The following is a 71,325-nucleotide window of genomic DNA, read 5'->3' on the forward strand; positions in this document are numbered from 1 at the left end:
GGTGGGCGCCTGTAGTCCCAGCTACTCAGAGAGGCTGAGGCAGGAGAATGGCGTGAACCCGGGAGGCGGAGCTTGCAGCGAGCCGAGATTGCGCCATTGCACTCCAGCCTGGGCGATAGAGCGAGACTCTGTCTCAAAAAAAAAAAAAAAAAAATTAGCTGGGTGTGGTGGTGCATGCCTGTAATCTCAGCTACCCTGGAGGCTGAGGCAGGAGAATTGCTTGAACCTGGGAGGCGGAGGTTGCAGTGAACCGAGATTGTGTCACTGCACTCCAGCCTGGGTGACAGAGCAAGACTGTGTCTCAAAAAAAAAGAAAAAAAAAAATGGAGGTTGACATTACTAGAGAGAATTTTGAAAATGAATAACAGATTAATTCAAACATTTATTTAGCATTGGGTTATAAAGATTTATAATAAAAAATGTTCTTTGTCCTTTTTTTTTTTTTTTTTTTTTTTGAGATGGAGTCTCGCTCTGCTGCCCAGGCTGGAGTACAGTGGTGTGATCTCGGCTCACCGCAACCTCTGCCTCCTGGGTTCAAGCAATTTTCCTGCCTCAGCCTCCCAAGTAGCTGGGATTACAGGTGCCCACCGCGACGCCCAGCTAATTTTTGTATTTTTAGTAGAGACGGGGTTTCACCATGTTGGCCAGGCTGGTCTCAAACTACTGACCTCAGATGATCTGCCTACCTCAGCCTCCCAGAGTGCTGAGATTACAGGCGTGAGCCACTGCACCTGGCCTCTTTGTCCTTTAAGCAGTTGTAGATTTATTAGAGGGGCAATACGTAAACTAGGTTGCTTGTTTTTTTGAGACGGAGTCTTGTTCTGTTGCCCAGGCTGGAGTGCAGTGGCATGGACTCAGCTCACTGCAACCTCTGCCTCCCGAGTTCAAGCGATTCTCCTGCCTCAGTCTCCTGAGTAGCTGGGACTACAGGCACGCGCCACCACACCCAGCTAATTATTGTATTTTTAGTAGAGACGGGGTTTCACCATGTTGGCCAGGCTGGTCTCAAATTCCTGACCTCAAATGATTCGCCTGCCTCAGCCTCTGAAGTGCTGGGATTACAGGCCTGAGCCACCAGACTGGGCCTAGCAATATGTAAACTAGCTTTTTTTTTTACCTAGTGTCCATGTGGTGGGTGGGCTTTGGGAGAGAGTAGTCAATGAGATTGCTCATGGGCAAAAATTTGGGTGTATGTGTATGTTTCCAGTGAGAAGATTCATTACTTTCTTTTTTTTTTTTTTTTGAGATGGAGTCTTGCTCTGTCGCCCAGGCTGGAGTGCAGTGACGCAATCTCGGCTCACTGCAAGCTCCGCCTCCCGGGTTCACGCCATTCTCCTGCCTCAGTCTCCTCAGTAGCTGGGACTACAGGCGCCCGCCAGCACGCCCGGCTAATTTTTTCGTATTTTTAGTAGAGACGGGGTTTCACCGTGGTCTCGATCTCCTGACCTGGTGATCCGCCCACCTCGGCCTCCCAAAGTGCTGGGATTACAAGCGTGAGCCACCGCGCCCGGCCTGATTCATTACTTTCATTATGTTCTCAACTGAGTCCAAGATGTCCCCCCACCAATAAAAGGGAAATATTGAAGTAAACAGATGGTTCTAATACACTAAAATAAGTTACCATAAGGAAATATGACCAATATTATGGATGAACGAAGAATAGTACCTTCTTTCTGCCTGGAGGCAGAAATAATGCTTCACTGATCAGGATCTTGAAGGACAGATAGCAATTGGATAGGGAAGATGGCAAGGCCATTTCAGACAGAAACAACTGCATGTGCAAAATTACGGGCTCTGGGGAAAAAAAATTTTTAAAGTTCAGAGTATGGTGGCTCATGCTTGTAATCCCAACACTTTGGCAGGCCAAGGCAGGAGGATTGCTTAAGGCTAGGAGTTTGACACCAGCCTGGGCAACATAGAGACCCTGTCTCTACAAAAAATAAAAAATTGGCCAGGCATAGTGGTTTGTGCCTGTGGTCCCAGCTGCTCAGGAGGCCGAGGCCCCAGGAGGACGAGGTTGAGGCTACAGTGAGCTGAGATTGCATCACTGCACTCCAGCTTGAGCAACAGAGCAAGATCCTGTCTCAAAAAACACAAAAAATAAAATAACTAAATAATTATATATATCTATTTTTTAAGATGGAGTCTCACTCTGTAGCTCAGGCTGGAATGCAGTGGTGCAATCTCAGCTCACTGCAACCTCTGCCTCCCGGGTCCCAGTTCAAGCAATTCTCCTACCTCAGCCTCCCGAGTAGCTGGGGTTACAGGCACGTGGTACCACGCCCAGCTAATTTTTGTATTTTTAGTAGAGACGGGGTTTCACCATGTTGGCCAGGCTGGTCTTGAACTCCTGACCTCATGATCCACCCGCCTTGGCCTCCCAAAATGCTGGGATTACAAGTGTGAGCCACTGCACCCGGTCAATAATAAATTTTTTAAAAAGTTCAGTGTGACTTCAGTGTGACTGGAGTGACTGGAATTGCCTGGCAATCAATGCTTGAGAAATACACAGGGCTAGAGAGGGACAAGCGTCCTACACTGTGTACACCACAGAAAACCAGCAGAAATTTTTAAGTGTTTTTACACTGTCAGTTGTGTGAGATATTTGAACATTTCTCATCAGTGGTCTCTTCTATTCCTGATACATTAATGGAATGACTTGGGCAATGAAGTCTGTTGTTCCTGAGAAGAGCTTTGGAAGGCTGGAAAGTTCGTGATTGGAACTCTAGGACCCAGTCCAGCCCATGGCAAAATTCTGAAACGTATGTAAAATTTTCCCTTTCCCCTTCCTATGTATTTTCTCTCTCATTCCACCCCCTGCCACAGCCCTCCTATATCCAGAAGGATCTCTTTGGTTTCCACCAGAGGCCGAAAATGGTAGAAATAGAAGGAGTTATTTTTGGAACTCATCTTCCTTATTTTACAGTCTTGGAAATAGACTCTGAGTGAGGAAATGATTTACTCTCCTGGTTTCCCTTCGATCTCTCTGGTTTCATGCTGGGCCTTACTCTTCTCCCTTTCTTCTGAGGAAATCTCAAGGACTCCTTTGACTTTAACATCTGTATACCAAAGCCTCTGCGATTTGGATTCCCAGCCTTGTTTTTCTCTCTGAGCCCTAAACTGTTTAACTGTCTACTGTACATTTCTTTGTTGTTTTTTGAAACAGGGTCTCTCTCTGTCGCCCAGACTGGAATGCAGTAGGATGACCATAGCTCACTGCAGCCTTCACCCCTCCGGGCTCAAGCGATCCTCCCACCTCGGCCTCCCGAGTAGCTGAGACCACAGGTGTGTGCCGCCACACCTGGCTAATTTTTTATCTTATTTAATTTTTGTTTGTTTGTTTGTTTTCTGTAGAGACAGGGTCTTGCTATGTTACCCAGGCTGGTGTTGAACTTCCAGGCTCAAGCCACCCTCCCATCTTGGCCTCCCAAAGTGCTGGGTTTACAAGCATGAGCCACCATGCCCGGCCTCTACAGAACATTTTGATCTGATTTTTTCTTTTTTGAGAGGAGTCTGTCTCTGTCACCCAGGCTGGAGTGCAGTGGTACTATCTTGGCTCACTGCAAGCTCTGCCTCCCGGGTTCACATCATTCTCCTGCCTCAGCCTCCCGAGTAGCTGGGACTACAGGTGCCCGCCACCACGCCTGGCTAATTTTTTGTATTTTTAGTAGAGACGGAGTTTCACTGTGTTAGCCAGGATGGTCTCAATCTCCTGAGCTCTTGATCCGCCTGCCTTGGCCTCCCAAAGTGCTGGGATTACAGGGGTGAGTCACCGCGCCCGGCCGTGATCTGATATTTTATGTTTTCCTGAAACCCAGCATGTCCAAAGATAAATTTATGACCTCCCTGGTCCCCAGCAAATCTCCTCCAGGATCCCCCACACCAGAAAACCCATACCTCCCCTGCCCAAATGCTCAAACCAAACCAGTTATCATCTTTGATACCAACTTCTCCTTTAGGGCCCTCCCTCCCAATCCAATCAACCACCAAGGCTCCCCATTTTACCTTCTAAAACTTCTCAATTTTGTCTACTTCTTTTATTTATTTATATACTTCGTTTGTTTTGAGGTGGAGTCTCGCTCTGTCGTCAGGCTGGAGTGCAGTGGTGCGATCTCAGCTCACTGGAACCTCCGCCTCCTGGATTCAAATGATTCTCCTGCCTCAGCCTCCTGAGTAGCTGGGACTACAGGTGCCCGCCACCGTGCCCGGCTAATTTTTTGTATTTTTAGTAGAGACGGGGTTTCACCGTGTTAGCCAGGATGGTCTCAATCTCCTGACCTCGTGATCCGCCTGCCTTGGCTTCCCAAAGTGCTGGGATTATCGGCGTGAGCCACCTCGCCTGGCCTATTTTTATTTTTCTCTGAGACAGAGTCTCGCTGTGTTCCCCAGGCTAGAGTGCGGTGGTGCGATCTCGGCTCACTGCAACCTCAGCCTCCCAAATTCAAGCAATCCTCCTGCCTCGGCCTCCCGAGTAGCTGAGACTACATGCACATGCCACCACAGCTGACTTATTTTTCTCCTTTCTGCCCAGTTCCCCAGTATTATCTAGTGCCACCCTCCCTCATGGTGCACCATCACGTTGGCCTCCTTCAGTTCCTCACCAGGGCCAAGTTCCTTCCTTGTTCAGGGCCCTTGCACATGTTGTTCTTTATTTTATTTTATTTTATTATTTTTTATTTATTTTTTTTTCTGTGGCATTTTAATACAAAGTTTTTTGTTTTTGTTTTTGTTTATTTATTTATTATACTTTAGGTTTTAGGGTACATGTGCACAATGTGCAGGTTTATTACATATGTATCCATGTGCCATGTTGATTTCCTGCACCCATTAACTCGTCATTTAGCATTAGGTATATCTCCTAATGCTGTCCCTCCCCCCTCCCTATTTTATTTTTTTTGAGAGAGGAAGTCTTGCTCTTGTCCCCCAGGCTGGAGTGCAATGGCGTGATCTCTGCTCACTGCAACCTCTGCCTCCCGGGTTCAAGTGATTCTCCTGCCTCAGCCTCCCGAATAGCTGGGATTACAGGGGCCTGCCACCACGCCCAGCTAATTTTTTTTGTATTTTTAGTAGAGACGGGGTTTCACCATGTTGTCCAGGCTGGTCTCGAATTCCTGACCTCAGGTGATCCGCCTGCTTCGGCCTCCCGAAGTGCTGGGATTACAGGCGTGAGCCACCGTGTCTGGCCAGCACGTGTTGTTCTCTTGTTTCCCTTCTTTCCTTGCCTGGCCTGTTTCTTCTCATCCTTCATGTGTTAGCTGAAGCTCATGTCCTCAGGGAAACCTTCCCTAGCTCCTCTGAGGAGGTTATACCCGTCTGTACGTCCTCGTTGCACTTTCCACGGCTGTAATTGAACAACTGTTTGAATAGCTATGTGCGTAGTCGCAGTCTCCCTGGCTAGTCTGCTTCAAGGAGAAATGAACTTCCTCCCTAGCACACTGCCTGGCCCTCAATAAATAGCTGTTGAAAGAGACTGAATGCTTCATTTACCCAGAGGCAGAGCTGAACCTAGAACCTAAACATTTCCAGTATAGTATTCTTTTCTTCAAACCACGAAATGACACCACATATTCCGACTTCCCCTCTCTCTTTCCAGTGATTAAATATTATCAGTCTTCTGGGTTCTGTTTCTTCAGGGGCTGTTAAAAGCCATCATATGGTAAACTAATCCAGGTTTAGAGATTACCCTTTTCCTAAGGATAATTTGCATTTTAACTGGGAACTTCTGGCAAACAGAAAGTCATCCAAAGGAACTAATCAAAACTCCTGGCACCATTCTTTCTTGGAGGGAAAGAATTTTTACTTAAATCACTTAATGGGATTATAGGAAATGAACTTACACTGTGCCACACATGCTTTAATGTCAGCTTTTAAAAAAAATTTTAATTTTACTTATTTTATTTATTTTTTTGAGACAGAGTCTCGCTTTATCACCCAGGCTGGAGTACAATTGCGCCATCTCGGCTCACTGCAAGCTCCACCTCCTGTGTTCAAGTGATTCTCCTGCCTCAGCCTCCCGAGTAGCTGGGATTACAGGTGCCCACCACCATGATCAAGCTAATTTTTGTATTTTTAGTACAGACGGGGTTTCACCGTGTTGGTCAGGCTAGTCTTGAATTCCTGACCTCAGGTGATCTGCCCTCCTCAGCCTCCCAAAATATTGGGATTACAGGCGTGAGCCACTGCACCCAGCTTTTTTTTTTTTTTTTAAAGTTTATCTTCATGACAAACCTGTTGGGTAGGTATCATTATCCATCATCCCCTTTATCAAATGAGGGAATCTAAGAAAGGTTTAGTCGTTTACCCAGTATTGCACATCTGTGTGGGGAAACCAGTATTTAGACCCTTTGTCTCCCAGCATATGACTTCTTGTCTAATGCTGTTTTTACAATGCCATGTTGCCTCCAAGGGTAAGTATAGGCAACTGCTTACAGTTTATACATAAATCTGGGCCATGGAGCTAAGTGGCTGATTATTATTTTTATTTATTTATTTATTTATTTTGAGACGGAGTCTCGCTCTGTTGCCCAGGCCGGAGTGTAGTGGCGCGATCTTGGCTCACTGCAACTTCTGCCTCCCGGATTCAAGTGATTCTCCTGCCTCGGCCTCCGATTAGCTGGGACTACAGGTGCATGGCACCAAGCCCAGCTAATTTTTGTATTTTTAGTAGAGTCGAGATTTCACCATGTTGGCCAGGATGGTCTCGATCTTCTGACCTCATGATCTGGCCCACCTTGGCCTCCCAAAGTGCTGGGAATATAAACATGAGCCACCGCGCCCGCTGTGGCCGAGAGTATCTTTCAAAAGAAGTATTACTAGGTTTATTCTATTCCCTTGATGGAATCTATGCTCCCAGACTTGACATTTTACTGTCTCCATTAAAAGTCCTTCACCTTTGGTGCCTGACCTTATTCATTCCTACCATAAATGTGATTATGTGCAGGGAAAAAAAGTGTTTTGAGCACTTTGACCGAATTATGATGTTAAGTCCAAGATGCCATATTATTTATTTTACCGAGTCCACCCAAACCTCCTATATCCAGCGTGTGGGTAGTATGAGGTTGACAATTAGTGCATTAGTTACCTGTTTACCACGACGTACTTGCAATAACAAAAGCTATTAGATGGGCTTTCCTAGTATCAAATATTCCTGCATGAGTTGGCTTTGCTTCTGATTGAAAATACTTTTGCCCATCCTTTGCATCTCCCCTAGATGCTGGTTCCCTAATACAGAGTCTCTCGTAGGGGTACAGAGATACCATTATGTTAGTGTCAGATACACCTGGCTATTTAATAGTTTTGTAAACTTGGGCACATTACTTAAGCTTTCTGTTTTTCCAGTCGTAAAAAACCGAAAGACTGATAGCGATTTTGAAGTTGTTTGAAAATACCTAACAACAAAGCCCGGCCCACAGCTGGTATTTCAATGTTAATTTCCTTGCTTCCCTCTTGAGGTCCTTAAGATTCACAGGTTCTCCGGACTCCTTGAAAGTTTTGTGTAGATGCATGAGGTGTATTTTTCTTGGAAATAAAGTCCACAGTTTAACAGATTATCTTGGGGCCAGTGATTTCCCCGAAAATAAATTGTAGATTCTCCTTCCTGCAATGCTAAGGGGTGAATCTCTTTTGCGGGAGGCTGGATTCTTTCGGTGTGTGTTTTGCTCTCTGTGTACTCTTTCTGCAGTCGGCTAACAGAGGATGACCAAGCCCCTTGCAGGGGCGGGGGCGGGTCACTCCCGGACAGGGCCCCCATGAAGTTTTCCTGGGGGCTGTGCGATGACTCCCTAGGGGTCGGGTTACCTCCCAGATGGGGGCGGGGTATCACTTGCAGCTGGAAGGCAGGTTCATTTTAAGGTCTCGCGGGCTTCGGAGGCCCCTCCCTCACTGAGAAACCGGCTTGTGTCGTTCTTCTGAGGCCAAAGCTAGTCTTTCCAGGTGTTAATCGAAACCTCTTGGTGCGACCCTGGTCGTCCCCAACCCCCTAGGCCTTAATCCTGGGGCGGTGGGGGCGGGGAGGCCGTGAGCACAGCTTCCGCTCCTCCAATCCGCCAGAGGGCGCCGCGGCCGGCCTCTCCCTTCCCGGGGTTCTTCGCGCCGGGCCCCTTCCGCGTGGGTGAGTGAATGTGAGAGTCAGCGCTCGCGCCGCGCGCGCCGTCCGCCTCCGCTGTTCGGCGCTCTGCTTTCGGCGGTGAGGGGCGGGCGCGCGCGTAAAAGCATAGAGACGGGCGTTGAGCTCTTGGGCTAGAGCGTCGCCGAGTCGGAGCCGGAGCCTGAGCCGCGCGCTGTGTCTCCGCTGCGTCCGCCGAGGCCCCCGAGTGTCAGGGACAAAAGCCGCCGCCTGCTCCCGCAGCCGGGGCTCATCTGCCGCCGCCGCCGCGCTGAGGAGAGTTCGCCGCCGTCGCCGCCCGTGAGGATCCGAGAGCCATGTCGGCCAGCAGCCTCTTGGAGCAGGTACAGGCCCGGCCCGCATGCCTCGGCCATTGTGTGAGGCGAGAAGGAGCCCGACTAGGCCCGGGCCCGCCGCCCCCGGGCAGGCCGAGCCGAGCCGAGGCGGCGCCTTTTGCGGGCCGGGTTTCGGGCCTCTCAGGCCGGCCGCGCCCGGCGCCTCTCCCTCAGCCTGCTCTTCCCGCTTCTCCTCGGGCCTCGGAGCCCACGGGCCGGGCCGCGCCGTGTTCCCTCCTCTCGGCGGGCCTCGTTTTCCTTCCTTGTTTCCTTCCCGTTCCTTAAAGCCCTGGGTTCCTCGCGTTGCCGCTGGCGCGTTTGCCGCGTTTTCTCCGCTGCCCCACGGGCCTGGCGCTCTCCCCCGCTCCCATTTTCAGCCGCTTCCTCACTGCCATCCCTGACGCCTCCCCGCGGGCCCGCTCCTTTATTCTCCCTTCGGGCCCTGCCTTAATTTGTTCTTCCTTTTCCATTTCTCCTTTGGACAACTTGCTGCCCGGCGACGTTTCCTTCCCCTGCAGAGACCAAAAGGTCAAGGAAACAAAGGTAAGCGCCGCTCCGCCGGTGGCCCTGAGCCGGGAGGGGGACGCGGGGCGGTGGGGGCGGGGTCTCCGGGAAGCGCCCCGGGCGGAGGACCTTTCGGAAGCCGCTTAGTTCGCAGGTGCCGCACGCTGAAGTATTTGACCCTTTCGGTGTGTTGTGGCAGCTGGCGAGCAGCTTTTTCGCTAACAAGGAGTAATTCATTACGGGTGGGGGTGGATTGGGTTTTGAAACGCTGCAGGTCCTTAGTTTCCTGTAGGTCTTAGAAGGCCTTTGTTTTTCATCCTCGTGGATCACTCCCTGGAAGTACTCTCATGTGATGGGGGAGGGGAAGCGGGAGGGAATGGAAATCCAGAGGAGCCAATAAAATGACCTTTTTAGATCAACTTGCTCTGGGTGGAGGGGGACATTTTCACTGGCGACTATCGCTTCAGCATTCACTCTCATCGCTTACCCTTTTGAAGTTCAGTCTTACGTGCTTCGTTAACTAGGAAGGTTTTTCTCTGGTTAGCATATGTGAGTTAATTTGAAAGGAAGATGGTAGGACTGGGACACTCCTAATTGAATCGTTTTTTTCTTTAGTACAAAATGGATCTGTACATCAAAAGGATGGATTAAACGATGATGATTTTGAACCTTACTTGAGTCCACAGGCAAGGCCCGTGAGTAGTTAACTATTTACGTATCTAATCGAAGGGTGTGGTATATTCTTTCTCCGCCTTCTACCAATAGATCCCGTTTTCTGAGGATTCACTTTTTTTTTCTTTTTTCTTTTTTCTTTTTTCTGTTTTTTTTTTTTTTTTTGAGACTGAGTCTCGCTCTGACGCCCAGGCTGGGGTGTGGTGGCGCAATCTCGGCTCGCTCGAACCTCCGCCTCTCGGGTTCAAGCGATTCTCCTGTCTCAGCCTCCTGAGTAGGTGGGATTACAGTTGTGCACCACCGCACACAGCTAGTTTTTCTGTTTTTTTAGTAGACACGGGGTTTCATGTTGGCCAGGCTGGTCTTGAACTCCTCAGGTGATCCACCCGCCTTGGCCTCCCAAAGTGCTGGGATTACAGGCGTGAGCCACCACGCCTAGCCGAGGATTCACTTTCTTAATACCTGTATTTTTTCTCTGCCCTCTATCAGGAAATCCCATGTTCTGAGGGTTCACCTCCTTAATACCTATTAATGTATTATAAAACAGTTACTGCAAATGTCCTAGGCTGTTGAGATTCCCATCTCTGTAATAGCAGCAACCATACTGTATTGAGAACTTAATACTGATAACACTTTACTGGCAGTAACATGTGCATGAATAATTGTCTTCCTCCTTACCAAGAATGTAGCAGTGCAGAATTTAGGGATTCTTACCAGTGCTAAATATTCTGAATTTTCACCCCAGAAAACTTTGGATTAATATGATAGGGAAAGTTCTAATGTAAAATCACCTGGAGGCGGGAAGATCTCTTGAGCCCAGAAGTTTGAAGCTGCAGCGAGCTATCTACCATCAGACCTGTGAAAAGCCAGTGTGCTCCAGCCTTGGTGACAGAACAACACCTGGTCTCTAAAAAATAGTCCCCTGAACTTCATTCAGTGCTGCAGGACTGGCTCTCTTTCTTTTCTCTAGTTTATGGATTCTTAGATTATCAGAACTATTTTGGAGTTAGGAAATTTTTTTTTTTTTTTTTTTGAGATGTAGTGCCAACTCTTGTCACCCAGTCTGGAGTGCAGTGGTGCAATCTCGGCTCACTGCAACCTCTGCCTACCAGGTGATTCTGCCCGCCTCAGCCTCCCAAGTAGCTGGGACCACCATGCCTGGCTAATTTTTTTTATTTTTTGTAGAGATGGGGGGTTTCACTATGTTGCCCAATCTGGTCTTGAATTCCTGAGCTCAAGAGGTCCACCCTCCTCTCAGAAGTGTTAGGATTACAGGTGTGAGCCACCATGCCCGGCTGAGTCGGGAAATTTTTGAGTTGAGCTGCACCTACATCTGTGGAGACTAACTTTATTTCTTACTGAAGGGAGGTATAGGATTTATAAAATGGAGTGAAAGTTAAAATACTGTTTAGCACAAATGAAGATCAATAATGTTGGAGGTTTTTGTGGTGTAGTCGTTTAAAGTTGCATGTAGATTCAAATACTAATATGACCTGTGCATGTGGAAACTTGTTTGATTCAGCAGTTCTTTTGTATTATTATCTCTGATCCCAAAGACAGTTACATAGTTGTAACTAATATAACTCCCCAGATTAATAGGCCAAAAGGAAAATTGGCGATATATCTTCCAAAATGCCCTGAAAGGTCAAGAAATTTATAAGTTCTGTACATATGCTGTATGAAATATAGTTGGTAGTCCTGAATAACCGCATGCCCATATATGGATCTGATTATCACATAAAACTTGTAGAATCCCTGCGTAAAATTTTCAATATTGAAAATGTAGAAACCACTTGAGCAAGTGATTGGAAAAAAGTTTTCACAAAACACAACCAGTTAATCAGGAAAAGTAGGGAAGGAAGTAGAGGAATGAACTATTAATAGGTTCCTGCTATTGAAGTAGTTTGCTTACATAATCATATAACAGGGAGAGTTGGAGCATTTAGAAGCATAATTCTAGGTAGTTCTTGTAAAACATTGTGTAATTCAGATTTTTGAGCTTGAGCATGTGGGAGCCTGCCAGTTCAGGTACAGACACTCAACTGTGTCTCGGCATAACCTGTGATATTAAGTGCATTTGATTTTTCTTTCTCAGGTAAGCCAAAGCTTAAATGTCTTTGTTTAAAAAAAAATTTGGCTAATAATATAAATCTTAGATGAGTAGATGAGGAAGGGTAACCTGAGAATCTAGTTTATTGTCTAGAGTAAGTCATCTACTTTTTAGCCAACTTTTCATTACCCTGTTTTGGAATAATACTTAAAGTTTAATCCATTGATTATAGGCTGAATTTCTTATATATATGGATTTGGGTCTGCTAAAATTTTTAACCTTACCTTCGTGAGAAATTTTAAATGTGAAAAGGGTATGTGTGAAACGACTTCACTTTTGTTTTTATGTATGTATGTATGTATTTATTTTTGAGACAGTCTCAGTCGCCCAGGCTGGAGTGCAGTGGTGCGATCTCGGCCCACTGCAACCTTCATCTCCCGGGTTCACACCATTCTCCTGCCTCAGCCTTCTGAGTAGCTGGGACTACAGGCACCTGCCACCACACCTGGCTAATTTTTTGTATTTTTACTAGAGACGGGGTTTTAACTGTGTTAGCCAGGATGGTCTTGATCTCCTGACCTCGTGATCTGCCCGCCTCGGCCTCCCAAAGTGCTGGGATTACAGGCGTGAGCCACCGCGCCCGGCTATTTATTTTTTTTTTGAGACAGAGTCTTGCTCTGTTGCCCAGGCTGCGGTGCAGTGGCGCAGTCCAGCTCACTGCAGCCTCTGTCTCCTGAGTTCAAGCAATTCTCCCACCTTAGCCTCACGAGTAGCTGGGATTACAGGCAGATGCCACCATGCCTGGCTAATTTTTGTATTTTTAGTAGAGACAGGCTTTCACCATGTTGGCCAGGCTGGTCTCCAACTCCTGGCCTCAAGTGATTTGCCCGCCTCAGCCTCCCAAAGTGCTGGAATTAGAGGCGTGAGCCACTGTGCCCGGCCTGTTTTTATTTTTATTTTTTGAGACAGTCTGGCTCTGTTGCCCGGGCTAGAGTGCAGTGGTGCCATCTGGGCTCACTGCAACCTCTGCCTCTCGGATTCAAGTGATTCTACTGCCTCAGCCTCCTGAGTAGCTGGGCCTACAAGTGTGTGCCACCATGCCTAGCTAATTTTTTGTATTTTTAGTAGAGACTGGGTTTTACCATGTTGGACAGGCTGGTCTCGAACTGACCTCAAGTCATCCACCCCTCTCCGTCTCCCAAAGTTCTGGGATTACAGGCGGGAGCCACTGTGCCTGGCCATATTTCTCATTTTACATCCTCCGGAAACCACTGTGCATTTCCTTTTCAGGTTATAACTAAGTAGTGGGATCTATTGATATACCCAGATAGTTTGCCAAGAGGCTAGCACTATAAACTGGTAGTGAACCTTGCTTTTTGGTTTATAATTGAGGAATGGCTGTACAGACATTTGGGCTAGAACTTGAAATTTCCATTTCTTTTTGTTATTCTGGTTTTATTATCACCTGGTTCATGTAGGAAGTTGATAAAAGGATTATCTCAACACTCAGGACTTAAACAGTTTGTGAAATGCTAAGTTTTCTCTTTACTTAGTTGTAGTGCTAAAGCTAAGGCCCATATTCAATGTATCAGCTTCACTTTAAGTGTTTAAACATTTCAATTATTACACCAAAACTTCTTATGATATAAAAATGCCCTTGTGTTTATAGGAAATCATCTGATGTGCTGCACACTTTTTTTTTGAGATGGAGTTTCACTCTTGTTGCCCACAGGCTGGAGTGCAGTGGTGCGATCTAAGCTCACTGCAACCTCCGCATCCTGGGTTCAAGTGATTCTCCTGCCTCAGGCCTCCCAAGTAGCCAGGGTTTCATCATGTTGGCCAGGTTGGTCTCAAATTCCTGACCTCAGGTGATCCACCTGCCTCCACCTCCCAAAGTGTAGGGATTACAGGTGTGAGCCACCCCGTCCGGCCTGCACACTCCTTTTTATAGTATATTTGAATTGCGTGACTAGGTGGGGGGAGGAAATAGCCTGATGTTAATTTTTTGTGTTTTGATTTGCCTTTTTTTTTTCTTCCACAGAATAATGCATATACTGCCATGTCAGATTCCTACTTACCCAGTTACTACAGTCCCTCCATTGGCTTCTCCTATTCTTTGGGTGAAGCTGCTTGGTCTACCGGGGGTGACACAGCCATGCCCTACTTAACTTCTTATGGACAGCTGAGCAACGGAGAGCCCCACTTCCTACCAGATGCAATGTTTGGGCAACCAGGAGCCCTAGGTAGCACTCCATTTCTTGGTCAGCATGGTTTTAATTTCTTTCCCAGTGGGATTGACTTCTCAGCATGGGGAAATAACAGTTCTCAGGGACAGTCTACTCAGAGCTCTGGATATAGTAGCAATTATGCTTATGCACCTAGCTCCTTAGGTGGAGCCATGATTGATGGACAGTCAGCTTTTGCCAATGAGACCCTCAATAAGGCTCCTGGCATGAATACTATAGACCAAGGGATGGCAGCACTGAAGTTGGGTAGCACAGAAGTTGCAAGCAATGTTCCAAAAGTTGTAGGTTCTGCTGTTGGTAGTGGGTCCATTACTAGTAACATCGTGGCTTCCAATAGTTTGCCTCCAGCCACCATTGCTCCTCCAAAACCAGCATCTTGGGCTGATATTGCTAGCAAGCCTGCAAAACAGCAACCTAAACTGAAGACCAAGAATGGCATTGCAGGGTCAAGTCTTCCGCCACCCCCGATAAAGCATAACATGGATATTGGAACTTGGGATAACAAGGGTCCCGTTGCAAAAGCCCCCTCACAGGCTTTGGTTCAGAATATAGGTCAGCCAACCCAGGGGTCTCCTCAGCCTGTAGGTCAGCAGGCTAACAATAGCCCACCAGTGGCTCAGGCATCAGTAGGGCAACAGACACAGCCATTGCCTCCACCTCCACCACAGCCTGCCCAGCTTTCAGTCCAACAACAGGCAGCTCAGCCAACCCGCTGGGTAGCACCTCGGAACCGTGGCAGTGGGTTTGGTCATAATGGGGTGGATGGTAATGGAGTAGGACAGTCTCAGGCTGGTTCTGGATCTACTCCTTCAGAACCCCACCCAGTGTTGGAGAAGCTTCGGTCCATTAATAACTATAACCCCAAAGATTTTGACTGGAATCTGAAACATGGCCGGGTTTTCATCATTAAGAGCTACTCTGAGGACGATATTCACCGTTCCATTAAGTATAATATTTGGTGCAGCACAGAGCATGGTAACAAGAGACTGGATGCTGCTTATCGTTCCATGAACGGGAAAGGCCCCGTTTACTTACTTTTCAGTGTCAACGGCAGTGGACACTTCTGTGGCGTTGCAGAAATGAAATCTGCTGTGGACTACAACACATGTGCAGGTGTGTGGTCCCAGGACAAATGGAAGGGTCGTTTTGATGTCAGGTGGATTTTTGTGAAGGACGTTCCCAATAGCCAACTGCGACACATTCGCCTAGAGAACAACGAGAATAAACCAGTGACCAACTCGAGGGACACTCAGGAAGTGCCTCTGGAAAAGGCTAAGCAGGTGTTGAAAATTATAGCCAGCTACAAGCACACCACTTCCATTTTTGATGACTTCTCACACTATGAGAAACGCCAAGAGGAAGAAGAAAGTGTTAAAAAGGTAACCCACTTATCATTCTTAAGATTGTTAGGGAAGGAGGAACTAGAGAGAACAGAAGAGGTATTATATAGTGAACGATTAATAAAAACTCTGTAAATGAATACAGTATCACCTAACAGTTCAAGGCTTTATAGAAGTATAATTGGTTTTAATAGTTGAACCCTAATGTGAAGGAACGTGAGAACATTAGTAGAGTACAGAAATACGGACTTTGAAAGGAAAGCAGAAACGGTGTAAGGAAATCAAACAAACAGTACATTGATGCAGAAAGAGGTGAAGAATGAGTCAAAGAGATGTAGAGGGGTAATGGAAGTGATAAAACCATAGAAATTAAAGCAGAAGATTGAGGCTATGATATGGCAGAGAAAAATCGAAATGTTCTCTGTTGGATTAACTTGGCCTAGTGGGGTTTTGTGGTTATTTTCAAGAGTCAATATGTCATCACCAACTCTTGAAATCACTTCTGTCTTCCCTGTGACAATTGGCAGTGTAAAAGAATCACTTCTGATTCCTCTGTAACAAGTGGGAATCTTGGGCAGAATGATGAGGAATGGATTCAAACTAGAGTTGAATTTGAAAGAGTCGGTAGCGTTTGCTCTGTGAGTATTGAGTGAATGTAAACTTTAGGATTATAAGGATGATAAAACTGGTTGGAGCAGGTAATCATATATTATCTGGGATTTATACTTACTTTTTTTTGGACAGGGTTCTCACTCTGTTGCCCAGGCTGGAGTGCAGTGGCATGATCTCGCCCACTCCAGCCTCCACCTTTAAGTGATCCCCCCATCTCAGCCTCCTGAGTAGCTGGGATCACAGGCATGCACCACCATGCCCGGCTAGTTTTTCATGTTTTTCGTAGAGCTGGGTTTTGCCATGTTGCCCAGGCTGGTCTTGAACTCCTGAGCTCAAGTGATCTGCCCCTGCCTCCCAGAGTGCTGGGATTACAGGTGTGAGCCACTGCAGCTGGCCTTTCTAGACATTGTTAAATGTAGGAAGTAGATGAAAAGATTATGAGCAAGGAGAAATTTTTCTTTGAAGATCTGTATATTAGTGGTTGAGAGAATCCTGAGTTGATTCATCTCAAATATAAAGTCTAACTAGCAATGTTTTCCTTAAATTTGTTATGAATTCATAGGGATCTTATACGTGATCTAGGATCTGAGGCATTGTTAGGCTGCTCTATGAGAACTTACTCCTTTTAGCAGTGGAAGAAGGGCTCGTTGGTAGAATCTTCTTGGAGGTACATAGTTGTTAAAGTATGGATAGTTGCTGTTTTACCTTCCAGTGGGTACAGATTAATAAGAAATGGAGTTATACTTGTCAATGACACCAAAAGCATTGGGAATGGAGAGCCAGGTTATTGAAAAGTTGGCTAATAAACTTCCTTTTTGATAGTCCTTTAAACTCCTGTCTTCCCCACAGTTTAATAGTTTAACTTAAAATTTTCCATATTAGGCCTGGCGTGGTGGCTCATGCCTGTAATCCCAGCAATTTGGGAGGCTGAGGTGGGCAGATCACCTGAGGTCAGGACCAGCTTGACCAACATGGAGAAACCTCGTCTGTATTAAAAGTACAAAATTAGCCAGGTGTGGTGGCACATGCCTGTAATCCCAGCTACTTGGGAGGCTGAGGTAGGAGAATCACTTGAACCCGGAAGGCAGAGGTTGCGGTGAGCTGAGATTGTGCTCTAGCCTGGGCAACAAGAGCTAAACTCCCATCTCCCCGCCCCCCAAAAAAACTACCATATTTTGGCCTGGTGTGGTGGCTCACACCTGTAATCCCAACACTTTGGGAGGCCAAGGCAGGATTGCTTGGGACTAGGAGTTTAAGACCAGCCTGGGCAATGTTGTGAGACCCCATCTCTCTAAAAAAAAAAAAAAAAAATTAGCTGGGCATGGTGGCACACACCTGTTGTCCTAGCTACTTTGGAGGCTGAGGAAGGAGGATCGCTTGAGCCCAGGAGTTTGAGGCTGTAGTGAGCCGTGATTGCATCACTGCACTCCAGCCAGAGCAACAGAGCGAGACTCTATCAAAAATAAATAAAATTTACAGTATTTTGTAGAAAAAGATAGTTTATTGGTGCTTTTTGCTAGACATCTGAAGGGCTCTAAAGTGGTCATCAGGCTTCTGTTTCTTGAGGGACAAGGAGGCCATGATCTTTTAGGCATCTTTTAGTGGCATAGCAGATTTATAGACGTCTGAGGGGCATCTATGTGCTTGGTTTGTCCACTTGAAATGTGTACTATCTTGTTAATCTTTCTAATAAAATTCTGTCCTACATCTTGTGATTAAAAGCAGGAAGGAAATGATGAATTTAATGCACAGCATAGTTGTTAAGATAGACTTGTATGTGTTAGGGCCAGTGGGGAAATATGGGGTCATTTTCTTTTCAGTTTTGCATTGCTGGGGCCAGATGAAGAAATATGGGTTTACAAATGGAGTAGCAGGCTGGGCGCGGGTGGCTCATGCCTATAATCCCAGCACATTGGTAGGCAGAGGCGGGCTGATCACTTGAGGTCAGCAGTTTGAGGCCAGCATGGTGAAATCCCGTCTGTACTAAAAATACTAAAAAAAAAAAAAAAAAAAAAAAAAAATTAGCTGGCTGTGGTTGTGGGCACCTGTGATCCCAACTACTTGGGAGGCTGAGGCAGGATAATTTCTTGAACCCGGGAGGCAGGGTTGCAGTGAGCTGAGATCATGCCACTGCACTCCAGCCTGAGCGACAGAGCGAGACTCTGTCTAAACAAACAAGTAGCAAATTTGGGTTTTGTTAATTTAACTTTTGGCCAGGCACCGTGGCTCACGCCTGTAATCCCAGCACTTTGGGAGGCCGAGGTGGGCGGATCACCTGAGGTCAGGAGTTTGAGACCAGTCTGATCAACATGGAGAAACCGCGTCTCTACTAAAAAATACAAAATTAGCTGGGCGTGGTGGCATGTGCCTGTAATCCCAGCTACTTGGGAAGCTGAGGCAGGAGAATCGCTTGAACCTGGGAGGCAGAGGTTGCGGTGAGCTGAGATGGTGCCATTGCACTCCAGCCTAGGCAACGAGTGAAACTCCATCTCAAAAAAAAAAAAAAATTCAGCTTTTATTTTTTTATTTTATTTTATTTTTTTTTTTTGAGAGGGAGTCTTGCTCTGTCCCCCAGGCTGGAGTGCAGTGGCGCGATCTCGGCTCACTGCAAGCTCCGCCTCCCGGGTTCACGCCATTCTCCTGCCTCAGCCTCCCGAGTAGCTGGGACTACAGGCGCCCGCCAACACGCCCGGCTAATTTTTTGTATTTTTAGTAGAGACGGGGTTTCACCATGTTAGCCAGGATGGTCTCGATCTCCTGACCTCGTGATCCGTCCGCCTCGGCCTCCCAAAGTGCTGGGATTACAGGCTTGAGCCACCACGCCCGGCAAAATTCAGCTTTTAATCAAGTATGTATTTTGATTGTTTGCTAGAGTGGTTCAGTTAATGACAATTGAACTTGATATGTAGGTGTAAGATTTGCATGTTGGAATTGACCAGCCTTTTAATGCTTTCATAGAATGAGTGCAATAATAAACAGAATTTAGGGTCTTTGGTAAGCTAACTAATGGTTCTTTTTAAAAACCATTGTCCGGCGCGGTGGCTCATGCCTGTAATCCCAGCACTTTGGGAGGCTGAGGCGGGCGGATCACGATGTCAGGAGTTCGAGACCAGCCTGGTCAATGTGGTGAAACCCTTTGTCTACTAAAAATACAAAAATTAGCTGGGCATGGTGGCAGGCACCTGTAATCCCAGCTACGACTTGCAGTGAGCCAAGATTGAGCCACTGCAATCCAGCCTGGTGAAAGAGCAAAACTCTGTCTAAAAAAAAAAAAAAAAAAAATTAAACCCATTCCATAAAGACTTTTTTTTTTTTTTTTTTTTTGAGAGACGAGTCTCGCTCTGTTGCCCAGGCTGGAGTGCAGGGGGTTTCACTGTGTTAGCCAGGATGGTCTTGATCTCCTGACTTTGTGATCCTCCCGCCTCTGCCTCCCAAAGTGCTGGGATTACAGGCATGAGCCACGACGCCCAGCCCATAAAGACTCTTGATAAGTGAGTATCCTAGTTCTCAGCTGGTGAACAAACCACCAAATAAAAGCTTCAATTATACTTGTGTCAGGTTACTTTTTAGTTTACTCTCTTGTAAGAACTGCTTGCATTGGCTGGGCGTGGTGGCTCATGCCTGTAATCCCAGCACTTTGGGAGGCTGAGGCAGGCAGATCACGAGGTCAGGAGATCGAGACCATCCTGGCTAACACGGTGAAACCCCGTCTCTATTAAAACTACAAAAAATTAGCTGGGTGTGGTGGCGGGCTCCTGTAGTCCCAGCTACTCAGGAGGCTGAGGCAGGAGAATGGCGTGAACCCAGGGGACAGAGCTTGCAGTGAGCCAAGATGGCGCCACTGGACTCCAGCCTGGGTGACAGAGCAAGACTCCATCTCAAAAAAAAAAAAAAAAACTGCTGGGATTTCAGGAAGATGCCTATGATTGCTTCTAAGCCCAGTTACCATTTTAGTTAGTGCTGCCTTACTCTCCTGTTGGTTACTATTTTCCTTAACATCTTTACATAACTGATTGTAAACTGTTCTTACAATCTTTATTAGGCTTTAAAGAACAAGCAGGTTTTATGAGAATGGGGCTCATAGCTCATTGAGACGGTAGCCTCCCTTAGGTGAAGTGTTTGTGTGTGTACCTTTGTAGTATTTACGAGATTGCACAAGCTTTCATGCCAGATGGGTGGTAACCCCATAAAGAAGTAGGGGGAAGTACTTAAACTTCATCCTGAAGATGATGTCACAGCTGTTTTAAAGTTCCATGATTGGGCAGTATCTTGGCAGAACACACTGAAGCAGAGCCACAGCCATTTTTGCCTAGTATTATTACTGACTTGTTCTGCATGATCTAATTGAGTAACATAGAACCTTCAAGCATTAGATCTGTCAGACTTGAAACTTAGAGCAAATTTTAGTGACATGTTTGATAGATATGACAGTATATTGCTTTTAAAAAGCAATAGACTGTGCTTAAGGTGTGGTTTACCTTGTTGAATACTACAGATACTGTTATGTAACCTTTCTGCATTTATTTAGAACCTTTCCCCAGTTAAGTATTCCTCTATGACATCACTTTTGTTGGCTTCATAGTGTTGTCAGACTTACTATAATTTACCAATCCCTAATTGTTGAATATGTCAACAATTTGTATTTTAATATATTTTTTCTAATTAACACTACACTGAACATCCTTTTGTATAAATATTTACATCTGTCCTTTAGTAGTTAAATGTGTCAAAGGTATATGGTTTTTTAAAATTAGTATTTTACCACAGACTCAGAAATTCTTACTAAAGGAGTATATGCTTTGTGGTCTTGGCTGTTTTATACATATTGCTACATAAACCTTTTTCCTTTTTCCTTAAAAGTTTTGTTGAGGTAATCATTGTGCAACTGTTATCTAGAAGAAGGCAACAGTTAAAAGCCTTTTTTTTTTTTTGAGACGGAGTCTCGCTTTGTTGCCCAGGCTGGAGTGCAGTGATGTGATCACAGCCCACTGCAACCTTCGCCCTCCCAGGTTCAAGCGATTCTTGTGCCTGAGCTTCCTGAGTAGTTGAGACTACAGGCAAGCACCACCACACCCAGCTAATTGTTGTATTTTTAGTAGAGACGGGGTTTCACCATGTTGGCCAGGCTTGTCTGGAACTCCTGACCTCAAGCGATCCACCCTCAGCCTCCCAAAGTGCTGGGATTACAGGCGTGAGCCACCATACCCAGCCGCGTTTCTCTTTTGACTCAACTTTGGAATAGTCTGGGAGAAAGGAGAGTTAGCTTCCTGAATGAGTGAATTTTTTTTTAAAGAAATTTCGTAAAATAATTGGTTTGATTTTTGTCTTGTTTCTAGCCCTTTAACTACAAGTAAAAATGAGGGAAGTAGTCAAGAATAAGGGAAGCAGTCAAGTAGAGAGGACAAAAGACTAATTCTTTTAAAGTCCAGCATCTTGTTAGATTCAATGGATGATGGAGCCCTGGGAGACAAAAATTAATGAAATAGAAAAAAAAGTAGACTTAATTGGGTACTTGGGTAAATGATTTTTCTGAATAACTGCAGAGCAAATGGAGAGTGAGGAGAGAGTTGAGATACGCAGGAAATGTGATTGTGGTGGCAACAGTTTGAGTTTTAGTCTAAAAAAAAAAAAAGTCATTGGTATTAAATGGGACTAGTAGGATTTTTTGACTTTTCACTGTATACCCTTTAGTGCTATTGAAATTTTTGAAAAAAAAATTTTTTTTTTTTTTTTTTGAGGTGGAATTTCACTTTTGTCACCCAGGCTGGAGTGCAATGGCGTGATCTCGGCTCACTGCAACCTCCGCCTCCCAGGTTCAAGCGATTCTCCTGCCTCAGCCTCCCGAGTAGCTGGGAGTACAGGTGGCTGCCACCATCCCCGGCTAATTTTTGTATTTTTAGTAGAGACAGGGTTTCACCATGTTGGGCAGGCTGGTCTTGACTTTGTGATCCGCCTGGCTTGGCCTCCCAAAGTGCTGGGTTTACAGGCATGAGCCACCACGCCCAGCCCAGATTTTTTTAAGACTAGATTCTTCATGTCAAAAGACAAAGCTAGAACCAATGGATAGAGGTTATAGGGAGAAATATTTTTGTAAATGGAAAACTTGCTAAAAACAAAGTTCTTAGTCACAAGAGAATTTCAGGTAGAAACTAAAAGAGATATGTTATAGAAACTAAACTAGGGATGTTGTAGAGGGGAGGGGGTTCATACGTAGGGTAGTCTGGACTAGAGAAACCAAGGGATAAAAGAGGATTAGCTGACTCAGGATAACATTTGAGGTTTGTGAAGATGAATTTATCCTTTGAAACAGATCTTTTTAGGAAGGTTATTGTTTGTTTCATAATTTCTGACCGAAATATTTGTTACACGTAAAATAAGTAAGAACGGACTTGAGGCCAGAAAGCTGTGGATGACAGAAGGGGTTGGTGCATTCTCAGTGAATTTTGGTACAGATTAGGTATGTGGGTAGTTTTAAAATACATTTACTATATACATATTAATGAAAAATTGTTTCCTAAACTGTACTAAAACGCTTATTAAAGAAATTTAGAGGCTGGATGCGGTGACTCATGCCTGTAATCCCAGCATTTTGGGAGGCTGAGATGAGCACATCACTTGAGCCTAGGAGTTCAAGACCAGCCTGGGCAACATGGTGAAACCCCGTCTCTACAACAAATACAAAAATTAGCCAGGTGTGGTGGCTCGTGCCTGTAATCCCAGCTAGTTAGGAGGCTGAGGAATGAGAATCGCTTGAACCCAGGAGACGGAGGTTGCTGTGAGCTGAGATTGTGCCACTGCATTCCAGCCTGGGTGACAGAGCAAGGCTGTCTCAAAAAAAAAAAAACAAAAAAAGGCCGGGCGTGGTGGTGCACGTTTGTAATCCCAGCTACTCAGGAGGCTGAGGCAGCAGAATCTCTTGAACCCGGGAGGTGGAGGTTGCAGTGAGCAGAGATTTTACCACTGCACTCTCCAGCCTGGGTGACAGAGCGAGACTGTCTCAAAAAAAATTCAAGTTTCTGTGATATAAAAGAGGAAAACATCCTCACTTGAGCTAAATATATTAAATCCTTAGGAAGTAAATAACCATGTGATACTGTTGGCTCCCATTTAGCATCTTACCACCCCACCACTGTTTTATTGCCTCTTCAGATCTAGTGAGTGGGTATCCTGTTTTCAACTAAGATGACAAACAGCATTTTTTGTAAAATCCTGAGGCCATCTATGTTTATTTTTGTCTTGCAGATAAATATACTTGTCTATCTGCCAAAAGGGTTAAAGAAATTTTATTTGTATTACTCATCACCGTCCTTGCTTTGTGAATAGATAAAATGCCTCTTTCTGCAGTCTCCTTAAAGGAGGACTAGAAGAGAATAGATAACATTGAATTTGGATCTCTGAACCATGCCCTGTGTTAATTGCTGGGATGGAATAGAGAAACAAGGCACCATCTTTGCCTTAGGAGCAGAGGGTTTTAGGAGGACAACAAAATGGATAAAATATGGGATAAGAGCTGTAATAGAGGAATGAATAAATTTTTGGCATTCTGGAGAAGTGATTAATTACTTGGGGGAAATTAAGAATTCATAGAGGCAATAACATTGGAACCATGCCAAATAAGTAATAGAATGATAAGCACTCAAGTGGCAGCACAGTGCTTGGCACATAGTACACACAGAAGCTTACTATCTTATCTAACACTGTAATTCTCATATTTCAGATAAAGGAAGAGGCTCAGAGGTTATTTATCCAAAGTCTCAGCTAGTGAGTGTTGGAGTTGGTCTTTAACACACGTCTCTCCAGCGATGTGTTGGAGCTGGCTAGTTGGAGCCAGCTGTTTAGCTTTCAAGAATACCTTTCTGTACATTAAATGACATTATCCTAATTACCATTGTATTAGGTAATATTCAAATTTATTACTCTTGAGGTTATTTACAGCTGTTGTATCAATATATAATATGCTGTTGCACACTGATAACACATTGGTAATCTGAAATCAGCTGTGGTGTTTTTGTTGTTGTTGTTGTTGCTGTTGTTGTTTTTGAGACGGAGTCTCACTTGTTGCCCAGGCTGGAGTGCAGTGCAGTGGCGTGATCTCAACTCACTGCATCCTCCACCTCCCGGGTTCAGGGCTGCCTCAGCCTCCCATGTACCTGGGACTACAGGTGCTTGCCACCACGCCCGGCTAATTTTTGTATTTTTAGTAGAAACGAGGTTTCACCATATTGGCCAGGCTGGTCTCGAACCCCTGACCTTGTGATCTGCCCGCCTCGGCTTCCCAAAGTGCTGGGATTACAGGTGTGAGCCACCATGCCCGGCTCAGCTGTTAGTTACATCGTGGAAATTGACAAATGCCGTATATAAATCAGTGTTTAATTTTTGCTGATTGTCTAGACTTCATAGTGATGGAGAAAATATTGATTGCAGATTAAATTTGTGTGTCACGACTGTAGCTCTTAAACATTTTTTTCAATAACACAAAAATTTGTCCTGCACAGTGGCTCACACCTGTAATCCCAACACTTTGGGAGGCTGAGGTGGGAGGATTGCCTGAGCTCAGGAGTTTGAGACCAGCCTGGGCAGCATAGCAAGACCTTGTCTCTACAAAAATTTTTTAAAAAACTAACCAGGCTTGGTGGCGCATAACTAAAGTACAGCTACTCAGGAGGCTGAGGCAGGAGGATTGCTTGAGTCCAGGAAATGAAAGCTGCAGTGAGCTATGATCATGCCACTGCACCCCAGCCTGGGTGACAGCAGGAGACTGTCTCAAGAAAAAAAAATTTTTTTGAGGAAATATTCTAATATTTGAAAAACTATTATCCAGTTTAGCAAAGAAGTTGCTCAAAACATGTTTCATGTTTGTATATTGGAACTTACACCTGGAGAGCCACTGAGTCTCTAACCCCGAAGCTCATGGACTACTCCATGATGTATGAAGTTTGCCAGATAGAAAAGTAGAGAAACAGCTAGGTGCAGTGGCTCATGCCCATAATCCTCGCACTTTGGGGAGGCTGCAGCAAGAGAATCACTTGAACCCAGGAGTTTGAGACCAGCCTAGGCAACATAACGAAATCCTGTCTCTACCAAAAAAAAAAAAAAAAAAGAAAATCAGCCAGGTGTGGTGAGGCACACCTGTAGTCCTAGTTGCTCAGGAGGCTGAGACAGGAGGATTGCTTGAGCCCGGGATGTCAAGTCTGCGGTGAGTCATGATGGTACCACTGTACTCCAGTCTGGGCGACAGTGAGACCCTGTCTTCCAAAAAATGGCGTTCTAGTAAGAGCATGTTCAAAAACGTAGTCTTGAGAATGCTTATGGTATGTTTCCAGAATGAGAAGTTTAATGTGGTATAGAATGGTAAGTGATAACACTGGAGAGGTTGATTGGGCAAGTATATGAAGAGTTTCAGGATTTTATTCTTTTTTGTTGTTGTTTTCTGAGACAAACTCTCGCCTTGTCGCCCAGGCTGGAGTGCAGTGGCGCGATCTTGGCTTGCTGCAACCTCCCCCTCCCAGGTTCAAGCGATTCTCCTGCCTCAGCCTCCCGAGTAGCTGGCATTACAGGCACCTGTCACCACGCCCGGCTAATTTTTGTATTTTTAGTGGAGACGGGGTTTCATCATGTTGGCCAGGCTGGTCTCGAACTCCTGACCTCAGGTGATCTGCCTGAGTGGCCTCCCAAAGTGTTGGGATTACAGGCGTGAGCCACCGCGCTCGGCCTAGGATTTTATTCTTTACCTGTGTTTTAGTTTGGTTGTAAGGGAGCGTAGTTAATTAGGGAATAACAGTTTGGAGGATGGGAAGGATGAAACACTTACTGAGCACTGACCTTGTTAGGCACCATGCTAGGAACTTTCATAGCCTTAATCCCCATACCAACCTGGGAGGCAATATCCTGTATTTATAGATCGAGAAATGGAAGCTTAGGTAAGCAACTTATCAAAACATCTATTAGGCTGGGTGAGGTGGCTCACGCCTCTAATTCCAACACTTTGGGAGGCCAAGGTTGGCAGGTCATTTGAGGCCATGAGTTTGATACCAGCCTGGCCAACATGGCGAAACACTGTCTCTACTAAAAATACAAAAAAATTAGCCGGGCGTGATGACGGGTGCCTGTAGTCCTAGCTACTCAGGAAGCTGAGGCAGGAGAATGGCGTGAACACTGGAGGCGGAGCTTGCAGTGAGCTGAGCTAGCCCCACTGCACTCCAGCCTGGGCGAAAGAGCAAGACTGTCTCAAAAAAAAAAAAAAAATTGGCCGGGCGCGGTGGCTCATGCCTGTAATCCCAGCACTTTGGGAGGCTGAGGTGGGCAGTTCACGAGGTCAGGAGTTCAAGACCAGCCTGGCCAACATGGTGAAACCCCATCTCTACTAAAACAAAAATTAGCTGGGCGTGGTGGCGGGCGCCTTAATTCCGGGGGCTGGGGCAGGAGAATCACTTGAAACCAGAAGTTGGCGGTTGCAGTGAGCCAAGATTGCTCCACTGCACTCCAGCCTGGGCAATAAGAGCAAAACTTCATCTCAAAAAAAAAAAAAAAATTAGCCAAGAGTGGTGGTGTGCGCCTATAGTCCCAGCTACTCGGGAAGCTGAGGGATGAGAATCACTTGAACCTGGGAGGCAGAGGTTACAGTGAGCTGAGATTGCAACACTGCATTCCAGCCTGGGTGACAGAGCGAGACTCTGTCCCAAAAAAAAAAAAAAAAAAAAAAAGGTGGGAGATGGCTCAGAGACTAAACGAGATGCTTTTACAGTATTCTGGGGAAAAAAAGATGATGAGGGCCTGAACCAGGACATGGGAATGGGAAACTGGATATGAAGAATGTGGTAGACATATTTGTTGACTAGTATTTCAAAAATTAAAGATGATGAGAGGAGCAGCAGTTTAGGGTTAGGATTTGGGGTTGTATTGGCTTTTGGAAATAGTTTCAGGTGCCTGTGATAGTAGCAGCAGCCAGGTGATAGTAGGCAGTTGGGAATGTGGAGCTCAGATTGTTCACAGGAATTTGAATTTTCAACCCTCAGGATAGGTAAAGGCATGGAAGAGTTTGAGTTTTCAAAGATTCTTGTAATAAGAATGGCTTACGGTTATTGAATGCTCTGTACAGTGTCTAGCATACAGTTGTCTTGAATATATACTTGTGTATGTTCATTTAATTCTTGTATCCTTGTGAGGTGGGTATAACTAGCTCAGTTTTACTGATGAAAACATTAAAACACAGAAAAGAGTAACTTTGCAAAGGCACATGAGATAACGAAAGTAGAGCTGGTGTTCTAATTCTGCAGTGTGGTTCTAGAGCCAACACGAGTGAGAGAAAAGGACTATGGAAAAAATTCCCCAGAAATAACAAAATTTGAAGGATAAAGAGGGAGCAAGTGAAAGAGATTGAGAGAGAATAGTTTTGAGTTTTAGAAAGAGAACAAGGAAGGGGCTATTCAGGTTGAGTATTCCTAATTTGAAAATCTGAAATGCCCCAAAGTCTGAAACTGAGTGCACACATGACACTGAAGAAAATGTTCATGGGAGCATTTCCTATTTTGGATTTTCAGATTAGGGATGCTCAAGCAGTATGTATCTACAAATATTCAAAAAATCTGAAATCCAAAACATTTCTTATCCCAAGAATTTCAGATAGGGGATACACAGCCTGTATGGAACTTCAAGCAGTAGGGGAGAGTACACTTACTCAGAGGCTGCAGAGAGGTAACAGATGACTGCAGATGCCAGTGATGTCTGTTGAATAAAAAGTTGCTTTGCTATTAGAGACTTGAACGTTTTGATCTCCGTACTTCATTCAAAAGACTCCACATGTTTCTTTATCTTTGTGCTTGCAGAGTCGGTATCTTTCAACCTCTGTGTTCCAAGCCTTAAAGAGCTATTATAAAGCTCTTTTGTTTGCCTAGTATGGGCTGTTTTGGTAAATTAGACTATATAAAAATGTCTGAAATACAGAGTTGAATCTGAAGAATGGCAGCATTCTGATTTTGATATGGCTAAAGATTGATCCAGGGAGGACTGCTATTTTTCCATGCTTAAACATTTGTGGGACAAGGGCTAGTTGGCAATGCTAGAATCGTTTAGTATATCTTGAATAGTTTAAACCAAGAATCACTCAAGTATGAGCCATTCTGCTTACCTACCAGAAGTAAAGATTACTCCTGTAACAGTTTTTAGCGTTGGAATTCTTTTTTTCCCTGCAAACGAAACTTTTCTTGGAACCTCATGAATGATTTTTACATGTTCAGCTTCCTTTCTCCCTGAAGATACCTGAAGCATCTCTCCTATGAAGCATAATTTGAAACACACTAGATGACAATGAATTTTTAAAAATGGGAATGATGCATGGAAGATGAGGTAGAGGGATCTGTTTTGAGATGGGAGAAGTATGAGGATTCAGCAAGTTCAGCATCTCTTCTAAATGTGTTGGGTGCAGGTTTGGAGGGATGAGGAAGAGTTACCCAGGAGGGAGATAGGGAAGGCTTACAGCATTGGCTTTGCCTGCCTGCCTTTAAGGGACAGCATGATGAAGGACTGTTCTTATAGTTCCTTAGGAGTTTATGCAGAGGAGAAAAAAAAGCTCTGTTCTTTGAATTAGGGCAAACGTGTTCTCTTCCTGCTTTTTTACATTCATCACTGAAATCCTGTAAGTCTGCACGAGCAAGGAAAAAGTGGCAGCTCAGATCGTTGCTTCTTTCTCCTACACAAAGCAGGTAACACTTTAAATATGCATGCTGCTGCCACCTCCTGGACCAAATTCTAGTTCCAACGGGCCCAATAAGTAGTACCCTAATGCTTTTCATTCCTTGCCGAATAAACAAATAGTCCCTTGTTGAACTGATTTAACTCCAGTTAGCCATTGGGAAAAGATATCAAGGAATTACGATGTATCAAATGAAACATTCTAGGGCAGCGTATATTAAAGTACTAATTGACAGTGTGAGACCAAGTATAGAAAAATAGCAAGACCAGTTAGAGCTAGAGTTACCAAGAAATTTTTATGGAAGACTTAATTTGAATTGGGTCTAAAAGGATGGGTAGGAAAAGACAGAAAGATGAAGAAAATGGTCAATCCCCTGTGTGAACTGTTGGATATAGAGTGGGAAGGGACAGGGGCTGGCAGTTCTACTTTCCAACTCATTTGCACTTGGTATTGCAATTTCTGTTGGTTCTTAAGAGATGTTCAGTATGCCTACTGCATACGTCAGAATTCAAATTTTGCCTATATCACTTGGTGTACTACGTGAAGCCATTTTTTTTTTTTTTTTTTTTTTTTTTTTGTTTTGTTTTGTTTTTAGACTAGAGTCTCACTCTGTCCCCCAGGCTGGAGTGTGGTGGCACGATCTCGGCCCACTGCAACCTCTGCCTCCTGAGTTCAAGCGATTCTCCTGCCTCAGCCTCCCAAGTAGCTGGGATTACAGGCGCACACCACCACGTCCAGCTAATTTTTGTGTTTTCAGTAGAGATGGGGTTTCACCATGTTGGCCAGGGTGGTCTCAAACTCCTAATCTCAGGTGATCCGCCAGCCTCGGCCTCCCAAAGTGCTGGGATTACAGGCTGAGCCACTGCGCTTGGCTACATGAAGCCATTTTAGGAAGATAGACTTAAAAGCTCTTCATGTGAGTTTTTTTGAGTAAGGTGTGGATAGCATATAGAACTTAAGCGTTTGCATGTAAAAATCTTGCAATGCGCAAACTATAAATATTTGCAAGTTTTGCATTTGTTTTTATTGTAAAATGTAACAAAATTATAAAAAGTGTAGAAAACGAAAGAAATCACCCGTAATTCCTGTACAACAACAAAACTACTCGTCTTGGCATTTTTTCTTTTCTTTACCTATGTAATTCGTTTATACAGTTATAATCATCTTGTATATAGTGTTCATTTCATCCTCTTTTTCTTAGTGCTTTAGGTATAATATTTACCCATATTTAGGCATTTGCTGGATATCTGTAAGGCGCTTGTCATATATCCTCAATCTCGTAATACTCCTGTAAAAGATTATCTCCATCTTCCAAGTAGAGACCTGAGATTCAATAAGGAAAAACTAGATCACTACCTAGGAAGTAGAAGTGGGATATGTTTTGCCACAAGGCTCTTTTTGTTTTTAGGCCGTGCTATATCTTCATACTTACTTAAAATTGCTAACTGGCTGGGTGTGGTGGTTTATACCTGTAAACCACCTAGGATCACTTGAACCTAGGAGTTGGAGACCAGCATGGGCAAGAAATAATAAAAAGAAATTAGCTGGGTGTGGTGGCATGTACCTGTGGTCCTAGCTACCTGGGAGGCTGAGGTGGAAGGATCCCCTGAGCCCAGGAAGTTGAGGCTGTAGTGAACTAGGATCATACCACTGCACCCTAGTGTGGCCAACAGAGTGAGACCCTGTCCCCAATAAAATGGCTAACTGTGTTTTAGTATCTGCTAATGTCTGTAGCCAGTCCCCTTTGTGGACATATAAAGAGAACATAATTAGTTGGAACATAAATATTTAAGCACTCAGTTTTAGTTTTCCCATCACAAGTCTCAAAATGGAATGAATTAGATCTGCTCTACATGACCTCCATGACCGTTTGCTGAAGGTTGTAAAAGTTGCTGCTAATTACAGGCAGCAGGAATAAGGAAGAGTGTAAACGGTTCTGGATAATGCACAGCAACAGGTTATTATAAGTAGGACCGTTTTAGTCTACCCCACTGGCAGAGCTAGAATTAGAGCCTAGACAAGTTCTTGGCTAATTCAAAGTTAGTTATGGCAAAAGTTACTTTAGTTGAGGTCAGTGGGCCTGCACAGTAGTGAGGAGAGGGGAGTACCATGGACCTGGACGTGAGAGCTTCAGTGTATAAATTTCAAAAAATGGTTAACTGATTTAAAACAACTTTTGAGTCACCTTGAAAGTTTAAAAAATATATTGATAACCTAGGTTCTACTTACAGACTTAACTAAATTAGAAATTTTATTTAATAAGCTCCTTAGGTATTTCTTGTAGGATTAGAATGATTGAAGAGAAGTTTTTCAGTTAGTACAAAAAGTACCCTCTGAGCTGGGTGTGGTGGCTCACGCTTGTAATCCCAGCACTTTGGGAGGCCGAGGCGGGTGGATCACGAGGTCAGGAGATCGAGACCACGATGAAACCCCATCTCTACTAAGAATACAAAAAATTAGCCGGGCGTGGTGGCGGGCGCCTGTAGTCCCAGCTACTAGGGAGGCTGAGGCAGGAGAATGGTGTGAACCCGGGAGGCGGAGCTTGCAGTGAGCCGAGATTGCGCCACTGCACTCCAGCCTGGGTGACAGAGCAAGACTCCATCTCAAAAAAAAAAAAAAAGTACCCTCTGAGAGTTCTTACTTTGAGATTCTTGTTCTCCCTTACCTACTGAATGAGCATCTTTGGAGGTGAGGCCTTGGAATCTGCATTTTATCAGCTCTACAGGTGATTCTCTTGTATTTTAAATTTGGGTGTATAAAGTTGATATTGGTAGAGCATGAATTATGGATTTTGTGGTCTTGATAATAAATGTATAGGTACTGGAAAGACCCGGGGCTCTGGAGGAAGAGTTGGTTTCATACCTGCCACTGTCACCAATATTGAAGAAGGAAAATCCTCTGAGCCTAAATATCTTTAAAACTTAGGGAAAATACCTAATTGGGTTAATAGGAAGATTAGATATACAGTCATGCATCTCTTAGTGATGGGGATATGTTCTGAGAAATGCATTGTCAGGTGATTTTGTCCTGCAAACATTGTGTACTTGCACAAACCTAGATGGTAGAGCCTACTACACAACTTAGGCTATATGGTATAGTCTGTTGTTCCTAGGCTACCAACCTGTACAGCATGTTACCGTACTGAATAGTATAGGCACTTGTAATGCAGTGATAAGTATTTGTGTATCTAAACACAGAAAATGTACATTAAAACACAGTATAAAAGATAAGGGGACTGGGTATGGTGGTGCACGCCTGTAATCCCAGCACTTTGGGAGGCTGAGGTGGGTGGATTACTTGAGGCCAGGAGTTGGAGACTGGCCTGACCAACGTGGTGAAAACCCATCTCTACTAAAAATACAAAACCTAGCCAGGTGTGGTGGTGCACACCTGTAATCCCAGCTACTGGGGAGGCTGAGATACGAGAATTGCTTGAACCTGGGAGGCGGAGGTTGCAGTGAGCCGAGATCGTGCCACTGTGCTCCAGCGTGGGCAACAGAGTGAGACTCTGTCTTTAAAAAAAGAGAAAAAGAAAAACTTACATTTTTAACGTCTTTTTAAAAACTTTGGCAAACACATTAGCCTAGACCTACACAGGCTCAGGATCATCAATATCACTGTCTTAACCACCACATGTTGTTCGATTGGAAAGTCTTCAGAAGCAGTAACACACAGCTGTCATCTCCTATAATAGTACCTTCTTCTGGAATACCTCCTGAAGGACCTATCAGAGGCAGTTTTACAATTAGCCTTTCTTTTAATAAGTAGTACATTCTAAAATAATGATTAAAAGTATAGTATAGTAAATACATAAGCCAATAACATAGTAGGTTGTGCGTGTGTATGTGTCTGTGTGTGTGACGGAGTCTTGCTGTGTCGCCCAGGCTGGAGTGCAGTGGCGCTTTCTTGGTTCATTGCAAGCTCCACGTCCTGGGTTCACACCATTCTCCTGCTTCAGCCTCCAGAGTAGCTGGGACTATAGGCGCCCGCCACCATGCCTGGCTAATTTCTTGTATTTTTAGTAGAGACGGGGTTTCACCATGTTAGCCAGGATGGTCTCAATCTCCTGACCTTGTGATCCACCTGCCTCAGCCTCCCATGGATTACAGTCGTGAGCCACCGCACCTGGCTTTTTTTTTTGGAGACAGAATCTCACTCTGTTGCCCGGGCTGAAGTGCAGTGGTGTGATTTTGGCTGCTTACTGCAGCCTCCACCTCCCAGGTTCAAGTGATTCTCCTGCCTTAGCCTCCCAAGTAGCTGGGACTACAGCCGCGTGCCACTACACCCAGCTGATCTGTATTTATAGTAGAGACAGGGTTTCACCGTGTTGGCCAGGCAGGTCTCAAACTCCTGACCTCAGGTGATCCGCCTGCCTCGGCCTCCCAAAGTGCTGGAATTACAGGTGTGAGCCACTGTGCCTGGCCACGTTTGTTATTAAGTATTTATTGTACATAATTTTACGTGCTATAGTTTTATACAACTTGCAGTGCAGTAGGTTTGTTTACACCAGCATTACCACAAACAAGTGAGTAATGTTTTGTGCTACATCCTTACAGTGGCTTTGACATCGCTGGGTGATGGGAATTTGTCAGCTCCATTATAATCTTACTGATCTGTCATTGACTGAAATGTCATTATGTCGTGCATGAGTGTGTGTGTGTGTGTGTGTGTGTGTGTGTGTGTATGTTTTGTTTTTTTTTTTAAGAGAAGGCCTCACTTTGTCACCCAGGCTGGAGTGTAGTGGCCTGATCACAATTCATTGCAGCTTTGACCTCCTAGGCTTAAGCATTGTTTTTCTTGCGGCCTTCTAAGTAGCTGGGACCACACAGATGCTATGTGTGGCTAATTAAAAAAACTTTCTGGAGTGATAAGGTTTCACTGTGTTGCCCAGGCTGTTCTTGAATTCCTGGGCTTAAGTGATCCTCCTCCTTTGGCCTCTCAAATTGTTAGGATTCCAGGTGTGAGCCAGCATGCCTGGCCCAATTTTTAAAAATTTCTGACCGGGTGCAAGTGGCCCATGCCTGTAATCCCAGCACTTATGGAGGCCAAGGCAGGTGGATCACCAGAGGTTGGGAGTTCGAGACCAGCCTGACCAACATGGAGAAACCCTGTCTCTACTAAAAATACAAAATTAGCTGGGCACGGTGGCGCATGCGTGTAATCCCAGCTACTCAGGAGGCTGAGGCAGGAGAATCGCTTGAACCCGGGAAGCGGAGTTTGTGGTGAGCCGAGATTGCGCCATTGCACTCCAGGCAACAAGAGCGAAACTCTGTCTCAAATTCTAGTAGAGTCAGGTTCTCAGTATGTTGCCCAGGCTGGTTGGTCTCAAACTGCTGGTCCCAGCCTCCCAAAGTGCTGTGCTTGTAGGCAGGAGGTACCATGGCCAAAATAGATATTTTTAATAAAATATTATAGCCTTGCTTTAAATTGGAGAACTGATGAAAAATATTTTGTCTCTTTGTCTGGGGAAGTTAGCATCTTAATTATATATGACTTGATGTTTCTGCCATTAGACTTATTTAACTCATATTCATGGCATTGGAGACTATAAAGGTTGATTCTATTAAACCGTATCAAGCAATGGAAGTAATTTTTGTGTCACCACATCACTTTTAAAAATATATTTTCCTAGCCGGGCGCGGTGGCTCACGCTTGTAATCCCAGCACTTTTGGAGGCCGAGGAGGGCGGATCATGAGGTCAGGAGGTTGAGACTATCCTGGCTAACATGGTGAAACCCCGTCTCTACTAAAAATACAAAAAATTAGCCAGGCATGGTGGCGGGCGCCTGTAGTCCCTGCTAGTCGGGAGGCTGAGGCAGGAGAATGGTGTGAACCCGGGAGGCGGAGCTTGCAGTGAGCGGAGATTGTGCCACTGCACTCCAGTCTGGGCAACAGAGCGAGACTCCGTCTCAAAGAAAAAAAAAAAAAAAAAATATGTATATATATATATATATATATATATATATATTTTTTTTTTTTTTTCTCGTCTAAGCATTTTATATTATCAACTGGGGTGCTGAAATTTGGGTTTCTTTCAAGGTTCATGGGGCATAGGAAAAACTAGTTGAGAGCTATATAGATTTAATTTTGTGGGAGAGATAAACATTTACCAGATTTTAATGTTAATAAAATTATATCCAAGTAAATATGAATATGCCTCAGTTGTGTTTTATGGCCCACTTAAAAGTGAAGGGAGAGGGAGGGATAGAACAGTGCAGTAGTAAGTAGAAAGGTTATTAAGCTTAAATAGAGGGAAGCCAAATAGGCAGATTTACTATTTTATGAATATTATATGAAGAGATTGCATATGTGCAGACTTTAATATTGCCACCTTATGGCTTTTTGTGTATTTCCTCCAGAGACTGAATTTTCTATTTTATTTTATTTTATTTTTTATTTTTATTTTTGAGACAGTCTAGCTCTGTTGGCTAGGCTGGAGTGCAGTGGTGCGATCTTGGCTCACCAGGGTTCAAGTGATTGATTCTCCTGCCTCAGCCTCCCGAATAGCTGGGACTACAGGCATGTGCCACCACGCTTGGCTAATTTTTGTATTTTTAGTAGAGATGGGGTTTCACAGTGTTGGCCAGGTCTGTCTTGAGCTACTGACCTCACGTGATCCACCTGCCTCGGCCTCCCAAAGTGCTGGCATTATAGGCATGAGCCACTGCGCCCAGCCGAGTTTTCTATTTTGTAATCATAGATTTAAAGTGAGGAGGGGCTGAGGTGAATGGGTGGATAGAGATATGGACATTATTTCTAGTTATTTAAGCCACAGACCAGATCTGTCTGGACTTGTAGTTTCCTAATTTATTCATAGTTAATATCTTTAATGTTTTTATTTGAGACAGAGTTTTGCTCTTTTGCCCAGGCTGGAGTGTAGTGGTGTGATCTTAGCTCGCTGCAACCTCTGCCTCCTGGGTTCAAGCAATTCTCCTTCCTCAGCCTCCTGAGCAGCTGGGATTATAGGTGCCTGCCACCAGGGCTGGCTACTTTTTTATTTATTTTTTATTGAGATGGAGTCTCGCTTTGTTGGTCAGGCTGGAGTGCAGTGGTGCCATCTCAGCTCAGTGCAATCTCCACCACCCAGGTTGAAGTGATTCTCCTGCCTCAGCCCCCTGAATAGCTGGGACTACAGGTGTGTGCCACCATGCCCAGCTGATTTTTTGTATTTTTAGTAGAGTTGGGGTTTCACCATGTTAACCAGGATGGTCTCGATCTTCTGACCTCGTGATCCGCCCACCTCGGCCTCCCAAAGTGCTGGGATTACGGGCATGAGCCACCGCGCCCAGCCAATTTTTTTTTTTTTTCTGGGATTATGGGTGTGAGCCACTGAGCCTGGCCGACAATTTATAATTGTATATATTTATGGGGTACAAAGTAATCTTAATTTTTTCAAAGAATCAACTTTGGTTTTGTTGTTTTTTTTTTTCCTATTATATATACTTTAGCTCATGCCAGGTCATATCTTTATTTTTTATTTTTATTTTTGAGACGTGGTTTCTCTCTTGTTGCCCAGGCTGGAGTGCAATGGCGTGATCTTTGCTCACCGCAACCTCCATCTCCCAGGTTCAAGCGATTTTCCTGCCTCAGCCTCCCGAGTAGCTGGGATTACAGGCATGTGCCACCACGCCCAGCTAATTTTGTGTTTTTAGTAGGGACGGGGGTTTCTCTATGTTGGTCAGGCTGGTCTCGAATTCCTGACCTCAGGTGATCTGCCAGCCTCGGCCTCCCAAAGTGCTGGGATTACAGGCATGAGCCACCGTGCCCGGCCCAATTTTTTATTTATTTTTATTTTTTTGAGACAGAGTTTTGCTCTGTCACCCAGGCTGGAGTGCAGTGGTGCGATCTCAGCTCACTGCATCCCCTGCCTCCCGGATTTAAGCAATTCTCTGCCTCAGCCTCCTGAGTAGCTGGGATTACAGGCGCCCACCACCATGCCCGGCTAATTTTTTTTTTTTTTTTAGTAGAGGGGGTTTCACCATCTTGCCCAGGCTGATCTTGAACTCCTGACCTCGTGATCCACCCTCCTCGGCCTCCCAGAGTGCTAGGATTACAGGCGTGAGCCATCGTGCTGGGCTTTAATTTTTTTATTTTTATTTTATTTTTATTTTTTTTTTTTTTAAGATGAGGTCTGGCTACGTTCTCTAGGCTGAAGTGCAGTGACTATTCACAGCTGTGATCATAGTTCATTTACAGACTCAAATTCCTGGGCTCAGATGATCCTCTTGCTTCAGCCTCCCAAGCAGCTGGGACTGAACAAGGTGTAAGGCCCTCTGTGCCTGGTTTAAATTCATCTTCATCTGTCACCCATGCTGGAGTGCAGTGGTGCAATCTCGGCTCACTGCATCCTCCTGCCTCAGCCTCCCCAGCAGCTGGGACTATAGGTATATGGCAGCATGCTGGCTAATATTTGTATTTTTTTTTGTAGAGACGGGGTTTTGCCACCTTGCCCAGGCTGGTCTCGAACTCTGGCCTTAAATGATCCACCTGCCTCCGCCTCAAAAGTACTGAGATTACAGGCATGAGCCACCATGCCCCGCCTGTAATTATATAAACATTAAAGTTTTTTTTTTTTTTTTTTTTTTTTTTTTTTTTTTTTTTTTTTTTTTTTTTTTGAGACGGAGTCTCGCTCTGTCGCCCAGGCTGGAGTGCAGTGGCGCGATCTCGGCTCACTGCAAGCTCCGCCTCCCGGGTTCACGCCATTCTCCTGCCTCAGCCTCTCCAAGTAGCTGGGACTACAGGCGCCCGCCACCACGCCCGGCTAATTTTTTGTATTTTTAGTAGAGACAGGGTTTCACCGTGGTCTCGATCTCCTGACCTCGTGATCCGCCCGCCTCGGCCTCCCAAAGTGCTGGGATTACAAGCGTGAGCCACCGCGCCCGGCCTAACATTAAAGTTTTATTAAGTGTTAAATATAACTTAGTGCACCTAACTTTTTTGCAGAAGAAATAAATTCATTTATTCCCTTCCCCCCAGTTTTATGTTTTGAAATACATTTTTAAAAAAAATTTTTTTGAGAGACAGGGCCTCTGTCACCCAGGCTGCCAGGCTGGAATGTAGCGTTGGCATCATAGCTCACTGTAACCTCTAACTCCAGGGTTCAAGCTGTCCTCCCACCTCAGCCTCCCAAGTAGCCAATCGAAGTTGCTAGGATTACAGGCACGCACCACCACACCCAGCTAAGTTAAAATTTTTGTTGTTGTTGTTTTTGTTTGTAGAGACAGGGTCTCACTTTGTTGCCGAAGGCTGGTCTTGAACTCCTGGCCTCAAGCACTTCCCCTGCCTCAGCCTTCTAAAGTGTGAGCAGCAGATGTGAGCTACCATGCTGGGCCTTGGAGTAATTTCAGATTTACTTTATTTCCACATTTTGCCACATTTGCTTTATCAGTTGAATGTTTTTAAAATGTGTATATATAATGTTTTCCTGAGCCATTTGAGAGTTATGGTCTAGACATCATGTCTTTTCTCCTAGGTATTTTAGTGTGTAGTTCCCAAGAACAAAGACATGCAGTTACATAACCACAGTGCATTTATCAGAATCAGGAAATTTAATTGACACAATGTTGTTACCAACAGATCTTATTCAGACTTTATCAGTTGTCTCAATGTCCTTGATAGCAGTTTTTTTGTGGTCCAGGTTCTAGTCCATGAGCATTTGGAGACCATGGTTTCATGTCTCCTAAGTTGTTATTTGTTGTTTTCATTATTTTGAGATACGGTCTCATTCTGTTGCCTAGGCCAGAGTGCAGTGGCACGATCATGGCTCACTGCTGCCTTGATCTCCCTAGGCTTTAGTGATTTCCCAGGTTGCTGGGACTACAGGTGCATGCCACCACACCCAGATAATTTTGTGTGTGTGTGTGTATGTGTATGTATGTATGTATGTATGTGTAATGTAAGACATGGGCTTTGCCATGTTTCCCAGGCTGGTCTTGAACTCCTGCGCTCAAGCTGTCTGCCAGCTTCTGCCTCCCAAAGTACTGGGATTATAGGAGTGAAGTACTGCACCCAGCCCTCCTAAGTCTGTCTTCACTGGTTTCAAGTGAGGTTGTATCCTTCTCAGTGCATCATACTGGGAGGTACAAGATGTCTGTTTATGCCATTACTGATAATGTTAACTTTGGTCACTTTGGGTAAAGTGTTGTCCACCAGGTTCTCTACTTAATTTTTTTTTTTTGATACGTGGGAAAATAGTTTGACACTATGTAAATAACTTGTTTCTCATCAAACTGTCTCCTTTTAATTCTAGCATTGATTGATAATTCTTGCTTGATTCAAGTATTACTATGATAGGTGTTTACTTAATCATTAATTAATTAATGTTATGTAATGCTCAAGTCACAGATTTGGCCAGTGGGAGGTCCTTCAAGAAGGAGCCTACTGATGTCCTGGCTTCCCACTGTTTCCAATCTATACTTTTCCTTCTCTCTTTTTTTTTTTTTTTTTTAAAGATAGGGTCTCATTTTGTCACCCAGGCTGGAGTACAGTGGTGTGATCAGGGCTCACTGCAGCCTTGACCTCCTGGGCTTAAGCCATCCTCCCACCTCACCCTCCCAAGTAGCTGGGACCACAGGCACATGCCACCACCATGCCTGACTAATTAAAAGAATTTTTTTTTTTGTAGAGACAGGGTCTCCATGTGTTGGCCAGGCTGGTCTCGAACTCCTGGCCTCAAACAGTCTTATCTGTCTTGGCTTCCCAAAGTGTTGGAATTACAGGTGTGAGCCACCACTTCTGGCTGTCTTGGTATTGTTGTGTTAAAATTGAGAAAGTTTGACTTTTGAAGCAATATTGAACATAGGTATTTGTGAGACTTAAAATTGCACATTATAAAGAGGAACAAATTTGGTGTTTAAAGAATGAGACAGTGCTGTAGTAAATATAATTGCATGATGCTGTTTTGAATTTTTTCTTGACTATTTTAAATGCTATTAAGCATGCCGACTTAAATATAATAAACATGTTTCTTAGGAAAAAGCATATCTATAGTCTAAGTTTCTAATTCAGTGTTAAAATTTGGGACAAATAATTTATTGTCTGTATTTCTGGAGTTACATTAAGAGATAATAGGTGGAATTTTATTTTATTTATTTATTTATTTTTTTGAGATGGAGTCTCACTTTGTCGCCCAGGCTGGAGTGCAGTGGCACTATCTAGGCTCACTGCAAGCTCCGCCTCCCGGGTTCACGCCATTCTCCTGCCTCAGCCTCCCAAGTAGCTGAGACTACAGGTGCCTACCACCACGCCCGGCTAATTTTTTGTATTTTTAGTAGAGACGGGGTTTCACCGTGTTAGCCGGGATGGTCTCGATCTCCTGACCTCGTGATCCGCCTGCCTTGGTAAAAATGTAAAATTTAAAAAATTCTGAGGCCGGGCACGGTGGCTCACACCTCTAATCCCAGCACTTTGGGAGGCCGAGGCGAAGCAGATCACGAGGTCAGGAGTTTGAGACCAGCCTGGCCAACATAGTGAAACCCCATCTCTACTAAAAATACAAAAAATTAGCCAGGCATGGTGGTGGCACCTGTAATCCCAGCTACTCGGGAGGCTGAGGCAGGAGAATGACTTGAACCCAGGTGGCCGAGGTTGCAGTGAGCGAAGATCGCCCCATTGCACTCTAGCCTGAGCTACAGAGCAAGACTCTGTCTCAAAAAGAAAAAAAAAATTTAAAAAATTCTGTACATGAAGTAATGTGTGAAATGGGAGAATTAGGGTAAGTTTCTGAAAAACTCGTAAACAGTGATTCTTAAGAAAATGAGCGGCCGGGCGCGGTGCCTCACGCCTGTAATCCCAGCACTTTGGGAGGCTGAGGCGGGCGGATCACGAGGTCAGGAGGTCGAGACCATGGTGAAACTCTGTCTCTACTAAAAAAATACAAAAAATTAGCCGGGCGAGGTGGCGGGCACCTGTAGTCCCAGCTACTCGGGAGGCTGAGGCAGGAGAATGGCGTGAACCGCAGGGGGCGGAGCCTGCAGTGAGCCGAGATCACGCCACTGCACTCCAGCCTGGGTGAAAGAGCCAGATTCCTAATCAAAAAAAAAAAAAGAAAATGAGCATTGGGATTTATTTCAGGGAAAACAGAAGTATTGTAGTCAGATTACCACCTCCCTAGGGAAGGAGGCCAGATGTGTGGGGTTGTCTTTTTTGTTTTGTTTTGTTTTTTTCTGTCTGTGGACTAAGGGCTTTCTGTATGTCAGCTTATTAATTCTCCATAACCCTGTGAGATACTTATCTTCACTTTACAGAAAAGGAAATTGAGGGCTTATGAGTATGTCCAAGGCCTTGGGACTAGTTTGGGATTTGAATTTAGGTCAGTCTGACTCTAACACTCTAATGTACTATGTATGTATGTATGCTGCTTTATCTGACCAGTCATGTATGTTTGGGTTACTTCCATTAGGCCCGTATTTTTGGGGGGCCTGACAACTAAGTATTAATCTAAACACTATAATAGGAAAGCATGTAATGAATTTTCAAGTCAAAAGTAATTTTGCATTAAGATGTTTAAGTGTTTAAAGCAGTAAAAGCAAGGTTTTTTTTTGTGGGGAATGTTCTACTTAGAGTAATTAATTTTCTAATAATTCTAAGTAATTAAATTTCTGTTGAGTTATTCTGTGAAGTTTTTAAATTCATAAGCATGTTCAGATAATTTTTAACCATTTCAATTTTTTTCTTACCTTTGTAGGAACGTCAAGGTCGTGGGAAATAAAAGGCAGTTCTACACAGACTGCAGCAACGGTTGCATCTGCATATCCTAAGAGGAAAAAATGACCTTCAAGAGAATTAGGACTTTTTTCTTAATTTCACTGACTTCAGAGACGATTGCAGACTTGCAGTTTAAGTATTGGAATTTCACAAAAGACATAGGACTTAACTGGAAAGTGAAAAAAAAAAGAAAAAGAAAAAACTAAACAAAAAATCCCTCTAGGTAGTTTAGGTGAAAAATGTCCCTTTTATTTTGGCTTTGGTTGTGATTTCAGAGCATAATGCTTTGGTTTTTTGTCTTTTTACTATGTTTTTCGGATTTTTAAGTCCGTAAGTGCATACAGTTTTCTCTAATTTTTAAACCCTTTCCTCCTCCCATTTTGACATTTGTACTTGGAGAACACTTGAGTTGTGAAGGTTTTGGGCATCCACCCCAGAAAGTGGGAATTTGATTTTATCCTTCCGAACTGGAAGAACATTTTTATGAAGAATTTTTGTCTAGGAGAATATAACAGTGTTACCCAAGGTTGTGTCTTTAAGGGTGGTTCATTTTCTCTGACCTTTTGTTACTCAAAGTAAAGTACTAGGAGTCCTAAGAAATGTTCTGTTCTTGTACATTATACTGATTAAGTCAGGATTGATTTGATTTCAAAGCTAAGAACAGTGGTAAAAACTCGTTTACAGAAATGCATTTTGGAAGAGAAAAATATTGTAAAACGTGTAGTGAATGTTTCTTCAGTTTCTTGTTCAGCCAATGAGGAAAGGGCATTGCCTTTCTTTTTACCATTAATCACTTCTCAATAAACGTGAGATCCTGTTGAGCATCACTTCTAGTACCATTTAGTATTATTTGAGTCTGCTGTATTTTAAGAAATATTTGGAGTATAAGGGGGTATAACAGGTGAGACGGCAACTAATTTTAGAGAGTTTGTGCTAAGAGTAAACACTTCAGGCTTGCTTTGTACTCAGGGCTGGTTAACCATGACCTCTGCAAAAGCAAGGTGGGCCGATATTCATAATGCTTTATTTCTGGATACTTTGCAGAGAATGTAGAGTCATTGCTAAATCATTTGTTCAACAAATATTAGACTATTGGGTGCCTGGCACTATGTTTAACTCCATGGAATCTGGCCAGCTATCTTAGATGCAGAGGAAGTAGAGCCCAGGAAATAAGTGTTTAATTTGAAATATGGTTTTAGACAATATTCCATATGGATGCAGATCCCTGACAATAAAATTTCTGTGGGCTTGGATCTTTGGGAACCTTATAACAATTGTAATAGCATTTCATTTCTTCTTGTTTATTTTCAACAGTTTCAGAGGCTTCTCTGTCTTAAAAAATTTTTAGCTCTTAAGATGTTCCCATTTTAGGCTGGTTACAGTGGCTCATGCCTGTAATCCCAGGACTTTGGGAGGCTGAGGCGGGTGGATTACTTGAGGTCAGGAGTTCGAGACCAGCCTGGCCAACACAGTGAAATCCTGTCTCTACAAAAATTAGCTGGAGGATGGTGGAGCATGCTTGTAATCCCAGCTACTTGGGAGGCTGAGGCAGGAGAATCGCTTGAACCCAGGAGGTGGAGGTTACAGTGAGCCAAGATTGCGCCACAGCACTCCAACCTGGTGACAGAGCAAGACTCTGTCTCAAAAAAAAAAAAAAGTTTCCATTTTAGAGTTGCATGTGTGAAAACATCTAACATTTATACTAAGAAAGGGTTATGGAAATGGATTTTAATACTGTTGGACAGAGTTGTGCTCTCAAAATTACTGAGTTCTACACAGCCCAGGATAGTAAAGTCAGGAGTGCCAGTAAAATTATTAAATGTTTTCTAAATAGCTAGCTTGCTTGCTTGCTTTTCTTTTCTCCTTCCTTCCTTCCTTCCTTCCTTCCTTCCTTCCTTCCTTCCTTCCTTCCTTTTCCTTTCCTTTCCTTTTCTTCCCTTTCCTTCCTTCCCTTTCCTTCCTTCCCTTCCCCCCTTCCCTTCCCCTCTTCCCTTCCCTTCTCTTTCCTTCTTTCCCATCCCTTTTCCTTTTCTCTTTTCCCCTCTTTTCTCATTTCTTTTCCCCTCTTTTCTTTTTTCAAGACTCAGTCTCACTCTGTCTTCCTGGCTGGAGTGCAGTGGTGTGCTCTCAGCTCACTGTAACCTCCGCCTCCTGGGTTCAAGCGATTCTCCTGCCGCAGACTCCCGAGTAGCTGGGATTAGAGGCGTGCGCGACTACGCCTGGATAATTTTTGTACTTTTAGTAGAGATGGGGTTTCACCGTGTTGGCCAGGCTGGTCTCGAACTCCCAACCTCAGGTGATCTGCCCACCTCGGCCTCCCCAAGTGCTGGGAATACAGGCGTGAGCCACTGTGCCTAGCCAATAGCACCATTATTGACATTTGCAGTCAAAAGCTTTTTTTGGCCTGTCAGAGGCACGGTACAATATTCCTAAATATTTCTGGCTGCCATCCTTTTTGAAGCACATTTACCTCATAATTTTGGAGAGTTCCTTGTGTTTTTATCAGTAGGAAAGTGCTAGATTTCCTAGTAATATGTGTGGCACTCATCGTTTTCACTTTTATCCCAAACTTCTGTGACTTGTAGAGGACTCCCTTGGGCTTCTTTAGTATTTGACCTTGAAAAGGGAAAATCCAGAGAAAAGCAAATTCAAAAGCAAATTTAACTAGATTTTCCTACATAGTATTTCAAGTTGGATATGAGATTATTCGAGATGATTATTTGCAATTTGAAATGTTAGCAACATAGTAGTTCCCAGTCTTTTATAGCACACATAAAGTACTGTTTCAGCTTTAAGAGTAGACTGAAAAGAATTTGGAGCCCCTAATAAGGTTGCATACTTCGCCTTCCCTTTTGGATTTGTGTATTTTAGAAAAACCACATTGGCTTTTCTTGTAGTATAAAAAATTAGACTGTTCTTTACTAAAGACTCGAAAATGCAGCTAAACCAGTTTTCTTATTGTTAAAGACAACTTTGCCAGTATTTTTAATAGAGACAGGGTTTCAGCATGTTGGCCAAGCTGGTCTGGAACTCCTGACCTCAAGCGATCCGCCTGTCTCGGCCTCCCAAAGTGATGGGGTTACAGGCGTGAGCCACCGTGCCCAGCCTGAGGGTGGTGCCTTGGGAGGCCGAGGCAGGCGGATTGCTTGAGGTCAGGAGTTTGAAACTAGCTTGGCCAACGTGGTGAAACCCCGTCTCTACTAAATATACATAAATTAGCTGGGTGTGATGGTGTGCACCTGTAATCCCAGCTGGTCAGGAGGCTGAGGCAGGAGATTTGCTGGAACCTGTGAGGCAGAGGTTGCAGTGAGCTGAGATCACGTCACTGCACTCCATCCTCAAAATAAATTTCATTTTCCCTCAATTTTATTTTAGCTGTATTTGATTGGTTATCTTCTCTTAGTGTGTTCCATTATATAAAACGTTCTGAAATAATTTTAGACTTATGCAAATGTAGTATGGAGAGTTACCATACTCTTCACTCAGGTTTTCCCAAATGTTAACGTCTTGTATAACCATAGTAAAATATCGAGACTAGCAGATATTGATGCAGTACTATTAACTAATTTGAGTTGTATCCGTTACACTGTGTCGTCTTTTGGGGTTCAGCATCCAATCCAGGATCCCACATTGCATTTAATTGTCTTTAGTCTTTTCTAGCCTTGACAGTTTTTCAGTTTCCATTTTTTGACACTTTTGGGGGAGTACTGGCCAGTTACTTTATACAACACCTTCCAGTTGGATTTATCTGATCATTTCTCACTATTAGATTGAGGTTATTCTTTGACAAGAATGCCACAAAAGCACCGTGCCTTTTTCGGTGCATTGTATCAGGATACACGATTGTGACATGATCTCATACTGGTGATGTTAACTCTGATCACTTGGTTACAGTGCTGCCAGACTTCTCCTTTGGAAAGTTATTTCCTCCTTTCCTCCTTTGTACTTAATATGTAACTTAGGGGATCAGATATACTTGGAAACTTTTTTCTTTTTGGAGATGGTCTTGCACTCTTGCCCAGTCTGGAGTGCAGTGGCACAATGATTCCTCACTGCAGCCTCAACCTTCCAGCCTCAAGCAATCCTCCCTGGTATCTGGGACTGCAGGCATGTGCCTCCATGCTTGGCTTATTTTATTTTTAAATAGGGATGAGGTTTTGCTATGTTTGCCAGGCTGGTCTCAAACTATCCTCCTGCCTCAGCCTCCCAAAGTGCTAGGATTACAGGCGTGAGCCAAGGCGCCCAGCTGAAACTTAACATTCTTTGACCCACTAACTTTGGGCAGCTATGGATTGTTATTGCATGCAACAAGTATTCCTGCGGCATTTGCTAAATGTTGGTTCACGATTTCTGTTCCTTCTACATTTATTAATTAGCACTCTATTGTAAGGAGGTGTCCCTTCTCTGTATTTATTCAGTTATATCAGTATGGATTCACTTTTGCTCTAATGGTCTCAGCTTTGGCCATTAGGAGCTGCTTAAAATTGGCTCCTTTGTTTTCTTGACATGCTGTCAGTATTTTTGGTGGTCTGGCTTTGCGGCTCTTGCCTGTAACCCCAGCACTTTGGGAAGTTGAGGTGGGAGGATTCCTTGAACCCAGAATTTGATACCAGCCTGTGCAACATAATTGAGACCCGGTCTCTACAGAAAATAAGCCGGGTGTGGTATGCTCCTGTAGTCCCATCTACTGGGGAGGCTGAGGTGGGAGGATGACTTGATCAGGGGAGGTTGAGGTTGCAGTGAGCTGCCTAACAGCAAGGCCCTGTCAGAAAAATTTTCTGGTGTCTGCCCTTCCGGTACTGTAAGATGTTTCTGGGGAATCTTGTATTTTCCCTGCCCCAATTCCATTTTTTCCAAGGAATTCTGGTTCCTTTTATTGGAGAATGTTTCAGAATTATCGAGGTGTTTTTTTTGTTTTGTTTTGTTTTGCTTTTTGTTTGTTTTTAAGATAACAGCGTCTCACTGTGTTGCCCAGGCTGGAGTGCAGTGGCGCAGTCTCGGCTCACTGCAATCTCTGCCGCCCGGGTTCAAGTGATTCTCCTGCCTCAGCCTGCTGAGCAGCTGGGATTACAGGTGCTTGCCACCATGCCCGGCTAATTTTTGTAGTTTTAGTAGAGACGGGGTTTCACCTTGTTGGCCATGCAGTTCTCGAACTCCTGACTGTGATCCACCTGCCTTGGCATCCCAAAGTGCTGGGATTACAGGCGTGAGCCACCGTGCCCGGCCCTATTGAGCTTTTTTAAAGGCAATTCTTCAAATTGCAATGGATTATTAAACTGGGACTTACTACCAGGGTAAGTGGAGAATTATTGAGACTAATCAAAACACGTAACCATTTTATTTTGTCCTCACCTTTTAAAACGCTACATGTGAATGAATCCTGTGGAATTAGAGGGCTTCCACTTGACAGTACTTCAGCTAGGGTATGGCTCAGTGCTCATGGGTTTGCATCCTTTTGCAATGTCTCTGTTAAGCCTTGTAAATAGAGACCCCAAAACGTTAGAAGTCCTACCTAGAATGTTTGAAGTCCTGGTTCCCACACCTCGGAGCTTTTTCTACCAGTGAGAAAGTAAATGGTCTTGTAGTAAAAGTTTTCGGCCCGGCGCAATGGCTCACGCCTGTAATCCCAACACTTTGGGGGGCCATGGCGGGTGGATCACCTGCGGCCAAGAGTTCGAGACCAGCCTGGCCGATATGGTGAAACCCCGTCTCTACTAATGTCTACGAATAATACAAAAATTAGCCGGGCGTGGTGGTGCACGCCTGTAATCCCAGCTACTCGGGAGGCTGAAGCAGAAGAATTGCTGGAACCCAGGAGGTGGAGGTTGCAGTGAGCCGAGATCACGCCATTGCAGTACAGCCTGGGCGACAAGAGTGAAACTCCGTCTCAAAACGTATTAAAAAAATTTTAAGTTTTCGTTTTTCATCATGGAGCTAACATTGCACTTGAATGTTACCACTTGACTTTTATTTGAAAGTTGACTTGTGGCCTGCGTGTCATGAATGTTCTGAAAAAGAGTGGAAGTAAAGGTGTCCCTAGGATTCAGATCTGTAAGTCCACTTGCAATCAATTTTTTCTGCCGTAGGAAGCAATGCCACTTTGTCCTGAGCATCGCTCATCGCTAGTGGTTCCTGGGCAGCTGGTGCACCTCCTTACTACTGAGAAGCCTTTGGAACTGTGATTAATTACAGCTGCTGGGTTTGCACGTGGGAAGCTGACGTGCTGTGGTGTAAGCCAGCCGTCTTCAGCTAGTGGAGGGAATTCCAGAAGGTCCCACGCCCCTTAGGGCCCTTGGCTCCGGGTTTCCGGGACAGGCTCTGGAGCTCCGCCTGCGGGGGCCGGGCTTGGCGGCTGGACGGCGCGTGCGCCGTGCCTGCGGACGGAGGAGGGCCGCCTTCTGCCCGGCTGTAGCCAGGTTCCCTCCATGCTTCCCCACCCCGTCGCAGCCTGGTTTTTGTACGCTTTCTCTCTGACAGCGGTTGTGCCACCTCGAGGAGCTGCGGCTCAAGATGGTGTCCGCCCTTTGCTTCTGCGCCTGCGCGGCAGCGCCCGGCCCTCACCTGCGCAGGTGAGCTGGGTCGTCTGAGAGGGAAATGGGGTTTCACACCACCCTGCTAACCGGGCAAAGATGACATTCGTGTCATGTGTAGCTTGTTGCTTTCTTCAGCCTCTTCAATAATGCTCAGACATGAGGCTGGGTAAAGGTTGGAAAGCTGTTAGCCCACCTGCGGGCCGTGGGTTCGTGTACTCGAAAAAGTTGAGGTGCCTCTGAAGGGCAGCTCCCCGAGGAAACTCCCAGTTTTGCTGCCCTCTCCAGGTGTGCGTATGAGTGTGCTCATCTGTTGTTTCCATGTGTTAGTCAACCTGTATTTTATGAGCTCCTGTCGCTACTATCGTTGGGCATTGGGGAAAAGAGAAATAAATGAAGATTCTTGTTTTCTCAGAATCCTGTTGAAGGAGTATACCATCTTACCGTGTGGCGAGCTCTGTAAGAGCAGAGCTACCCAGAAAACTGCCCCTCTCCATATTGGCGTTTTTTCCCTAGCTTTTCTTTATCTCTGGAAACCACAGGAGCCCTTCGCCTCTTCACCCTCCTCCACAGCTCAGCTCTGTCTCATAGGCTGTCTGTGCCATCCTTCAAGAGCTCTGTGATATTGGGCAGCTCAGAGAATTGCTCTGTGCACGCATTTTCTCGTCCGAAAAAGGAAATTGCCTCTGAAGCCACTTGAAGGTATGAGTTTTACAGGTATTTAAATTGACGTTAGTGGTGCTTTTTTTTTTTTTTTGAGATGGAATCACTCTATCTCCCAGGCTGGAGTGCAGTGGCACGATCTTGGCTCACTGCAACCTCTGCCTCCAGGGTTGAAGCGATTCTGCTGCTTCAGCCTCCCAAGTAGCTGGGATTACAGGAGCCCGTCACCGTGCCTGGCCAATTTTTGTATTTTTAGTAGAGACGGAGTTTCACCTTGTTGGTAAGGCTGGTCTCTATAACTCCTGACCTCAGGTGATCCGGCCACCTCCGCCTCCCAAAATGCTGGGATTACAGGCGTGAGCCACCGCGTCGGGCCCCAGCAGTGCTGTTCTAATTTAAAACAAACAGACAACACAGTTCAGACAGTTACACATGCAGAATAAAAAGCGTGTACAGGCCGGGCGCGGTCCACCCTGGCTAACACGGTGAAACCCCATGTCTACTAAAAATATAAAAAATTAGCCGGGCATGGTGATGCGCGCTTGTAATACCAGCTACTCGGGAGGCTGAGGCAGGAGAATCGCTTGAACCTGGGAGGCGGAGGTTGCAGTGAGCCGAGATTGCACCACTGCACTCCAGCCTGGGTGACAGAGTGAAACTCTGTCTCAAAAAAAAAAAAAAAAAAAAAAAAAAAGGACCACTAACGTCAATTTAAATCCCTGTAAAACTCATCCCATCAAGTGGCTTCAGAGGCAATTTCCTTTTTTGGATGAGAAAATGCGTGCACAGAGCAATTCTCTGACCTGCCCAATATCACAGAGCTCGTGAAGGATGCCGCAGGCAGCCTATGAGAGCGAGATTCCGTCTCAAACAACAACAAAAATCCTGGTATAACATTTCGCTATCAATCCTTATAAACCTTTTAAAAAAAACACTTGCTTTATGACCTACAAAATCAGTATATGGGCCAGGCACGGTGGCCCACGCTTGTAATCCCAGCACTTTGGGAGGCTAAGTCTGGGGGATTACTTGAGGTCAGGAGTTTGAAACCAGCCTGGCCAACATGGCAAAACCCTGTCTATACTAAAAATACAAAAATCATCCAGGTGTGGTGGCGCACACTTGTAGTCCCAGCTACTGGGGAGGGTGAGGTAGGAGAATCACCTGAGCCTGGGAAGGTCAAGGCTGCAGTGAGCCATGATTGTGCCACTGCACTCCAGCCTGGGTGACAGAGTAAGACCCTGTCTCAAAAAGTAAAATCAGTATATGTAGCATGTTTGTGTTCCTAAATATACATGTCTACACAATTTTTTAAAAAATGAAATAATACCAAACCATCTTCATGGTTCCCCAACCCCTCTCAAGTTGTGATTCCGTAAGTTTACTGGTTTGCTAAAGAAGGACCCAGCGCTTCTGTGACAACCTCAAATGGCCAGCCTTCTGGGAGGTGAGGGGTGCCACAAGGACCTGGGTCTCAGACATCAATTGCAACTTGGCAGAAGCCCATCCTTCTTATCTTGCTCTTTAGCATTGGAACCCAAACTTTTCTAGATTTCTGCTTTCTTGAAGCCACTCAGTTGACAAGTTAGGCACTCAGTTTTTAGATGGGTGTTATTCCAGATCAAGGCATTTTGATGCAGACCTACAGGATGTGTCCTGGATATGTGGTTGAAGAGTAAGCTGACCAGGATTGCATAAGGAGGACAGTGTGGAGGAAAGCACAGGAGCCACAGCAGGTATGAAAAAGCTCCTGCCTTAGAAGGAAACATTTGTCAGATGGTGATGAGTGCTATAAAGAAACATGGGTATGAGGCTGGAGGGAAGAGCCAGCTAACAGAAGTCCAGAGAGGTGAGAGATGAAGGCAAGTTGGGTAAGGCTTTGAGAAGAAAGCACCCACTTTTAAGAAAAGTGAATTTCATTCTCCCTCACCATGCCTTGTCTATCTCTCTTTACTTAGCTTCAATTCCATGGTTCACCATAATCCCCCTTCCTAATTGGTATTCACCATCAACTCCCTGGCCCCTTTCTCTTGCTTCATCAAATTTAATTGACAACCACAACCCCATTTACATCCAACTCTCCACCCACCTGCACCTGTGCAGTTTCGAGTGGCTGGAGAAAAATCATTCAACCAGTGTCTCATTTTTAATTCACAAGCATCAGCCTCAGGAGGAAAATCAGCTTTTCCCCCGTTGATTCCTTCTACTCTCTCTTTTTTTTATTTTTTTGAGACGGAGTCTTGCTCTGTCTCCCAGGCTGGAGTGCAGTGGCACAATCTCGGCTCACTGCAAGCTCCGCCTCCTGGGTTCACGCCATTCTCCTACCTCAGCCTCCCAAGTAGCTGGGACTACAGGCGCCCACCACTACGCCCGGCTAATTTTTTGTATTTTTAGTAGAGATGGGGTTTCACTGTGCTAGCCAGGATGGTCTCGATCTCCTGACCTCGTGATCCGCCCGCCTCGGCCTCCCAAAGTGCTGGGATTACAGGCGTGAGCCACCGTACCCGGCCAGATTCCTTCTACTCTCAAGAGAACCATTTCATACCTTCTCCCTTTCCTCAGGTCTCCAACACCTCCTCTCCCATCTTTACTTCCAGTTCAACTAGACAGGAAAATTGAAGCAATCAGAACAAAACATCACAGACTCCATTACATCTACCCCCCTCACAGATGCTGCCTTCCCACCTGTTACGGATCAGTATCTCGTAAAGCCTGGTCTTGGCCAGCAGCGTCAGCACCATTGGAGAACTTGTCAGAAATGCAAGTTATTGGGCCCCAATTCCTGAATCGGAAATCTTGCGTCTGTGTTTTAACAAGTTCTCCCTAGAGTTTGAGAACCAATGTCTTTGGACTACACATGTTTCTGTCTAGAACAAATCCCTCCATTTGTGAATCAAATCTCAGTCTCTCAGTAACTCAAGAAGATGGCTTGGTCGGGTTTGGTGGCTCACAGCTGTAATCCCAGCATTTTGGGAGGCCAGGTGGGAAGATCACTTGAGCCTAGGAGCTCGAGACCAGTCTGGGCAACATAGTGAGAGATCTCATCTCTACATAAAATAAAAAACTGGATGTGGTGGTACTGTAGTCCCAGCTACTCCAGAAGCTGAGGCAGAAGGATTGCTTTAGCCCGGGAGGTCAAGGCTGCAGTGAGCCATGTTCGTGCCACTGCACTCCAGCCTGGGAGACAGAGTAAGACCCTGTCTCAAACAAACAAACAAAACCCAGAAAAGATGGCTTCATCAAATCTCTCTTTCTCCCACATAATAATTTTACCTCTAATGCATCATTTCCATTAACATACAAACATGGTGTTGTTTTTCCTATTACTTTTTTTTCTTTCTATGCTTTTTCTTTTTTTTTTTTTTTTTTGAGACAGAGTCTTGCTCTGTCACTCAGGTTGGAGTACAGTGGCGCAGTCGTGACTCATGGCAGCTTCCACTTCCCAGACTCAGGCGATCTTCACACCTCAGCCTCCTGAGTAGCTGGGACCAGAGGCATGCACCACCACACCGGGCTTATTTTTATTTTTTGTAGAGACAGGATCTCTGTATGTTTCCCAGGCTGGTTTCGAACACCTGGGCTCAAGTAATCCTCCCACTTCAGCTTCCCCAAGCATTGAGATTACAGACATGAGCCACCATGCTCGGCCTGTTTCTCCTATTTCTTCCACCAGTTATTACTGCCCATTTTTCTCTTCCTTTTTGCAGCAAAACCCCAGAGAGGAAGCTGTTGCCCACTGGCTCCGTTTCTGTCCTTCCATTTTCTCCTACCCACTCCAGTTCAGGCTCTCTCCTTCATTCCAGCAGAACTGCTCCTGGCAAGGCCACTATTCCACATTGCTAATTCTCAGTCCTTATCTTCTCTGATCTATAAGCAACCTGTGACATTGTTGATGCTTTTCTCCTTCCTTCCCTTGGATTCTAGCACAGCATGCCTCTTGATTTTCCTCCTGTTTCACTGGTTGTTCCTGTTTAGTCTCCTTGGCCTGGTTCCTCCTTAGTTCTTGGTCCTTGATGTCAGGGCTTAGTCCTTGACCTTCTGTCCACACTCACCAGCTTTCATCCAGGCCTGTGGCTTTAGTCACTACCCATGTGCCAACGACCCCCAAATATAGACAGCCCAGAGTTGTCTACTGAACTCGTATATTCAACTGTCAACCCAGGCTTTCCCCTGGATGTTGGCAACATCTCAAGCCCAACACTTTTTCTTTTTTTGAGACAGAGTCTCCCTCTGTCACCCAGGCTGGAGTGCAGTGGCACGATCTTGGCTCACTGCAACCCACCTCCTGGGTTCAAGAAATTCTCCTGCCTCATCCTCCTGAGTAGCTGGGATTACAGGTGCCCACCACTGTGCCCAGCTAATTTTTGTATTTGTAGTAGAGACAGGATTTCACCATGTTGACCAGGCTGGTCTTGAACTCCTGACCTCAGGTGGTCTGCCCACCTCAGCCTCCCAAAGTGCTGGGATTACAGGTGTGAGCCACTGTGCCTGGCCTCAAACCCAACACTTTTAAACGCAAACCTTGTCCTTCCTCATCTGCTCCATCTCATTAATAATGGACGCATCCTTCCAGTTTCTCAGACCAAATCCTGGGAGTAATGTTTGGCTCCCTTTGTCACATCCTACATCAGATTAGTCAGTTATATTTTCTTTCTTTTTTTTAAATATATATGCTTTTATTTTTCTGTGATTACAAACACAACTGAATATCAAATGCACAAAGTAAGAATTATACGGGGAAAAAAAATCGGATACGTTCATATATATATCACCTTTTCAAGGCTGTTTCCATCCAGAATAACCTTGGTTTGCCAGGGCCAATAGAAAGAAGTCACAAAATCGCCTTTAGTCAAATTTGTGTGTTTGCTTTCTTCTATAATTCCAATACCTCCACCATCAACGACTTGAGATAGCTGCCATGGTGTTATATAATCAGTGCCAGTGTCTTCATTCATTCTACAACAAAGGCTGTCACTTCACACTTGGAAGATTGCACAGCAGCCAGGCAGAGGCGCTCCTCACTTCCCAGACGGGGCGGCTGGGCAGAGATGCTCCTCACTTCCCAGACGATGGGTGGCCAGGCAGAGACGCTCCTCATTTCCTAGACGGGGTGGCGGCTGGGCAGAGATGCTCCTCACTTCCCAGACGATGGGTGGCCAGGCAGAGACCCTCCTCATTTCCTAGACGGGGTGGCGGCCGGGCAGAGGCTGTAATCTTAGCACTTTGGGAGGCCAAGGCAGGCGGCTGGGAGGTGGAGGTTGTAGTGAGCTGAGATTAGTCATTAAGCCACTGCACTCCAGCCTGGGCAACATTGAGCATTGAGTGATCGAGACTCGGTCTGTAATCCCAGCACTTCGGGAGGCCGGGGCAGGCAGATTACTCGAGGTCAGGAGTTGGAGACCAGCCTGGCCAACATGGCGAAACCCCGTCTCCACCAAAAATACAAAAACCAGCCAGGCGTGGTGGTGTGCACCTGCAATCCCAGGTATTCGGCAGGCCGAGGCAGGAGAATCACGGGAGCCGGAGGCAGGGAGGTTGCAGTGAGTGGAGATCATGCCGCTGCACTCCAGCCTGGGCAACAGAGGGAGACTGTCAAGAAAGGAAGAAAGGAAGGGAGGAAGGAAGGAAGGAAGGGAGGAAGGAAGGAAGGGAGGGAGGGAGGGAGGGAAAAGAAGGGAGGGAAGAAGGAAAGAAGGAAGGAAGGAAGGAGAAAGGAAGGAAGGAGAAGGAGAAAGGAAGGAAGGAAGGAAGGAGAAAGAAAGAAAAGAAAGAGGAAGGAAGCCAGTTATATTTTGTTGGTGACCATGTCTCACTGTAGCAGGACAAGCCTCAGACTAAACCCCTCAGACACCAGTTAAAGAAGGAAGGGCTTTATTCAGCCGGGAGCTTCAGCAAGACTCACATCTCCAACAACTGAGCTCCCCGAGTGAGCAATTCCTGACCCTTTTAAGGGCTCACAACTCTAAGGGGGTCCATGTGAGAGGGTCATGATCGACTGAGCAAGCAGAGGGTACGTGACTGAGGGCTGCATGCACTGGTAATCAGATCGGAACAGAACAGGACAGGGATTTTCACAGTGCTTTTCCATACAATGTCTGGAATCTATAGATAACATAACCCGTTAGGTCAGGGGTCGATCTTAACTACCAGGCCCAGGGCACGGCGCCGGGCTGTCTGCCTGTGGATTTCATTTCTGCCTTTTAGTTTTTACTTCTTCTTTCTTTGGAGGCAGAAATTGGGCATAAGACAATATGAGGGATGGTCTTCTCCCTTATCACCATATCCATCCTGGGCCAAGTCACCATCCTCTCATCTGAATGATTGCAGTAATCTCCTGGCTAGTTTCTATTTCCACCTTTGCTTGCTCCAGTCTGTTCTCCACACAGCAGCAGAGGGATCCCATAAAATGTGCACCAAATCACGTCGCTTCTCAGCTCACCCTCTCATGCCCCATCTCACTCACAGTAAACGCTAAACCCTTCAATGGCCTACAAAGCCTTGAGCATCTGAGGCCCGTCCCCAGTCTCTTCTTACCTCCCACTGTTCCTGTCTGCTCCACTCGCTATGGCCTCCAGACATGCAGGCTCCTGCTAGAGGATCTTCTTCCCAGCTGCCCCTTCCCCCGGAATACTCTTCCCTCATATATCTGCAAGGCCCACTTACTTCTTCACCTCCTTCAGGTTTTACAGCAGAGATGACCTAATCAGTGAGTTCTCCCGAGTATCCTCTCTACACTCACCATCCCCATCCCCCCAGGCTGGCCATAGGGTGTGGTATATCTGAGATTCCACCCACCCCAGATCTGTGTCTTTCTACCCTGGGGCAGGGAGTCAAGAAAGCCAACAGAAAGCTGCCCAACAACAACAAAAATGAATATATCGGCAATTATTGGTTCATAGAATTTCAAGATTACAGTTTCTACTCAAATTCCAACTCCTTCTTCTTCACTAAAGTGACAGAACACTGATGTGGGGGTCAGAAACATTGGATTCTAGGCCAGGATCCACCACTACAGAGCTCTGACCTGTGACAAGCAAGTCATTAGGCTTGGCCTGCTTGGGAAGTGAGGGACCTGGGCTGCACGATATGTGAGATTAACCCACTCCCATCAGCATGTCCTGTGAGCTCCACTTCCAAAATAAATCCCCACATCGCCAGTGTTTCTCCACTCCCATTGCTGTCACCCTACCCATGCTGTGGCATCAGCCTCCTTCCTGGGTTCAAGCGGTTCTCCTGCCTCAGCCTCCTGAGTAGCTGGGATTGTTTCTTTTTTTTCGAGACGGAGTTTCACTCTTGTAGCCCAGGCTGGAGTGCAGTGGCACAATCTTGGCTCACTGCAACCTCTGCCTCCTGGGTTCAAGTCATTCTCCTGCTTCAGCCTGAGAATTAGCTGAGATTACAGGCGCCTGCTACCACGCCCAGCTAATTTTTTGTATTTTTAGTAGAGACAGGATTTTACCATGTTGGCCAGGCTGGTCTCGAACTCCTGAGCTCAAGTGATCCACTCACCTTGGCCTCCCAAAATGCTGGGATTATAGGCATGAGCCACCATGCCCGGTTGTAGCATTATTATTATTATTTTTTGAGACAGAGTTTTGCTCTTGTCACCCAGGCTTGAGTGCAGTGGTGCGATCTGGGCTCACTGCAACGTCTGCCTCCTGGGTTCAAGTGACTCTCCTGCCTTAGCCTCTGGAGTAGCTGGGATTACAGGCGTGTGCCACCAGGCCCGGCTAATTTTTGTATTTTTAGTAGAGACGGAGTTTCACCATGTTGGCCAGGGTGGTCTCAAACTCCTGACCTCAGATGGTTCACCTGCCTTGGCCTCCCAAAGTGCTGGGATTACAGCCATGAGCCACCACATCTGGCCCTGTAACATTATTTTAAATCATGTAATACTCATACAATGGATAGTATACAACTGAACAAAAGATAAGAATCCATGTATTGATATAAAATGCTTTCTGGCTGGGTGCAGTGGCTCACGCCTGTAATCCCAGCACTTTGGGAGGCCGAGGCAGGTGGATCACGAGGTCAGGAGATCAAGATCATCCTGGCTAACGTGGTGAAACCCCGTCTCTACTAAAAAAAAAATACAAAAAATTAGCCGGGTTTGGTGGTGGGCGCTTGTGGTCCCAGCGACTTGGGAGGCTGAGGCAGGAGAATGGCGTGAACCCAGGAGGCGGAGCTTGCAGTGAGCTGAGGTTGTGCCACTGCACTCCAGCTTGGGCGTCAGAGTGAGACTCCTTCTCAAAAAAAAAAAAAAAAAGTACTTTCTAAGATATATCGGTAAGTGGAAAAAACCCGAAGTACAGCGCAGAGTGTATAAAATACCACCATTTGTATAACAAGAATGAGGGAGGGAATACATTTGCTTGTATATGCATATGTTATATCTGGATGGCTACAGGAGAAACTGATAACCTTGCTCGCCCTATGGGGGGGCACTAGGTGGCTGGGGTAAGGGTGGGGAGCTTTTCATTGTGCATCCTTGTGCATTCTGGATCACATTATGTACCACCTATTAACAAGAAATACTTAAAAGCTGTGTACTTTGTTTTCTGTCTCCCTACAGAGAACATCAACTTCATGAGAGTATACACCATTCGCTTTCTTGTTTACTGTTACACCCTCAGCATTTAACATAATACCTAGTACCTAATACATGCCCAATGCGTATCTACAGAATGAATACATGAAAGAGTGAAGGTCTTTTCCAGCTCTAATGTATTAGTTCTAATCTTAGGACCTCTAAAATGTATGAAATGGATTCCAGGACCCAGCCATTCAGAGGAACTGAGAGAGATGCTGAGTTGTTTTTAGTGTGGTGTACTGTTTTTCTTAGCTGTTATCTTTTTTTTTTTTTTTTTTTTTTTTTTGAGACAGAGTCTTGCTCTGTAGCCCAGGCTGGAGTGCAGTGGCGCGATCTCAGCTCACTGCTGCAACCTCTGCCTCCCCAGTTCACATGATTCTCCTGCCTCAGCCTCCTGAGCAGCTGGGATTACAGGCGCACACCACCACACCCGGCTAATTTTTTTTGTTTTTTGTTTTTTGTTTTTGTTTTTGTTTTTGTTTTGAGACGGAGTCTTGCTCTGTTGCCCAGGGCGGAGTGCAGTGGTGTGATCTCAGCTGACTGCAACCTCTGCCTCCGGGGTTCAAGCAATTCTCCTGCCTCAGCCTCCTGAGTAGCTGGGATTACAGGTGCACACCACCACGCCTGGCCAATTCTTGTAGTTTTTTAAGTAGAGACGGGGGTTTCACCATGTTGGTCAGGCTGGACTCGAACTCCTGACCTTGTGATCCGTCCACCTCGTCCTCCCAGAGTGCTGGGATTACAGGCATGGGCCACTGCACCCCGCCTTTTTTGTAGTTTTTTAGTAGAGGTTTCACTCTGTTGGCCATACTGGTCTCGAACTCCTGATCTTGTGATCCGCCCGCCTCGGCCTCCCAAAGTGCTGGGATTGCAGGCGTGAGCCACCAAGCCCGGCCGTTGTTATCATTAAGTTAAAAAAAAAAACATGACAAAGGGCCGGGTGTGGTGGCTCATGCCTGTAATCCCAGCACTTTGGGAGGCTGAGGTGGGCGGATCACTTGAGGTTGGGGGTTCAAGATCAGCCTAGTCACCATGGTGAAACCATCTCTACTAAAAATACAAAAATTAGCCGGGCATGGTGGCAAGTGCCTGTAATTCCAGCTACTCAGGAGGCTGAGGCAGGAGAACCGCTTGAACCCAGGAGGTGGAGGTTTCAGTGAGCCGAGATCGCATTACTGCACTCCAGCCTGGGCGACAGAGTCCCCCAGAAAACATCACAGAAGAATATGTAGAGGGTGGATATGGAGGACAGGCCTGGTCGCAGATGCACTTCCCAAGTGAGAGTCTCAGTAGCCAAAATAGCAGGGCAATGTCCTGCTCAGACTGTACCCCAGTCATGGCCTCTGGGGAGGCAGCTTTAGATATAGGCAAAGCCACCCCATTTCCTGTGGCCTCAAAACATTCAGGATCATAGCTCCCATAACATTCCAGTTCCTAGTGTGTCCTCTGCTCTAAATTCTAAATTCCCTGAGGTCAGGAACTAGGTCTGTCTGGTTCACCAGATAACCTGAGTTTGGCACAGAAGGAACAAAAGAACGAATGAATGAAAGAATACAAGGAGTTGAGAGAACTCCAGAAAAGCCAGAATCAGGAACTGTCATACCCCATCTTGCCAGGAGGTGGCAGTACAGAAGTATTTTCTGAGATGGCTGCTCAGCCTGAGCCTTGCAGTCGGCACAGAGTCCCGTTTTGACCCAGGGAGGGAGTGGAGTTGGGTGATTTTTGAAAAATTTATTACGGGCTTATACGAAGAGGCACAGCGGCCGGGCGCAGTGGCTCACGCCTGTAATCCCAGCACTTTGGGAGGCCGAGGCGGGCGGATCACGAGGTCAGGAGATCGAGACCATCCTGGCTAACACGGTGAAACCCCGTCTCTACTAAAAATACCAAAAATTAGCCGGGCGTGGTGGAGGGCGCCTGTAGTCCCAGCTACTCGGGAGGCTGAGGCAGGAGAATGGCGTGAACTCGAGGGGCAGAGCTTGTAGTGAGCCGAGATTGCGCCACTGCACTCCAGCCTGGGAGACAGAGCAAGACTCCGTCTCAAAAAAAAAAAAAAAAAAAAAAGGAGGCACAGCTGGGTCAGGGAGACTGCAGCCCCACAGAGCCATCAACGCTATATGGGAAGACAAGTGCTATTCTGGCCCTTAGGAGCCCTGAGGAAGGAGGATTAAGTCTGAGGCATTTGGGGAAAGTTCACAGAGATGACATTTGAACTGGGCTTAAACATAAGGAGAATTTATCCAGTTGGAGGACATTCTGGGTAGAGGTAACAGACTCATGGGAAATTGGGGGAATGATGAATTGCCAAGGATGGCTGGGTTATCCTGAGTTTGGTGGGAGATTAAATAAAAAGTTCTGGTGAGACCTCACTTCTTTTTTTTTTTTCTCCCTCTGTCACCCAGGCTGTGCAGTGGCTTGATCTCAGCTCACTGCAGCCTCTGCCTCCCAGGTTCAAGCGATTCTTGTGCCTCAGCCTCCCGAGTAGCTGGGATTACAGGCACATGCCACCACGCCTGGCTAATATTTGTATTTTTAGTACAGATGGGGTTTCACCATGTTGGCTAGGCTGATCTCAAACTCTTGACCTCAAGTGATCTGCCTGCCTTGGCCTCCCAAAGTACTGGGATTTCAGGCATGAGCCACTGAGCCCAGCCTCACATTTTAAATGAAAGGACAACATTCATTCTTCTTCTTTTTTTTGAGATGAGGTCTGGCTCTGTCACCCAGGTTAAAGTGTAATCGCGTGATCTTGGCTCACTGCAACATCTGCCTCCCAGGCTCAAGCAATCCTCCCACCTCAGTCTCCCAAGTAGCTGGACTACAGGCGCCCACCACCACATCCAGCTATTTTTTGTATTTTTTGTAGATACAGGGTTTCATCATGTGGCCCAGGCTGGTCTGGGAATTGGGATTACAGGTGTGAACCACCATGCCTAGGCAATGAAAGGACAACGGTCTTATGAAATTAATGCAATGCATACAGAAGGGGCTGAAGAAAGTTACTGGATTGAGATTATGCGTCAGGCATATAGTAGAGGCTCAATAAACTTGAGTGAATGAATCATGAATTCTAGGTGGTTTCTTTGCTAAATCATAGGTCTTTGCTGATACTTTAAGAGTGTTTTCAGGCTGCGTGTGGTGGCTCGTGCTGTAATCCCAGCACTTTGAGAGGCCAAAGAGGGGGATTGCTTGAGGCCAGTAGTTTGAGCCCAGTATGGGCATCAAAGTGAGACCCCCTGACTGTACAAAAATTTCAAAAATTAGTCTGGGCTGGGCGCAGTGGCTCATGCCTGTAATCTCAGCATTTTGAGAGGTCAAGGCAGGCAGATCACTTGAGGTCCAGAATTCGAGACCAGCCTGGTCAACATGATGAAACCCCATCTCTACTGAAAATACAAACGTTAGCCGGGCATGGTGGTGGGCACCTGTAATCTCAGCTATTCAGGAGTCTGAGGCAGGAGAATCATGTGAACCTGGGGGGCAGAGGTTGCAGTGAGCCAAGATCATGCCACTGCACTCCAGCCTGGTGACAGAGCAAGACTCCATCTCAAAAAAACAAAAAATTAGTGTGGAGTGGTAGTGCATGCCTGTAGTCCCAGCTACTCAGGAGGCTGAGGTGAGAGGATCATTTGAACCAAGGACGTAGAGGCTGTAGTGAGCTGTGATCACACCACTGCACTCATGCATGTATGATAGAGCGAGACCCTGTCTCAAAACGAACAAAACCAGCGTGTTTTCAGCTGGGCAAGGTGGCTCATGCCTGTAATCCCAGCACTTTGGAAAGTGGAGACAGGAGGCAAGAGGATTGCTTGAGGCCAAGAGTTTAAGGCTACAGTGAGCTGTGATTGTGCCACTGCACTCATCTGGAGCAAGACCATGTATCACACACACACACACACACACACACACATAAATGTGTATTCCAGGATTCTTCCCCCTGTGTAAGAAGCTCTTCACAGACAGCTTTTCTTTACCCCAAAGACAAGAAATCCTGACCCCGAAAAGGGAAGGATTGCAATAACCAATAGGATCTCTGGCATCCAGAGCCTTATTATAGGATTCTCAAGTCCTGTTCCCAGAACAGTCTTCTTTCCCAGGGCTGAGACAATAATAATTATTGCTTTGGCCGGGCGTGGTGGCTCACGCCTGTAATCCCAGCACTTTGGGAGGCCTAGGTGGGAGGATCACTTGAGGCCGGCAGTTCAAGACCAGCCTGGCCAACATGGTGAAACCCTGTCTCCACTAAAGATATAAAAAAATTAGCTGGGCATGGTGGCTTGTGCCTGTAATCCCAGCTACCCTAGAGGTTGAGGCAGGAGAATTGCTTGAACCCAGGAGGCGGAGGTGGCAGTGAGCCAAGATCATACCACTGCACTCCAGCCTGGGTGACAGAGCAAGACTCTGTCTCAAAAAAAAAAAAAAAAAAAAATCGTTGCTCATATTTTTATATTTATTTATTTTTTTGAGATGGAGTCTCGCTTTGTTGCCCAGGCTGGAGTACAGTGGCACGATCTCTGCTCACTGCAACCTTCGCCTCCCAGGTTCAAGTGATTCTCCTACCTCAGCCTCTTGAGTAGCTGGGATTACAGACGTGTGCCACCACGCCTGACTAATTTCCGTATTTTTAGTAGAGATGGGGTTTCACCATGTTGGTCAGGCTGGTCTTGAGCTCCCGACCTGAGGTGATATGCCCGCCTTGACCTCCCAAAGTGCTGGGATTACAGGTGTGAGCCACTGTGCCCGGTCCTGCTTATATTTTTATAGCAACCAATGTCATCCATCACTTCCATGTGAAGTCCACTGGAAATATTTCAATCTTCATTTTTACTTAGTTCAGAGGGTGCTTCTTTCTTTCTTTTTTTTTTTTTTTTTTGAGACGGAGTCTCGCTCTGTCGCCCAGGCTGGAGTGCAGTGGCGCAATCTCCGCTCACTGCAAGCTCCGCCTCCCGGGTTCACGCCATTCTCCTGCCTCAGCCTCTCCAAGTAACTGGGACTACAGGCGCCCGCCACCACGCCCGGCTAATTTTTTGTATTTTTAGTAGAGATGGGGTTTCACCATGGTCTCGATCTCCTGACCTCGTGATCTGCCCGCCTCGGCCTCCCAAAGTGCTGGGATTACAAGCGTGAGCCACCGCGCCCGGCAGGGTGCTTCTTTCTTGAAACATTCTCCTTCCTCCTTGTCTGACCCAGTATCTTCAATGTGCCACCTGCCTCTCTCCTCTTCTTAGTTTCATTTGCCAGGTCCTATTCCTCTCCTGTGTAGCCATTAAAGGTCCAGGTCCGGGCCCTGCCCTCCTCTGGCTCTAACGTCTCTTCCTGAGTGGTCTCATTCTTCCCCGTGGTTGCAGTTACCATCTGGGTGTCATCAGTACTCGGAGCTCTCTCCATAGGCTTCTCTCTGGGCTCCAGTCCACATATCCAACGACATTTGTGACTTTTGTTTCTTAAGATATCTTCTCCTCAAGTATACAAAGACTCTTATCTTCCCTAGAGAACCTGTTCCTCTCCAGGGTCCCTGTCATGGTGAGTGTCTGCATCATCCAACTTGTTCCTTAAGCCAGAGGCCTGTGCGAGTCACTCTTGACTGGAGTCCTGAGCATCCCATCCCCTCAGTGTCTCCTGAATCTAAGACTCTCCGTTCCCACCACTTCCCTCATCTCGAGCCACCTCTTCTGTAGGCCATTCTCTCCTCAGTAGCCAAAGTGCCTCTTTAAAAATGCAAATAGGATCATACTATGTCTCAAAATTCTTCAGATATCCTCTTATTTCTCTTAAATAAAATCCAAGCCTGCCGGGTGCAGTGGCTCATGCCTGTAATCCCAGCACTTTGGGAGGCTGAGGTGGGCGGATCACCTGAGGTCGGGAGTTCAAGGCCAGCCTGACCAACATGGAGAAACCCCTGTCTCTACTTAAAATACAAAATTAACTGGGTGTGGTGGCGAATGCCTGTAATTCCAGCTACTCGGGAGGCTGAGGCAGGAGAATGGCTTGAACCTGGGAGGCAGAGGTTGTGGTGAGCCAAGATTGCGCCATTGCACTACCGCCTGGGCAACAGGAGTGAAAATCCGTGTCAAGAAAAAAAAAAAATCCAAGCCCTTTAAGCATGACCATCAAGACTGAAAGGGGCCGGGCGGAGACCAAACTACACCGGTCGCGGTCAAGAGATCTTTATTGGAGGTATCGAGCGGCACCACGCAAGGAGAAGGAAGAGAAGAGAGAGAGGAGGCTGCTGGTGTGCTGGGGTTTATATCCCTCGGGCCTACGTGGACTGGGCTAGGGGCGGGCCCAAGGGAAGGCGGGAGATGCTTCTTTCTGATTGGCCCTCCTTTGGCGGGTTCAGACAGTGCCTGGTCAAGGAGGGGAGAAGAACCCGGAACCGGCCCCCTCTTCAGGTATGGCGCCATTTTAAGGTACCCCATGTTACCTAACAAAAACTGTGTGATCTGGCCGACCCCTGACACCTCTCAGGCTCCATCTCATGCTGTGTTATCCCCACTCTCCTTCAGTTAGTTTGAATTTCATTTAAACATTCATTCAGGCATCCAGGTATTTACTGAGTGCCTCATTCGTGCCAGGTGTGGTGCGAGAGGCTTGAGTGTGAACAAGGCGAACCTGCTGCCTCATGAAGCCTCCAGGGCTTTCTCTTCCTGTGTCAGGGCCTTCTCCACTACTCCCCCTGCTCCAACACACACACTCCACTCCCCTCAACTACTAACCCCTGCTCATGACTTGGATCAAAATTCAATATCATTCCTCCCTGAAACATTCCCTGAAGCTCTTGGGCTCAGCCAGGAACCCCTGTTACGCATTCCCATCGTCCCGACCTTGCCCTTCACTGCCCACTTCTGATTCTCCTGATGGATCACAGGCTCTACGAGGCTAAAACCCAGGTCTACTGTGTTCCCCAGTGCCCAGCACTGTGCCTATCATGAACCCGATACATATTGGTTGAATGAAAGGATGTGTCCTTTTCATTTGGATCTGGTTTTTTAGAACATTTGAGGCTATCTTAAATGCTGCCACAGCCACAGCCACCCTTGTCAAAGCCTTGCACAATCAAGTCTACAATACGTCAACACTGTGCTTTTTTGTTTCGTTTTGTTTTTGAGACAGGGTCTCACTGTGTCGCCCAGGCTGGAGTGCAGTGGTGTGATCTTGGCTTATTGCAACCTCCGCCTCCTGGGTTCAAGAGATTCTCCTGCCTCAGCCTCCTGAGTAGCTGGGATCACAGGTATCCACCACCACATCTGGCTAATTTTTGTATTTTTAGTAGAGACGGAGTTTCCCCATGTTGGCCAAGGTGGTCTCAAACTCCTGACCTCAAGTGATCTGCCCTCCTTGGCTTCCCAAAAGTGCTGGGATTACAGGCATGAGCCACCACACCTGGCTCTACACTGTGGTTTAAAGGAGGCCACTGAGCCCTGACATCTTCCTGATTGGGGAAAGTAAACACCCAGCCTGCACAGAGATCTGCTGCTAAAGCCCTTCCTTGCAGTCAAATCATCCTATGGGAAGGCAGCCTGAGGGTGTCACACAGAGAACACGGGCTTTCAGTGGAGACGGATTCTAGTTTCCAGTCTTACACTTGCTAGTTGTGTGCACAGGGCATTCGGTGTTTCTGACCCTCAGCCTTCCTGCCTGTGGAGGCGGGCATGATAACATGTGGGCCCCAGGGAGGGGTTCATGAGCTGTCACAAAGCACACTGGGACCATTAGTGGTTTGCTTCTTTCCTCACCGTGAGGTGGTGCTGGTTAGCGGCTAGCTGTCTGGGTTCTGCGTCAGACAGACCAGCGTCTGAATCTGTCACTTCTTAGCCAGCCAACCTGCGAGAAGTCTCAGCTTCCTCATGTGGGAAATGAGGACAAAGTTGTACCTGCACCCCAGGGCTGCTGTGAGCTGTGAAGCTCACGTGTATGCAGGGTTCATGGTATGCCTTGTTGTGAGCCTGGCGCATGATAAGCGCCCAAAAAATGTGCTCAGCATCGTGCCAGGGACCGAAAGGGAGATAGAAAACTGATCAGTGGGCCGGGCGAGGTGGCTCACGCCTGTAATCCCAGCATTTTGGGAGGTTGAGGCGAGCAGACCACCTGATGTTGGGAGTTCAAGACCAGCCTGACCAACACGGAGAGACCCTGTCTCTACTAAAAATACAAAATTAGCCGGATGTGGTGGCACACACCTGTAATCCCAGCTACTCGGGAGGCTGAGGTAGGAGAATCGCTTGAACCCAGGAGGAGGAGATTGCGGTGAGCCTAGATCACACCATTGCACTCCAGCCTGGGCAACAAGAGGGAAACTCCATCTCAAAAACAAATAAAACAAAAACAAACAAAAACAAATGATCAGCAGTTCTGATCTGCATTGGTGAATTCGTAAAGGAACTATTTATCAAGCATCTAATTTGTGGAGGGTCCTTCAGGGGCTGCCATGCAATGGGATCTTGGCTCCCAAGTCTAGTAGAGAAGACACGTACATAAGCAAGGAAGCTTTCACATGTTCACATGCAAAGCATAAAGGGCCTAAGAAAGATTTTGTTTTTTAAAAAAGCCATAGCTGGGTGCGGTGGCTCACACCTGTAATCCCAGTACTTTGGAAGGCTGAGGCAGGTGGATCATCTGAGGTCAGGAGTTTGAGACCAGACTGGCCAACATGGTGAAACCCCATCTCTACAAAAATACAAAAATTAACTGGGCATGGTTGGTGGGCCCTGCAATCCCAGCTACTCGGGAGGCTGAGGCAGGAGAATCACTTGAACTCAGGATGCAGAGATTGCAGTGAGTTGAGATCGTGCCACTGCACTCCAGCTTGGGCTACAGAGTGAGACTCTGTCTCAAAAAAAAAAAAAAAAAAAAAGCCAGGGACTCAAAAATCTGTGTTTTTTTGTTTGCTTGAGACAGGGTCTTCCTCTGTTGCCCAGGCTGGAGTACAGTGGCATGATCATAGCTTACTGCAGCCTCAACCTCCCAGGCTCAAGTAATCCTCCCACCTTAGCCTCCCAAGTAGCTGGGACTACAGGTGCACACCACCACGCCTGGGTAAGTTTTAATTTTTTACAGAGATGGGATCTCACTGTGTTGCCCGGGCTGGTCTCGAACTCCTGGACTCAAGTGATCCTCCCTCTTTGGCCTCCCAAATAATTTACATATAGTAAAGTACACAAATCTTAAGTGTACCATTGGATGAATTTTTGCATATTTTTCACACGCCCAGATGCCACTACCCAAATCAAGATAAAGAACATTTCCGACACCCTGGAAAGTTCCCTCATGCCTCCTCCTAGTCAATAGCCCAGAAAAAACCGCTCTTTTGACCTCTGTCACCATAGATTGTTTTGCCGGTGCTAGAACTTCATAAACATGGAGTCATATAGTATGTACTCGTTTGCTTCTACCCTTTTTGATTCAACACGTTTTTGAGGTTGAGCATGGTGGCTTATGCCTATAATCTCAATACTTTGGGAGGCTGGGGCGAGAGGATTACTTGAGCACAGGAGTTCACAACCAGCCTGGGTAACACGGTGACACTCCATCTCTACAAAAAATAAAAAATTAGCTGGGAGTGGTGATGCATGCCTGTGGTCCCAGCCACTTGGGAGGGACCTAGGAGTTGTTGGAGGCTGCAGTGAGCTATGAGGGAACCACTGCACTCCAGCCTTGTCTAAAAAAAAAAAAAGGCCATGTGGCCAGAGAAGAAGCTGCAGGTGGGAAATGGCCATGCAGGGGGGGAAATGGCCACTTTCTCTCCCTTGGTGGCTCAGTAACAGAAGATCTAAACAAAGCACTTAAATTTCCGTTAATGGAGTCAGGAATCATCAGTAAGTGGTTTTGGAGATTATTTGCTATCTGTTTACAATGCAAAAAAAAAAAGTTTGGGCTTATGTAATTGCAAAAGTCATAGTCAGGGAGGTAATTATCAAGTGTAACATGAGTGTTCTATTTTTGGGCCTCAGTGCTAGCTCTTCTGGCCCTTCATTCCCTTTGGCTAATGTGATTCCGAGTTGTTTTTGCTGGTTCTGTTCTGTTGGAGGTGGCTGGATGATGGGAGGCGATGGTTGGGGGAAATACAGAGTGGAATATGATAAATCACATTTCTGCTGGGTTTTACTGTTCACAAAGCACCTGTGTAGACAGCATCTCATTCAACAGCAATGCAGGAGGGAGGCAGGGGTACCAGTCACAGTTATTGATTGCAAACAACAGAAACCAATTCTGGGTAGCTTAAAGAGAGAAGGAATGAACTGGGAGGTTATCAAACAGCTCACTGAGTCAAAGGGAAAACTGGAGAACTAGGGTTAGAAAACAGGCAGGAATCAAAGAAGGCTTGTGTAAGCCCATGTTTTTTATAGTGTCTTTGTTCTGCAGCTTAACTATTTTATGGTTAAGTTTGGAAATGATCAAGACAGATTTTTTTTTTTTTTTGAGACACAGTTTCACTCTGCCACCTAGGCTGGAGTGCAGTGGCATGATCTCAGCCCACTGCAACCTCTGCCTCCCAGGTTCAAGTGATACTCGTGCCTCAACCTCTCGAGTAGCTGGGACTACAGGCATGCACTACCACGCATGGCTAATGTTTGTATTTTTAGTACAGACAGGGTTTCACCATGTTGGCCAGGCTGGTTTTGAACTCCTGACCTCAAGTGATCCGTCTGCCTTGGCCTTCCAAAGTGCTGGGATTACAGGCGAGAGCCACCGTGCTGGGCCTCAAGACAGATTTTAAAAATCTTCCTTAAAGGAAGAGATAGCATGGACCTTGATGATGGAAAGTAATTTGACCAGCAGAGGAAGGAGATTTCAGGAGAGAATCACTGGGTGAGCGAAGGCGGCAAGGTCAGAAAGAATGGTGAGAGTACAGCTGGGGTTCACAATTTGTGCAAGGGAGCCGGGGGAGAGACAGCTGGGGAGGTAGGTTGAGGCTGCACTGTGCAGAGCGTGCTTCCGGGATGAGTTAGTACTTAAACCCGTGCCAGTAAAGACCCACTGGAGGTTTGTGAGTAAGAGAATGAGATTCGCTAGTTGCACTTTAGGAAAAATAACCTGGGACCTATGAGAGGCAGGAGAAGCCTGGACCGAGGCCAGCTGACATAGGGAACAACAGTGTCAGCCGTTCCAGAGAGACTGAGGGGAATGGAAACCAAGAAAGCGCTTTGGGGCCTGGGTCCTTGGCAGCCACAGAGGAGGCAGTATCAAGAGTGTGCTGGGGCTGAGGCCAGTTTGCGAAGCGTTAGGCACTGACTGGGTGATGAGGAAGTGGAGTTTCAGACAGGTGAGGACAAAGATGTCAAGTGCCAGCTCCCCACCCCCTGCCCCAGCCTGCCACTGCCCTCAGCTATTTCTGGGCTTCCCATTCCCCACCATGGCTGCCCCCTGCCCAGAGCTGAGCTGCGCCTCTGGAGCCCTCTCCTTTAGCCTGGCTCCCCAGCTGCACATGGACTCTTAGCATCTGAAGAGACTTTAGATGAGAACGTGGAAGCTTGGGGAAAGGAAGGGAAGGAACTTGCTGAGGACACACAACCAGGGAGAGACGGTGCCAGTAACGAAGCTCCATCTTCTCCGCTCTGTCAGGGCTCTTCTGTCTAACCCTGGTGTACACATGTCATATACATATGACACATAAATAAATATTATTGATGTCAATGAATAATTAATGTAATTATGTGCGCATTGAAAGGGGCCGGGCGGAGACCAAACTACACCGGTCGCGGTCAAGAGATCTTTATTGGAGGTATCGAGCGGCACCACGCAAGGAGAAGGAAGAGAAGAGAGAGAGGAGGCTGCTGGTGTGCTGGGGTTTATATCCCTCGGGCCTACGTGGACTGGGCTAGGGGCGGGCCCAAGGGAAGGCGGGAGATGCTTCTTTCTGATTGGCCCTCCTTTGGCGGGTTCAGACAGTGCCCGGTCAAGGAGGGGAGAAGAACCCGGAACCAGCCCCATCTTAAGGTATGGCGCCATTTTAAAGTACCCCATGTTACCTAACACACGTAGTTTATTTATATAAATTATTGATGTAAGTAAATACGATAAATAAATATTTATTTATTTATCTTGAGACAGGGTCTCGCTCTGTCACCCAGGCTGGAGTGCAGTGGTGCAGTCTCGGCTCCACCTCCACCTCCCGGGCTCAGGTGATTCTCCCACCTCAGCCTCCCAAGCAGCTGGGACTACAGGCGGTGCTACCACACCTGGCTAATTTTTGTATTTTTTGTAGAGATGGGGTTTTGCCATGTTACCCTGGGCTGGTCTGGAACTCCTGAGCTCAAGCGATCCACTCGTCTCCACCTCCCAAAGTGCTGGGATTACAGGTGTGAGCCACCGCGCCGGCCTAGGGTGTAGTATTTATATGAGAGTCTCCGTTCTATCTCCCTACCCTGTATGGCCAGAACCTGGACCCTGGCTATTTCCTTGCCATCCGCCTAATGCATCTCCCCACCCTGGGACTCTTCCCTTGCTCTTCTCACCCTCACGTCAGATGAATCTCAGTAAAGTGCAGCTCTGATCATGGTCAAGAACCTTCAGTGGCTCCCCGTGGATTAGAAAGATGCACATAGTTGCCAGGCGCGGTGGTTCACGCCTGTAATCCCAGCACTTTGGGAGGCCGAAGTGAGCAGATCACTGGCGGTCAGGAGTTCAAGACCGGCCTGGCCAACATGGTGAAACCCCATCTCTACTAAGAATACAAAAATTAGCCGGGCGCGGTGGTTCACGCCTGTAATCCCAGCACTTTGGGAGGCTGAAGTGAGCGGATCACTGGAGGTCAGGAGTTCAAGACCGGCCTGGCCAACATGGCGAAACCCCGTCTCTACTAAGAATACAAAAATTAGCCGGGCGTAGTGGTGAGCACCTGTAATCCCAGCTACTTGGGAGGCTGAGGCAGGAGGATTGCTTGAACCCAGGAGGTGGAGGTTGCAATGAGCCGAGATTGTGCCACCGTACTCCAGCCTGGGAAGCAGAGCGAGACTCTGTCTAAAAAAAAAAAAAAAAAAAAAAAGAAAGAAAGATGCATATAGTCAACCAAGTAGCATTTCAGGCCTCTGCAGTAGGGCCTCAACCTAATCTTGCAATCTCACCTCTAGTCACTCCCAGCTGGGCAGTCATCAGGCAAGCAGAAGCCGTAGCTTGGCGGTGCCAAGCAGAAGTGCATGCCACCTCCCGGGCACTTGAAGCCAGCTGCCTGGCAAAATGATTTCCCACCCCCGCTACCATTCATATTCTCCTTAGACTTAATTTCCCCTTTGTATTCATAATGTAGCAGGGATGGGGAAAATCTTATTTATTTAATTAATTTATTTATTTTCAGACGGAGTCTCTGTCACCCAGGCTGGGGTGCAGTGGTGCGATCTTGGCTCACTGCAACCTCCACCTCCCAGGTTCAAGTAATTCTCCTGCCTCAGCATCCTGAGTAGCTGGGATTACAGGCACCCGCCACCACGCCCAGCTAATTTTTTGTATTTTTAGTAGAGACGAGGTTTCACTATGTTGGCCAGGCTGGTCTCGAACTCCTGACCTCAAGTGATCTGCCTGCCTCAGCCTCCCAAAGTGTTGGGATTACAGGCATGAGCCACCGCGTCTGGCAAAAGTCCTATTTTAGAAAGCTGCCTGCAATGGTAGATTTTGTTATGTATAGTCAACTAAAAAAAAAAAAAAAAAAAAGAAGCTGCCTGGCAGCATTGCATTTTCTGTACGCAGCCAGATTCCATCCTGGTGGAAAACTGCCTATTTTTGGACAACATACCTACTTGGCCTTCTGGTTATGCAATGCAAGTCCCAGAGTGAATGTGGTGGGAGAAATTGAGGCCAAAAGAGCTAAACTGCTTTGCACAATGAGGTAAAGGGCGTCTTTCTGGGTGGAAAGGTTGTTTGGTTATTAGTAGTTTTTGTAGTTGTTTGTTTGTCTTTGGTTGCAGATGTTGTTCTGGTTTTCTTTCTCTGGAAGATCCAGGAAATGGGGTGGGGCAGTTTGGGCTCAGCGAAGAAAGGGCAGGAACAGAAGAGTTTGATGTGAGCAGGGAGCCCTCCGCTGACATGAGGGTGGGAGGCTGGGGGGACAGCAGGGGCTCCGAGGAGGGGCTTTTGGATGTCAACATTTGAGTTTTCCTGTAAGACGTCAAGCTGTCAGCAAGGCTTGTTAGCTGGCACCCCTGGAACTGGCCTGTGGTTTGCATTGCCTTGGGGAATGAAGTGAAGAATAGCAACTCCCTCTATGGGCGAAGGTGACCATGACCTGAGAGCCTTGTAGCAGCCCGAAACTTGATTAAGGCCTGGCGTGGAGTTGGGAGGGAGAAAGAT

The 71,325-nt window shown here is 46.0% G+C and overlaps 1 protein-coding gene across 1 annotated transcript; it reads left to right on the plus strand.

Annotated features, from left to right (window-relative positions):
• Nucleotides 1-8,059: 8,059 nt before the first annotated feature.
• YTHDF2 (YTH N6-methyladenosine RNA binding protein 2) lies at nucleotides 8,060-42,086 on the plus strand. Its single transcript, XM_003271716.4, has 5 exons — nucleotides 8,060-8,448; nucleotides 8,958-8,982; nucleotides 9,559-9,638; nucleotides 13,707-15,290; nucleotides 41,240-42,086. Exons 1-5 carry the CDS (start codon nucleotides 8,422-8,424, stop codon nucleotides 41,261-41,263), a joined length of 1,740 nt encoding a protein of 579 aa, XP_003271764.1. The 5' UTR covers nucleotides 8,060-8,421; the 3' UTR covers nucleotides 41,264-42,086.
• Nucleotides 42,087-71,325: the final 29,239 nt, after the last annotated feature.

This window comes from Nomascus leucogenys, chromosome 24 (assembly GCF_006542625.1).
Source record: "Nomascus leucogenys isolate Asia chromosome 24, Asia_NLE_v1, whole genome shotgun sequence".
Lineage (NCBI taxonomy): Eukaryota > Metazoa > Chordata > Mammalia > Primates > Hylobatidae > Nomascus > Nomascus leucogenys.

Excerpts from the sequence above, each read along its gene's own strand:
- YTHDF2 (XM_003271716.4), top strand. The coding sequence starts at position 8,422 with ATGTCGGCCAGCAGCCTCTTGGAGCAG. Across the intron at positions 9,639-13,706 it reads TGAGTCCACAGGCAAGGCCC|AATAATGCATATACTGCCAT; the intron begins GTGAGTAGTTAA and ends TTTCTTCCACAG. Across the intron at positions 15,291-41,239 it reads AAGAAGAAAGTGTTAAAAAG|GAACGTCAAGGTCGTGGGAA; the intron begins GTAACCCACTTA and ends TTACCTTTGTAG.